The 72089-nt window shown below is 36.6% G+C and overlaps 3 protein-coding genes across 19 annotated transcripts; 1 reads left to right on the top strand and 2 right to left on the bottom strand.

Moving 5' to 3' along the window:
- Positions 1 to 8783: 8783 nt before the first annotated feature.
- Positions 8784 to 11474, bottom strand: LOC105060892 (alpha-amylase isozyme 3D). Of its 2 annotated transcripts, XM_010944750.4 has the most exons (4): positions 11149 to 11474; positions 10937 to 11069; positions 9551 to 10356; positions 8784 to 9260 (listed from the first exon to the last, which is right to left on the bottom strand). In XM_010944750.4, exons 1-4 carry the CDS (start codon positions 11236 to 11238, stop codon positions 9009 to 9011), a joined length of 1281 nt encoding a protein of 426 aa, XP_010943052.1. In that variant the 5' UTR covers positions 11239 to 11474; the 3' UTR covers positions 8784 to 9008. The 2 variants fall into 2 exon arrangements, with proteins under 2 accessions (XP_010943052.1, XP_019701461.1); XM_019845902.2 differs by lacking the exons at positions 10937 to 11069; positions 11149 to 11474 and adding an exon at positions 10492 to 10925.
- A 15979-nt stretch (positions 11475 to 27453) lies between these two features.
- LOC105060894 (sterol carrier protein 2) lies at positions 27454 to 28523 on the bottom strand. Its single transcript, XM_073247844.1, has 5 exons — positions 28344 to 28523; positions 28162 to 28298; positions 28019 to 28079; positions 27824 to 27923; positions 27454 to 27700 (listed from the first exon to the last, which is right to left on the bottom strand). Exons 2-5 carry the CDS (start codon positions 28291 to 28293, stop codon positions 27619 to 27621), a joined length of 375 nt encoding a protein of 124 aa, XP_073103945.1. The 5' UTR covers positions 28294 to 28298; positions 28344 to 28523; the 3' UTR covers positions 27454 to 27618.
- Positions 28524 to 29801: 1278 nt separating this feature from the next.
- LOC105060895 (thioredoxin-like 4, chloroplastic) lies at positions 29802 to 50985 on the top strand. Of its 16 annotated transcripts, XR_012136338.1 has the most exons (5): positions 29809 to 30754; positions 30855 to 30969; positions 32762 to 32815; positions 34680 to 34827; positions 37096 to 37688. XR_012136338.1 is itself a non-coding variant. In XM_010944757.4 (4 exons), the coding sequence occupies exons 1-3, from the start codon at positions 30269 to 30271 to the stop codon at positions 37204 to 37206; spliced, it is 651 nt and encodes a 216-aa protein (XP_010943059.1). In that variant the 5' UTR covers positions 29822 to 30268; the 3' UTR covers positions 37207 to 37237; positions 50670 to 50985. The 16 variants fall into 16 exon arrangements, 9 of the variants coding, with proteins under 9 accessions (XP_073103943.1, XP_073103942.1, XP_029116481.1 ...); XR_012136341.1 differs by lacking the exons at positions 34680 to 34827; positions 37096 to 37688 and adding an exon at positions 38798 to 40011; XR_012136340.1 differs by lacking the exons at positions 34680 to 34827; positions 37096 to 37688 and adding an exon at positions 38777 to 40011.
- Positions 50986 to 72089: the final 21104 nt, after the last annotated feature.

The following is a 72089-nucleotide window of genomic DNA, read 5'->3' as shown; positions in this document are numbered from 1 at the left end:
CGAATTTTGTTGGAGAAAAAGTCTCCTATTTCGCCCCTCTTTTCTTAGCTTTCTGACACCGGTGGTCACCGCTGACCATCGGTTTGGTCCCTCCGGACCACGGGATCGTCGTCTCCTTACCGTCGGCCACCATCGTGCTAGCTGTGGCCCCTGATCAACCGACCAAAGGGGAGACCACACGGTCCCTAGTTTTTGCCTAAGTGAGCCACGGGAAGAAGGAAGAAAAGAAAAAGAAAAAGCAAAAAAAAGAAAAAGAAAAAAGAAAAGAAAAAGAAAAAGAAGAAGAAGAGAGAGGATTTTTTTCTCTCCTCTCTCCCTCCTTCTTTTCCTCTCTCTCCTCTTCCTTCCTCTTTTTCTCTCTTCTCACTCCATTTTCTCTCTCTATTTTCTCTCTCTAAAATTTTTTTCTCTCCTCCTTTTTCTCTCTAAGAAGATCTATGGATCCAGGCCATCTTTTTTTCTTCTAGGGATCTATGACCTCGAATCAATTTAGTGTTTGGGAAGTTTATTTGATTGGTCATTCAGTCAATCACTTTCTATTATTATTCAATTTTTTTAAATATATAGAATAAAAATTGATCCTGATTTAATATTTTAAATAAGATTATCTAATTCATTTAAAGAAGATTAAAAATTTAGGATGACTGAGGTAAGTAGATCTTATGCTCCTTATTTATTTTTAAATGATCATATTTTTGTATAAAGAATTGTTATTGATGAAATCATATTTTTCATAAATTAAAGATTAGCATATGTGAAGTCAAAAATTATATTTTATTATGAGCATTGATTCCATGAATGTATTTTATAAAAATAGCATGATTATGAAGCATGAATTTCATTATTTTTTTCATCTATGTATATGTATATTTTAAGAAAAAAGATATAAAGATTTCAAAGGCGCTCAGATAGCTATAAATGAATCCCTACGGAAAGGTTGACATTTGAAGCTAGCATCCATATGAAACATGGCTCCGTCAACGGGTATAAAGTTGGCACACGAAATAAGAACTCTGTCGATTAAAAAATATGGCCCTGTCATGGGTATAATAGTGATTTTAGCACGAATATCTAGAAGCAATATTTTAAAACTTGACATGAATACATGACAAGAATGATTTATGATTCATGATTATGAAATATACATAATTTTATACATGCATGATTGGTTTATAATTTATTTTATTATATACTCTATGAAATATTTTATTTTATATTATCTGTTATTTTTTAGATATTACATTATAATGAAAAACTTATGCTTGATCCGATAAAGAAGCATAAGTTCTACTTACTGGGCTAGTGTAGCTCATATCTTTTTTATTTTTTTTTTTTTATACAGAGAAATAAGGCTAGGACCGGTGAAGAAAATTCAGACTTTGGAGATTTACGATGCAAACTTAAAAATTTTGTAGATGAAATTTAGTTATATGATGATCACGAACTTATAATGAATAATTATGAATTTTGAGATATAAATTTATATTTACTTTCAGATTTAGATACTCTAAACCATTATTAGTTTAATTATCTGATAAATAAAAAAATTGAATTTTTTTATTTGATAGATTTTAGATGATTATAATGGGTTGGCTTCGCGTTATCGTGAGCTCCATCCCTCGATAGCATGATTGTGTTATGTCCCAGATTTGGGGTATGACAAAACTAACTAATGATAAAACTAGATAAAATGTAGTCACATATTCTAAAATATCTTGGCCCATTCTATCCATCATTCTTGTAAATTTTTAATTTTAATATTTACTATTTTTTATAAGTTATTTATAATTTTTTTATGATAAAAATTTTTATTATTTTTTTTCAAATTACATCTAGCATTTTAAGTATGATTCTAATAATTTTCTTATATTACTACATATTCATCTTAATATTTTACATACTTTTATTTTGCACATATTATTTTTTAAAACTATCTTATATTTTTTTATAAATATAAAAAAATTTAATATAATATATATCCTTCAATAAAAAAGTTTTTTTTAATTTTTAAAATTTTTAAACCATTAATGATGAAATTTTTCATCGTTAAAAACTATTTTAATGAAGGAAAATTCTTTTACCATCGTTAATAGTTTAGTTTTTGAAATTTAATTTTTTTTTCAAATATTCATGATGAAAGATATACGTCATAAATAAGTAACGATTTTACGATGGTAATTCGATTTATCATCGTAAATAGTTGATTGTTTACGATGAATAAGTTTCATCATAAATTATTTTTTATTTTTAAATTTTTAAAATATATTTATTTATGATGAAATATATGTTTCCATCATAAATAAGCAATATTAGTGATAAAACATGTTTCATCATAAATATTCAGTAATTTTTAAATTTTTAAATTTTTTAATTATTTGTGATGGAATAATTTTATCATAAAAGATTGCTTATTAATGACAAAAATTTTTTCTAGGTCGCAAATATCTTACTTTTTAAGTTTTTAAATTTTTTTTCATTTCTCAGGCATTAACGATAAAAAATTTCATCATAAATGGTTGATAATTTATGATGAAATTTTTTTTTTCATCACAAATATTTTAATTATCTATGATGTTTATTTTTTTATCATAAATAATCTTTATGTTTTAAATTTTTAAATTATCTAACTTTATAAAGTATTAACGATGAAAATTTTTGTTGTTAATAATCGTTATTTGTGACACAAGATGTATTTTTATCATAAATAATTAAATTATTTGCCACTGAGATTTATGCCGTAAATAATCAAAAATATTTAATTTTTTATTTTTTTTCAAATATTAGTGACAAAAACTTTTAGTCGTAAATAAGAATGATTGACGACAGAATCAATTTTTTCATCATAAAAAATTTAACTATTACCGACGAAAGATTTATCATCTCTAATATTTGGATATTTATAATTTAAATTTTTTTTATTTACAATGAAAATATTCGTCAGAAATAAGCTCTTTATTACGATGAAACTTTTTTTTCGTTGCTAATATTTTTTATTTATGATAAAAATTTATAATCATCGTAAATATTTTTTTATTATCGATGAAATTTTTTTTGCGTCATTGATACGATTATTTGCGATGTTAATATTTTTCATCGTAAATAAATTCATCGCTAAAACTCTCTTTCCTTGTAGTGTCTTCCTCCGAAAAATAAGTATGGGGCCCATCAATTTTTTTACCATCTCTCTCTTTTACTTTTCATACAAAATATGATAATCTGATATGAAATTTATTTTTTCATACTAGATTATCTCCAATCAAACGGACCTTTAATATGTCTTACTTATAAACTTTTCTATTTGTATAAGTTTCTTAAATTTTTTTTAATCACATAACTCTTTAACAAAAGACTATTGGAGGGCGGTCAAGGGAATATTTAGGGATCTTAAAAGAGCAACTGATTATTTGCTATGTTATTAGGGTAAGGATTTGTGCCTAGTTGGTTATAGTGATGCTGATTGGAGGGGTCACCTAAATGGGCATAGATCAATATTAGGTCATGCATTCTTGCTCAATAATGGCACCAAATGGCACCACCATAAAAGCTATTGAGTTGAGAAAGTTCTTGTAGCATCTAGAATTTGTCATCTATGCATTAGATCTTGCAGTGATTTATGTGGCACTGGCTTCTTGCAAGAACCCAAAATATCATAGTAGAGCCAAATACACATTAAACAAAAGCGAGGTACCATTTCAATAGAGACTTTGTGGCATAGAAATAAATGGTCTTGAAGTACATTTCTATGAGTCAAATGGTTGCAGATCCGTACATCAGAGCCATTGTTAGGGACGTGTGAAACTAATAAATCCAAATCCAACCCAAAAAATGAAGCTAGTCCAATTTTAGAACTCAATCCAACCCTATAGATCCTTTTAAATAGGTTAGATTGGGTCTAAGTAGATTAGATTGGGTCAGATCATGAGTCAACCTAATCTATTTGCAGTCTTATATATTAACATCGAACTGATATGGTATGATAAGCACCATACCATCTAGTTTGGTATCGATATGGCAAACCTTGGTGATTACTACTTACTGTAGTTATCACAACTTGTACAAACTTTGCAAAACTTACACAGGGAGCCCAAAGCATATAATCCTAGATAAAAAAAAAGTCTTGTAGTATTTACCACTTGCTTCCTAAAGTTATCTTATATGCAGCATTGACCACTGGCTTCCCAAATGTATGTTATTGATATTCCTTCTGTTTGAAGGTCTAATTTTTTTCATAGAAAATCATAAAACAGATATTCTTCTATTTTAAAGAGAAAACCTAATCATAATTTCTTTTGCCATACTCCTATCTTAACTTCATCCTATCTTATATGAAGCATTGACCACAAGTATTGAAGGAGAGGTCAGATGTACTACAATAACCTAGTCTCTCTCTTCCTCTTCCTCTACCTCTACTTCTACCAACATCCCATCCAATTTCCTTTCCTCTTCTAACCAACATATTCATCTTGAAGGCCAAGTGTGATGCCCTGAATACATCACCTAGATCGACCACATGACATAACCACATACTCTTTAGGCAAGGCCCAAGAGAATTTGCAGGGCTTATAAATTCATCACAACCTTAATATTATTAAACAATATGAAGTTCATTTCATAATAAGATAAAATAATACCTAATTTATAAGTGATATGAATTGTTCAATTACAAATTTCAATTATTTAATTACTATCAATGATATTCTACCTATTCATTCTCTCACCAGATCTCAAACTATAGACAAGTACTAGGCATCTTGTATGTTGCATCAAGGCTTTGGAGAGAGCTAATGTGGTGGAGAAGGGGCGTCGGATGGATCACTATGACGTCACGAAGAACTTGTAAAAGAAATCCACTCACATCAGAGGGAGTGCTCCGGTGGTGAACCCTCTGATGTTTAAGTCAATCTGAGTTTTAAGCATAGTGACAGAGAGAGTACTAGCTTAGTATGGTGTTATGTCCGTTACCTTTTAGGGGTCCTTTGATTATCTTTATATAGAAGAGATGCAGGAGTTTGTTATACCTAAATCTGTAGATTGTCAGGATAGGTTGTCTGCCCACTAACTAGATTGTTAATCATGAGTGTTTTGATATGGCCATATTTTGAAAGTTTGTTTGAAGATTCTAACTAATTATCCACGTGACCCAACTAGTCGGTGCACTGAGGTCGGCCTATGGCCAAGGTGTCATTCCGATCAGATCTGCCTGGAGGTGGATCATGGGACCTTATCTTTTATGGTGATGAGACCCCGACCTGAAGATTGGCAAGAGTCCGAGTCAGTGTTGGTTGTAGGATTTTACTCTTGTCATCGATAAGATATCGATCCGAAGATCGGTAGTATCCTAAGCTATGGGTCAAACAAGAGCTTGTGAGAATGTTTTATCTCGACTCTCTAAGACAGATTTGATGGTACTCAGTGTCAAGATTCATACCAATGTCTCCATCAGTCTAGGATTTTCAAGAATGAGATCCACGGACATTAGTTGAGGTGGTATGACCTCGTAACATTGCATTTTGAAAGAAAAAGAGAAGAGGTTGTGTGAGCTTTATAGCTCAAAAAGAATCTTCACACATCCATACCAATATAATAAAATTAAATTAAAAATAATGAATAATGAATATTAAAATAAGTATAAATATTGTGAAATTGCATACCAACTAATCCAGCAGAACTCGAATAAACCGATATATATACATAAATATACAGCATCTATCATCAAAAATCCATTATATTCAAAAGAGATATATGACAAATATCACCATATAAAAACTTTTTATTCAATAGTATTTCTATGTCTTATCATCTATTTTTTATTATCATGGTTCCAAATTCGGCAATAAATAACTTTTTTAATTTTTTTTTGGACAAACCAAGATCATGCTCCATTCATGACTAGCAAGCCCATAGAGGCCATCCATATGATAAAGTTAGTCCAACCCATTGGATTAATCAATTTTATTCTTGCTAAATAATTTTTTTATTTTATATTCTTGCCAAATTTCATATTAATCAGTATCATATTTTATGTAACTAGAATAATCGATATCAAATACATATATATACACAATCAAACAAACATGATATGTATATAATACAATCAAAACATATATATTCACATCGACAATCATGCGATTAGTACCATACACCAAAGATTGAGAAGATTTTATAATGTCAATCTTAAATTATTTTGAATGAAATATTTGCACCAGTTGCTTCCAATGATACCATTAGGACTTCCGCTGCTCTAGCAGCCTAAAAAGTTAGATGTCGCACCAACTTGACGTCAAATCAATCTTCTTAAATGGAGTCTGTTGCGGCCAATCGCCTCGTCGCCTGATCGCCGGGGAACGAGCACCTGCAAAATAGAAAGTCCACACTGACCGGAGGCAGCTCCGGCGGGGACCCTCCGACGGTCAAGTCAGAGAGGTGACTGGGCAACAGTAAAATGAAGACAGAGAGCTCAATCGAGAGGGAGAGAGAGAGAGGAGCAAGCCTGTGGTTTCGAAGTCGAAAAGTGGAGGTCCCCTGCACTGTTGCCTTCCCTGATTTATATAGTGGAGCATGGTATGGCGCCGCCATTAATGGTGCGGACAATTGAAGAATTGTCAACTCACTATAGACTGTCAGAGTCGCCGTAAAAGTGTCATATCGCCGTGGGGCTGTCAAATCACTAGGGTTGACAATGCCCTAGGTGGGATAATGCCCCTAGGTGGCAGTGCCACATGTTGCTGTCAGGACTGACAAGCTCTGGCGGCTGTACGACGATCGGGGGAGCCGACCGACCCTAGGTCGGTGGTCAGCTGTGTGGCGTCGGGAGGAGATTCGGGCTCCTTTGTTGGTCAGCGAGTCTTACGTGAGTCGGCCATCAGACTCTCCGGTTCAGTCGGTCGGGCAAACAGGAAAAGTATGCCCGACCGACACATCTTCAGTCGGGTTATGGGCCGTTAATTGGCCGGTGATGGCGCCCATCGGTCGGTCGCTCCGGCTGTCGGTCGGTCGGTCGGTTTCTCCGGCCGTCGGTCGGTCGGTCGGTGGGTATTCCCCAACAGAGTCATTAAAGAGGAAATCTACGTTGAGAAAGCGTAAGGATTTGTATGGCCAAAAGCAAGAAGACTAGGTGTTCAAGTTTTTTCTTTTCTTTTAAATAGGTTTTAATGAATTGAAACAAGCACCCTAGGCTTTGGGATAGCCAAATTGATGCCTTCTTTATAGGGAAGGGATCTGAAAGAAGCCGAAGTAAACTTACTCGAGCTACATCATAAAGCAAGGTAACTCTTGTAATCTCATTGTTTCCTTTATTTTAATGATATGGTGTTTACTTGTTGTGATGAAAAATAATTCTTCATTCAAGAAAGATACGATGAAAAGACACAAGATGAAAAATTAGTTTTGCTTCATTATTTCTTGGAAAATAACGATGGAGCATCTGTTTGTCAAAAGAAGTATGCCAAGGGTATTCTCAAGAAGTTAAAATGATGGTCGCAAATCCATGCCAACACCCCTTCGTTGTGAATGAGAAATTTGTCTAAGAACATGTTAGTGGAGAAGCCAACGCATCGTTGTCTAAAAGCTCGGTTGGAAATTTGCCGTACCTCGCGTCTTTTACGCCGGATATCATGTACGCCACAAGTTTATTTTCAAGGTTCACCCACGAATGAAGCGGGATCCACTATGGGACAGCTAAGAGAGTCTTGACTTGGCTTTGGTGAAAGAAACAAGAAACGAATGCATTGCCGCATACGGCTTCCATGTTGGGTGACTGATACAAAATGCTGAAAGAAACAAAAGGAAGTCACAACAAATCAGCAATTTCTACAGTCAAGAATCCCATCTATTGTAGCTGAACAAAGAATATTGCCATCAAACATCATTTCACAAGGGAAAATGCTGAAGAAGAAATTCAGCTCAAGCATATGCGAACCTGGGAGCTATTGGTTGACATCTTCAACATGTAGCATTTTGCTTTTTATGTTGTTTCATTCATGGGTGATGTGCTCGGCCACTTGTAAGGCTGAGATGTTATGCTGGGATGTAGGTGAACTCTAAATGTAATGAAGGAAAACAGAGCAGCTGGTTATGAGTGCCCAAAATCCCATAATTATCTCATCCCCTTGTCCTCTGCCAGAAAACCTGGAACCATCTTTTTCCACTATTCTAGGCATAAATGAAGCCAACACAAGGTGACTCTAGGAGTAGTGACAACCTCACGAGAGAGAGGAAACATATGTTGCCACACTGAGGTGAAGAGAAAGCAGCCCAACTTGCGAAAGAGGGGGATGTTTTATGATTGACATTGGGCTAATCGTGGTGTTTATGATTGAATTCGAATTTATCTCAATTACTCTTAAATTGGTGAGGATACCAAAGCTCAAACGCAAGAAAGTATGTGAAAAATTATATGGGCATATATTTAGTTTTACATCGACTATGCATCAAGTAGATTTTGAATATTTATACAAAATTGAAAAATTCAAAGAACTTCTGACTTTTTTAGATGAGTTGCTGCTCGATTTTTATTTGCTAGAGCAGCCTCAACAGATCATTAGGCCAAACTTCATCTTGCTCTTAGACTGAGATCCTCACCTGCAAAAGCTATGTTCATCTTCTACTCTCTCTCTATCTCGCCCTCCCTCTGTGTGCGTGGCACATGCATGCAAGGGCGCACACCTTTGGGTGCGATGGGTGAGGCCTATGCTTCACTTTGTTTAGCTGGATTCATAAGTAGATCTGCTTAATGAGTTTCGCCAGTTCCCTGAAAAATTAACTAAAGGGTTTTGCGCATTGCATTTAACGTGAGATGTTCACTAAGAAATATAGATATTTGATACACAGCCCATCCTTCATTAAAGTGCAAAATCATGGTACTTAGGCATATGCAAAGGCTGAATAAGGTCAGCCAACCGAACCATATATTGTCCGATACTCTGGCTTCTTATTAGGGAACGTGCCTTTTCTAGCTCAATGGCAGTTCTTGACAATCATAATAGTGCACTCCTCGGAAACCACCGTAATCACCTCTTCTCCCATACACAGTAGTCATTACCAGAGGCAACAATCTGAAAGTTCGAAGGAACAACCTTCCCGACATCATATCTTGGTCCGATCTTTGCAATAATCTTCTCGTCAATTGCCGCTACATAGAGATCACTGTCGGAAACTATGATGCGCAATGAGCTACCTGGATGAATCCCATTCCTGGACCTGATTGTTGCCAACTCACTGATCTGCTCCTTGAAACCCCAATCAAACAAATGATCATAGAACTGCAGAACACGATAATACATAGTTTAGTTAAAGAGATGCACAGCTATTTTCTTTTATAAGAACTAGGAACATCAAGAATCAAGTTTGCTCAAATTTTTCTTTATTTGATAGACAAAAAAAAAAAAAAAAAAATGCTCAACGGTAGTATTTATTACTTCTTCAAGATTTGATGTTTTGTATAGAATTAGTACCAAGGAAAGAGGTAGATAGACTAGATCATTCATTAGATTGAAGTGATCAAACATGTGAGATAGCATGCACTGAAAGAAGTGGTTAAATTAGAACTTACAATGCTGGGGATCCCTGGGTGAGTGAGAATGTAAACATAGCCTTGCATGACCTTATCAGAAGGAAAAGGCCATAACCTCTGCGTCGAACCAGTATCATGGTTGTCGATGAATGTGACCGCCTTCTCTGGCCACCATCCAAGCATCCCAGATGCCTTTCCATTGGAATCACGCATCCTCCACAGCTCTCCTTGCACTGCTGCTTGTAGTATTCCCTTGGTGGTGAAATCAAAAGCTGTTGCTGGACCAGCAACTGTTTGAACCCAATTAACTAGCTCTTGGCGGTGAGCATTTTGGTCATAGGCTGGCTTGCCATCATTTCCATAAGCTAAAGAGCTCCAAATCTCTGCAACCACAAAACTTGGTGTGGTTTGATCTACATAAATCTTGGCAATGTCTGATGAGTATCCTTTAGCAAAATCAAGCCGCCATCCATCGAAACCAAGGTCGCTCTTGAGCCAATTCATCCAATCGGAGAGCTCATGTTGGACCCTTAGGTTGAGGTGGTCGATGTCAGGCGCCGCATCGAAACCAAGACCGGTGTCAGGGTGACCGGTGCCATCAGAGTATTTGGTATCATCACTGCAGATCATGGTCGGGCCCCAGTCGAGGCGGTCATCAGGTGTCCCACCTTCGAAGATACAATATATGCCTCTCCCATCCATTTTATCTGCACATCTGTGATTGATGACAATGTCGGCAACGCATTTGATTCCTTTGCCATGGAATGCACTGATCAGTGACTTCAGCTCGTCTTGGTTCCCATATTTCGATACATTCAGATCGTACAACCTTCCTGGCATATAACCTGAGTAGAAAAATTTTACAAATGCATTGTATTAGATGTATGATCTGACAAGTTACAACCTTAGCTTAGTAACGAACAAGATTCCCAAACCTACTCCCATATCTAGGCACAAGATCCAACCATTTCTTTTTTTACCTTTTACGGCCTACTTCAAGATATCACATTCCTTTTTAGGTAGACTGGAAACATTAGACCACACGACCCCATGACTATCTTCAAAGAGTGTATATCGTAAAACAGGATTTAGGTAGGATGTCTCCTTCCAACAAACAGCACCGATATGGCAAGCACAAGAACAAATCACTTAGAAAAATATCATAATTTAAAAAAGAAAAAGTACAATCGCGACAAAAATTTGCATACAATTTGTATTAAATCCTCTGTCACAAACAGAGAATATTTTTTAAGAGCACATGACTCTACTCCCCCAAATAAAGATTACTTACATGATAAACCAGTTTTGTAAACAAGATTCATCGATCTCCTTTATGCTGGTTATATCTTATTATTAATTTATCAATTGCTGCAATATGATAAGACAAGAGTAAGAAAGTAATCATGGACTTCAACCACAACAAACCTTGTTCTGACACCGAATGCGAGGGTGGAGGGAGCCACACATGCGTAACCCCAGCATTGGCAATATCAGATACTTGGCCCTTCAGAAAGTTATACCATCCCCCTTCTTTCTTCCATGACTCCCAATTAAAACCCTGCAAGCCTTCCTTTGTTAGTCGATGCACTACTTCGCACCATGATGAGATCAAATGATGCACAGGTTTGAATCTTCACCTGAAAAAGGATTTGAGCAACGGCCCCGTTGGGTGCAAGAGACAGCACCAGCACGAGTGCCAAGAACAATGGATCCAAAAGCTTTCCCATCTCTTCCCCTTATCTTCTTCTTCCACTAGATTAGAAAGGAGGAAACTCCTACATATAAAGAATCGTTAGGCGTCAAGGAGTTCTGACGCATGTGGCCCCCTGCAATGACTTCTGATGGATTACAGACGGGCGGCGAATCGCGTCTTCTGCTATGCTTGCTCTTCTTGTGTGTGTTCAATTTATGAAGCGTATCGGCCAAGGCGGGCTGAGTGTGAAACGGAGTTTGTTTGATTGGTTCTGGGGAGGATTTGCGTGCATCCAGAAGCGTTCTTGTCCGTTGGGCACGCGAGAAAGCGATGGCAGACTTATCCACGCTTGGCTTGGCTTGGCTTTGGCGTGACAAGTACTCCTCTACCAGAGGGGGCCTCAACAGTCATGTTTTGGATCGACGTGGCGGATAGGAGAAGGTTTTGGCAAGGGTATTGCCACGCCTCCGATTCAAAATTTGAATCAAGGATCATGACAATCACCACATATTTATAAAATATTTTTTTCATAAGCATGCAAGACATCTCATCGTGATATCTTCACAAATAGTTAAATAAATTTTTTAATATTTAATAATCAAACATTAGTTCAAATAACAAATCAAAACTCAGTGTTCAAAAGAAAGTAGCTGTCTGACAAAGTCAATATTAAAAATAAAACTAAAAGTCTTAAATAAATTCTAAGAAAAATTCTAAATCAATGAGCTAACTCCATCTCTAATCGCTCTCCCAATCGAAATCCCGCATCATGCTAATTTTTTGGATCTGTAAGAAAAACATAAAACTTATCATGAGCTAAATAGCCCAGTAAGCAGTGTATACCTTTAACTGAATAAATCAGGCAAATAATATTATGCATATCAATTTACTAATAACAAATCAATATGTAATTTCATGAAATCATATTCATACTGTCAATCATATATAAAAGTCAATTCATCATAATTTTCAATTATGCTTTTCATCTTAAATTCATCAATTTCTTAAGTTCTTCTTATCAACCATGACTATGACCACATTATCCCTGTGGCAGGGTCATAATACCGCGTATCTGCTTGTGGTGAGCTGCGAATCATCTAGCAGCCAAGTCCTTTGGAACCGCTGGTCTCGCTGGCGGTTTTGTCGCTGGTCTCTCTGGCGACATGTCGCTGATCTCGCTGGCGACATAAACCCTCAGGACAGTCAATTGCCAACGTATATGCCCCCATTGGCGGGATCCTCAACACAGTCAGGTTGTCAATTTCATATTGTCTTCCAATTTATATATTATTTTCAAAAATAATATAATTAAATGATATTTGAATCAAATTAATCGTATCATTCTTTATGATCATACATCATCATAATAGTTATTCAACAAATAACTTCAATCGTAAATAATTTTCTACAATTAATTTTAATCATAAATAATTTTAACAATTATTTTAATAAATAATTTCAATCACAAGCATGCATAAATTTATTTAATTCATAATTTTATCAGATAAATTCAGTAAAAGTAAATACTATTTACCTCAAAAGAAAATCCAAACTAGAAATTCTAAGAATCTCGAAAATCCTTCTCTGAACCTGATACGTCAAATATCATATTTTAAATCAAAATTTCATCGAATTAAAAATAACTAAATTGTTAAAATCTAAAGTCCCCACGAGGATTAATTTATCGACAGCATCCAGGGTTTTCGAACTAATCCATGGATACCCTAATTATATTTTTATTTTTATTGCTAATTTAATTTTTTTTAAATTAATTAATTCTATAAATCCTAAAATCTAAAAAGAGAGAGAAAGAGAGAGAGAGAGCAAAGAGAGTTTCTCTCTCCGCCCCCTTCTTTCTTTTCTTTTCTTTTTTTTTTCTTCTCTTTTTCTTCTTTTTCTTCTTTTTCTTCTTCTTCTTTTTCCTTTTCTTCTTTTTCTTCTTCTTCTTCTCGGCCCTTCCCGCACCGGAACAGAGGACCGGCATGGTCCTTCATTGGCCGGCCGTTCAGGCCGCGGCCGCTGCGGCGGAGACCGGCGGCAGAGGGAGACTGCTCCCCCGGTTACGGAGGAGCAGGGCCGACGGTCTATTTCGATTGCCGGCACCGAAAAATCCAAGGAAAAATGGCCCAAAACATGGATCTTTTCCCGACCAAAAATCGGCGACACTCGTCGCCGGCAGCCTCAAGCAAAAATACGGAAAGAAAGGGAAGGAAGAGAGGAAGGAGAGGAAGGCTCACCCTGGCCTCCGGTGACCTCACCGGTGAGAAATCACGGCGAGAAACCCAACAGTGTCTGTGGCTCCGATCGAGAAAAATAGGGAGAAAGAGAGAGGGAGGAGGCCAATGGTCGATTCTAAGGAGAGGGGAGACCTTCTTATAGAGGGTTCTAGGACTTCGAGAGATCCTAGGACTCCCAATATACTTGGGTCTCGCCGGAGAAGAAGACTCCTATCGGGAGTCTTCTTCCCGGTTTTTACTCTGTTTTTTTTTTTGTTGGGCTTGAATCTTGATGTCGTGGGCTTGGGCTTGGGCTATAACATTCTTCACCCCTAAAAAAAAATTTCGTCCTCGAAATTTTTCATACCTGTAGTCTCGAAGAGCTGGGGATATTTTGGCTTCATTTCTTCCTCTAGCTCCCAAGTAGCTTCTCTTTCTGAATGTCGACTCCACTGTACCTTGACATAAGGAATGTTGCGATGTCTCAGCACCTGTTCTTTACGGTCTACGATCCGTATCGGATATTCTTCATATGTTAGATCCTTCCTAGCTTGTACTGGTTCAAGTTCCACGATGTGACTTGAATCTGGTAAATATTTCTTTAACATAGAAACATGAAAAACATTATGTACTTCTACAAGTGAAGGGGGTAAGGCAAGTCGATAAGCCACCTCACCAATTCTTTCCAAAATCTCAAATGGACCCACATATCTGAGATTCAATTTGCCACGAATGCCAAATCTTGAGATTCCTTTTGAAGGAGATACTTTGAGAAACACATGGTCACCGACTTGAAATTCTAATTTTCGTCTCCTGTTGTCTGCATAGCTTTTCTGTCTGCTTTGTGCTGCCTGAAGTCGATCTTTAATTAATTGAATCTTCTCGACTGCTTGTTGAACAAGTTCGGGACCCAATATTCTTCGCTCACCAACATCATCCCAGTGAATCGGTGATCGACATCTTCTACCATATAAAGCTTCGTAAGGTGCCATTCCAATGCTAGCCTGATAACTGTTATTGTAAGCGAACTCAATCAAAGGTAGATGCTCATCCCATAAATTTTTTATATCCAAAATATAGGTTCTCAACATATCTTCTAAGATCTGAATAGTTCTCTCTGACTGACCATCAGTCTGTGGACGAAAAGCTGTACTGAAGTTCAATTTTGTTCCTAATGCCTTGTGTAAGCTCTTCCAAAACTGTGACACAAATCTGGTGTCTCGATCCGATACGATGGTCACTGAAATTCCATGTAGCCTTACAATTTCTTTCATATATAACTTTGCTAGTCTTTCCAAGGTAAATCCAACTCTAATTGGTAGAAAGTGTGCAGACTTTGTCAATCGGTCCACAATCACCCAGGCTGCATCATTTTTACTAGGAGTCTTCGGTAGTCCAGTTACAAAATCCATAGTGATATGTTCTCACTTCCATACTGGAATATCAAGAGGTTGAAGTAGTTCCGTCGGTCTCTGATGTTCAGCTTTAATTTGTTGACACACCAAACATTGAGCCACGAATTGAGTGATCTCTCTCTTCATATTATTCCACCAGTACATTTCTTTTAAGTCTCTATACATCTTAGTACCTCCCGGATGAACTGTATAACCGGTCTGATGTGCCTCCTGAAATATTTCATGCTTGAGTACTGAATCGTTGGGTATGCAAATCCTGTTTTCGAACCTTAACGAACCATCTTCATGTATCTTGAATTCAGATTGAACACCAGCTTCCACTGAATTTCTTATTTTTATTAGTTGTGGATCATCATTCTGGGCAACTGAAATTCTTTCAATGAGTGTTGGCTGAACCCTCATGTTGGCTAACCGTACTGTTGAGTCATATATTCGGATGTCTAATTTCAGTTTCCTTATATCCTCCAATAATTAACTTTGGTGTGTGATTAAAACTGCCATATTTTCCACAGATTTTCTACTAAGGGCATCAGCAACAACATTAGCTTTTCTCGGATGATAATGGATTGTTAAATCATAATCCTTTAATAGTTCTAACCACCTTCTCTATCTCATGTTTAATTCTTTCTATGTAAAAATGTACTTCAAACTCTTATGATCTGTAAATACTTCACACTGCGCACTGTATAAGTGATGTCTCCAAATTTTTAGGGCAAAAATCACTGCAGCTAATTCCAAATCATGTGTCGGATAATTTTGTTCATATGGTTTCAATTGTCTTGAGGCATAGGCTACTACCTTACCATATTGCATCAATACACAGTCGAGTTCCTTCTTAGATGCATCACTATATATTGTGAAACCTTCATCTTCTGTTGGTATAGTAAGGATAGGGGCCGAAACTAAACGTTATTTTAATTCTTGGAAACTCTGTTCACAATCTTCAGTCCATTCGAATTTAACCCCTTTTTGAGTAAGACGAGTCAAGGGTGCAGCTATGCGGGAGAATCCTTCTATAAATCGTCTGTAATATCCTGCCATTCCCAGAAAACTTTGAATCTCAGAAATATTTGCAGGTTTGTTCCACTGCATCACAGCTTCCACTTTTGCTGGATCCACAGAAATTCCATCTTTAGATACGATGTGTCCTAAAAAGGCTATTTTGTCCAACCAAAATTCACACTTCTTAAATTTGGCATAAAATTTTTCTTTCCTCAATATTTGTAGTACACACCGTAAATATTCTTCATGCTCCAATTTACTTCTTGAATATATCAAGATATCATCAATAAATACAACAACAAACTTATCAAGATAAGATCTGAATATTCTGTTCATTAAATCCATAAAGGCTGCTGGAGCATTGGTTAACCCAAAAGGCATCACTAAAAATTCATAATATCCATAACGAGTTCTAAATGCAGTCTTTGGTATGTCCTCTGTTTTAATTTTTAACTGATGATATCCTGACCGAAGATCAATTTTAGAAAAAACTTGTGCACCTTGCAACTGATCAAACAAATTATCGATTCGAGGTAGAGGATACTTATTTCTGATAGTATTTTTATTCAATTCTCTATAGTCGATACAAAGTCTCATACTACCATCTTTCTTCTTCACAAATAAGACTGGAGCTCCCCAAGGAGATACACTAGGCCTTATAAAACTTTTATCCAATAAATCCTGTAATTGATCTTTTAACTCCTTTAACTCTATAGGGGCCATTCTGTAAGGAGCTTTAGAAATCGGACTGGTATTGGGTGCCAACTCAATAGTAAATTCAATTTCTCTATCTGATGGTAGTCCGACTAAATCATCAATGAATACATCCGAAAATTCATTTACGATAGGAATATCCTGTAACTTCAATTTATCATGTTCTTTATTCTTTATTGATACTAGGTAACCTCTACATCCCTTTCTTATCATCTGTCTAGCTTGCACAAATGAAATAATACGTGGGGGGTGGTTCCTGTACTTTCCTCAAAACTAAAAGTTAATTCTTCCAGTATGTGAAAGTTCACTCTCTTTTCATGACAATCCACAGAGGCATGATAAGTAGCCAGCCAATCCATTTCTAGAATGACATCGAAATCATGCATATCCAGGACCACCAAATCTGTCGGTAATTCTCTTTCTCCTATCTTGATACTACAGGACTTGCACACACTTTCAGTACTCAAAATACCACCTACTGGTGTCTCAACATATAATTTGGTTTTCATGGGTTCACAACCTATATCATGTTGTCTAATAAAAGTAGTGGATATAAAGGAGTGTGTAGCATCAGAATCAAACAAAACTGAAGCATGAATACCAGATACAGGAATGGTACCTGTCACCACAGCATTGGAGGCCTGAGCATCCTGTTGTGTGAGTGCATAGATTCTTCCTTGAGTTTTCGGCCTTTGACTTTCGTCCTTTGCTTGTGTTGATCTATTTTCATACATCTGGGGGCAATCTGCAATCTTGTGTCCTTTCTGTCCACATCTAAAATACGAACCAGTATTTCATGGGCAATTAGAAGTCTCATGCTCTCTTCGGCCGCATCTCGAATATCTAGCTGCCTCATTCTCACGATTCTTATCAATTGCTGGCTTCTTTGCTGGAGCCTTATTGTTCTGATTTCATCCTTAAGTTCCACTAAACCTATTTCTCTTCGTCTGATTCCGTTCTCGCTCCGCATGAGCTTCATTAACTTCTCTCTCAATTATTAGAGCTTTGTTCACAACTGAGGCATAGGTAGTTAGCTCATAGGGTACAACCTGTTTTCTGATTTCTATCTTCAGTCCCATTTCAAATTTGTGTACTCTATCTTGCTCAATCTCAACTAATCTTGGAACAAACTTGGCTAATTCCATGAATTTAGCTTCATATTCTGCAACGGATCTGTTTCCCTGTCTCAGGTGAATGAACTAATGTTCTTTCTATATTCTGACACTTCGAAAAAAATACTTGTCAAAGAATTCATCTCGAAATCTCTCCCAAGTGAGTGGTATCCCATCGTGCTCATATTTTTGTTCCAGTATATGCCACCAGTTGTATGCCTCGCCTTATAACAGATATACTGTATATCAGATCTTCTCTTCATCGTGGCATTCTTGTACGGCGAAAGCCTTCTCCATTTTTATAATCCAGTTATCTGCTTCCAGTGGCTCGATGGTCCCTTTGAAGGCTGGAGGAGCTAGCTTCTTAAATTCGATGATATTGTTTCTCTGCATCGGATGTTCTCCATGTCCAAGTGTCGGTGGAAAATGCTGATGTGGCTGTGCATGTTGTTGTTGAAGTAACTGCTGTTGTGTTTGAACTACTCCGATCAGAGTTTACATTAGTTGAGTCATGTTCGGCTCCTCCTGTACTGTCGGAGTATTTTCGGTAGGATCATGGATTCTGTTAGGATTTGATGCCTCGAGATTCATCCCACATTGAGCCCACAGCGAGGTTCACGGCAAAAAATGGAGTCCAACGAGATCAAGATCACCCGAAACGGAGCTCGGATGAAGGAGATACGAGCTTTTGAAGTCAGTACGAGAATCGAGGCGGCGGAGGACCGCCGGCGGGCGGCAGAGGCGCGGCCGCAGGCGGCGGGGCGTGGGACGCACGACCCAGGCCCGCGCGGGACGCGCGGCCCAGGCGGGCGCGCGGCCCAGGCCGGGCGCACGGCCCAGGCGCGCGCAGGCCCGCGCGCAGGCACGGCCCAAGCCCGCGCGCACAGGCCCGCGCGTAGGCACGGCCCAGGCCCACGCGCGCGGGCCGGCCCAGGCAAGCGGCCTGCTGGCCCCCTTGCCTTGATCCACCGTGGACCGGATGGTCCACGGCGCGGCCTGTGGACCGCGTGGGCGTTTCCCACGCGTTTCTCACGGTCCACGGCACTATTCCATGGACTGGAGCGCGATCTAAGGGTCCAGAGGGCTCTCGGTCTTGATCCGACGGTCCAGGGGATTTTTTGGCTTTGTTTAGGTCTCCTAATCCCTCTCTAATTATGTTTTAAGCATCGTTTAACCCTTTAAAAGGGCCTGAGACGAACAGAGAAGAGCTGTGGTTGTTTTCTCGCCGCCGTACGAACCAGAGGAGAGAGAGAGGCATGAGGTTGCTGTGAGAGAAGGAGCAGGAGGTTCTTGGACAGCGGTCGCCAGGCTCTTCAGGGGTTCAGAGGGGTCTTCAAGAGAGAGAGAGCTTTTGTGAGGGAAACTTCAGGTGAGAGAGAATTGGGTGTACAAGGGTTGAGGGTGAGGTCTCCTCTTGTAAAATTTTTTTTTCATAGTGAAGTTTGCATGCCCCGTGGAGGCGAGCCCTTTTGTGGCTGATCCACGTATTCTGATTGTTTTTTCTTTTGTTTTGTTTCTTCTTTCTTCCTGTTGTATCGCGTGGTACTAAAAGGATCTTGGGAGGTGGTGTCCTGGTCAGACATCCACCCAACAGATTCCCTCCTGCTGAGTTGTGCCGCTGTTTAATTGGGGAGTATTATCGCCACGTGAATTTGATGTCCCTCCTACCGCTCCTTGAGTATTCCTCGCTCGTCGTGGAGGCATATTGACCTATATTAGATTTGAGATAATAACTTATCCTTAATAAGGTTATAACTTGTGACAAGTCAAATCATAATCATCATAGCTAACCTTTCAATTTCCTAATGTCTACCCATCACTCGCTCACTTTATTCTACATGTCTCTATCTATCTACTTATGCTCTGATACCATATTAATTGTCATACCCCCGACCCGAGATTTGAATCGAGGGTCATGGCAACCGCCGCATACTTATAGAATACTTTTCCCATAAGCATGCAAGGCATCTCATCATGATATCTTCACAAACAGTTAAATAAATTTTTTAATATTTAATAATCAAACCTTAGTTCAAATAACAAATCAAAACTCAGTGTTCAAAAGAAAGTAACTGTCTGACAAAGTCAATATTAAAAATAAAACTAAAAGTCTTAAATAAATTCTGAGAAAAATCCTAAATCAATGAGCTAACTCCATCTCTAATCGCTCTCCCAACCGAAATCCCGCATCATGCTAATTTTCTGGATCTGTAAGAAAAATATAAAACTTATCATGAGCTAAATAGCCCAGTAAGCAGTGTATACCTTTAACTGAATAAATCAGGCAAATAATATTATGCATATCAATTTACTAATAACAAATCAATATGTAATTTCATGAAATCATATTCATACTGTCAATCATATATAAAAATCAATTCATCATAATTTTCAATTATGCTTTTCATCTTAAATTCATCAATTTCTTAAGTTCTTCTTACCAACCATGACTATGACCACATTATCCCTGTGGCAGGGTCATAATACCGCGTATCTGCTTGCGGTGAGCTGCGAATCATCTGGCAGCCAAGTCCTTTGGAACCGCTGGTCTCGCTGGCGGTTTTGTCGCTGGTCTCTCTGACGACATGTCGCTGGTCTCGCTGGCGACATAAACCCTCAGGACAGTCAATTGCCAACGTATATGCTCCCATTGGCGGGGTTCTCAACACAGTCAGATTGTCAATTTCATATTGTCTTCCAATTCATATATTATTTTCAAAAATAATATAATTAAATGATATTTGAATCAAGTCAATCATATCATTCTTTATGATCATACATCATCATAATAGTTATTCAACAAATAACTTCAATCGTAAATAATTTTCTACAATTAACTTTAATCATAAATAATTTCAATAATTATTTCAATAAATAATTTCAATCACAAGCATGCATAAATTTATTTAATTCATAATTTTACCAGATAAATTCAGTAAAAGTAAACACTACTTACCTCAAAAAAAAATCCAAACTAGAAATTCTAGAAATCTCGAAAATCCTTCTCTGAACCTGATACGTCAAATATCATATTTTAAATCAAAATTTCATCGAATTAAAAATAACTAAATTGTTAAAATCTAAAGTCCCCACGAGGATCAATTTGTCGACAGCATCCAGGGTTTTCGAACTAATCCATGGATACCCTAATTATATTTTTATTTTTATTGCTAATTTATTTTTTTTTAAAATTAATTAATTTCGTAAATCCTAAAATCTAAAAAGAGAGAGAGAGAGAGAGCAAAGAGAGTTTCTCTCTCCGCCCCCTTTTTTTTTTCTTTTCTTTTTTTTTTTCTTCTCTTTTTCTTCTTTTTCTTATTTTTCTTCTTCTTCTTTTTCCTTTTCTTCTTTTTCTTCTTCTTCTTCTCGGCCCTTCCCGCACCGGAACAGAGGACCGGCGTGGTCCTTCATTGGCCGGCCGTTCAGGCCGCGGCCGCTGCGGCAGAGGGAGATTGCTCCCCCGGTTACGGAGGAGCAGGGCCGGCGGTCTATTTCGATCGCCGGCACCGGAAAATCCAAGAAAAAATGGCCCAAAACAGGGGTCTTTTTCCGACCAAAAATCGGCGACACTCGTCGCCGGTAGCCTCAAGCAAAAATACGGAAAGAAAGGAAAGGAAGAGAGGAAGGAGAGGAAGGCTCACCCCGGTCTCCGGTGACCTCACCGGCGAGAAACCCAACAATGTCCGCGGCTCCGATCGAGGAAAACGGGGAGAAAGAGAGAGGGAGGAGGCCGATGGTCGATTCTAAGGAGAGGGGAGACCTTCTTATAGAGGGTCCTAGGACTTCGAGAGGTCCTAGGACTCCCAATATGCTTGGGTCTCACCGGAGAAGAAGCCTCCTATCGGGAGTCTTCTTCCCGGTTTTTACTCTGTTTTTTTTTTTTGTTGGGCTTGGATCTTGATGTCGTGGGCTTGGACTTGGGCTATAATAGGTATAACAGGATCAGCAAACCAGCTGTTGTTACGAGATAGAAATAAAATTGGATATTTTGCAAGAATTGCCAATGTATTTTTCACCTCTTACGAGGTAGGTGTAGGTTTTTTCGTATTTGCGGTACTTGTAGCAGTGGTTGATTATTCTTTTTTCAAGGATCAAAATGTGCCTTGCCATATCATCCCACTTCACCTGGCATATAAAGAAAGAAAGGTAGGGGACCATGTTTGCAGCTACTATAGGAATTTAAAGCTCTTGCCCTCCCTCGAAGGAGAAAAATTTTGGCAGACACCGTTGTTTGCTCTTTTTTCTCTTTGATGTAGATGCTAGCACTCTTATGCACCTGCATGTTATTCCTGTCACCCTCTTAGCTTCTCTGTTTTCCCCTGCCCATTCATTTCATCTGCATGTTATTCCTTTCACCGTCTTATCACACTGGGCAAGCACCATTAGGTGGGGCCGTGATATGCGGGGCTTCAATCTTTCGGCTTTGACTCTTCTGCCATCTTTATCATTCTTACCTAGGCGCATCGGCCCCATTTCCAGCCCTATCTCCATGTTTGTCCCAGCAACACGAGTTAAGAAAGTAGGGATCTATGACAGATTCAAGGAAACTAGCTCATCTTACCAAGATCTGGAATTTTATATATTGTTTGTTTTATAGCTTCGTATTCAATAATCCAGTTTCTTCGATCACTCTATTAACGTAATGTACGTTAAGAAGCTGGTTTTCTTGTTGTTCTACTGGGATGAACAATTTGATATGAGGCAAATATCACAAGTTTATAATGGAGGGAGGAGCAGGTGAGTACTGCTTGACCGTGTTATCGAGTATGATGAACTGAGAAAGATATTTTATAATTTTATTAGAAAGGTCCCTTTCAATTGAACTTGTAGCTTACATACAACTTTCCATCATCCAAAATGGATACTTCCATACCATGCCCGAGAATATGCTCGTCCATTAAACTCTAGGTATCAGTGGACTGAGAACGTGCCGCTGCAACACCTCCCGGAGTCTAATGAGAGTAGGTTTCTAATTAATCAAGCAACATAATGAAGGCTTCTAAACCAACAAGATTCCATTGTATTTTGATGCAAATCCTGTGCTTATATGCAAAGCCAGATTCAGCTGCAATCCAAAACATGGGTCTTCATTTATTTTTGAGCAGAGGCAGAGCATGCGTTCTAGCCACCCTTTTGGTGATATCACACTCACGTATTGATCCTCTCTCAATTAGTCACATCATAATTCTTCTGCATAAGGCCTTTTTTTTTTTTCTAAATCAAACATCCTCCTTCTCCGTGAGAAGCATTATGATTCACCCAACAACTTTTCATTGATGAGATCACAACCTTCAGTTCAAACCTCCCGTTGGACCTAATCCTTTTTTGTCATTCGTTCCTACCATATCAATGAAAACCTTGGAGTTCAATCTCAGGACCTCCGACCACGTTCTTTCTCTAGCTTTCATGACATATTAAACACTATATCGTTCTTTCTATTTGCAAAAACCTTATCATATTCTTCTCACAATCTCCGTGTAGAATTTCTCCATGTTCATAAAACTTTAAAACTGAAACCTGTTGATGAAGTTCACTCCAGTTGTGTTATATTTTGAAGCATCGCAACCAGAGTCAGAGAAGGCTGACCAGCTGGACCTGAGAGCTAGCGAACAGACCCCTTGTCCAGTCCAAATTCATACTTTAACCAGGTAAGTACACGATTCACCAAATTTCAATCTGAATCAGCTGGATTTCTACCAAACCAGCAATTCTGGCAAATTTTTAAGGATGATCGGTTATCACACCAAGGCCTAAAGACAAGTTTGCTCGTAACCTATCATTGATCGTACTAACCAGACAGACATTAGAGCCATTTCATACACAAACAAATAATTCAAAATTATATTAAAAAAAAAAAAAGTATTAAACCCTACCCTTTCTTCGTAGTGCTTATACAAAGAGGAGAGGGATTAAGATGTGTTTCTAAGAGTTCTCTGCTGAATTTGTCGCTGGAGGGGATGCTTTGGTCAAAGACAATGTCCCTCCTCTCCAAGTTATGGTCATCAATCCTGTCACCTAGGACACCTATAAGGCCAACGATCTTTCCTCTCTTCATACGAGTGTTCGTCACTGGCACTAAAGCAAAGATGATGTCAATGTCAGGGACATCATCAATGCTGGCTATCTTCCCATATCCCCAACCTCCAATCTCCCCAACGCCCCAACTCTCTTTCTTTTCCTCTCTTCGTAGTTTATTTTTTTCTTTTTTTCTTGATTATGTGGTTTCTTTGGTGGATTTTTCTTTGATATTTGGAGCAATGTTTCAAAATCTGGAGCAAACCAATCAATTTAACCTCTTGAATTGCCAACAGGTCAGGTATGCAGTCTGAATAGACCCTTGAAATCATTTCTTTGAAAAATTGCTAATATTTTACCAGAAGAACTGCTAGTTGAACTGATGACTCATTTGAATCAGAATGGGTTCTTATGAACCGGCCAGTTTTCCAACACATTAAAGTTTAGCTCAAATCAGGGGATTGAGAAACGATATCATCCCAAATAGATAGACTAAATTCCTCTCTCTCCACTTCCTTCACAGCACCAGTGATTGTCGAGCAATGGATGACTGGCAGATGATGGATGCCTGATACTAGAAGCCAAATTGAGTCTCTCTCTCTCTCTCAAGTCTCAATCTCTAAGTCTTCCTCTGATTCATGCTATCAATGGACGCCAGAAGCTGCCAGCAGCTGAACGCCCCACAAGCATCAGCATGCCTATCTCTTTCACACACACACACGCACATCGTTAAAGTCCCCTCCAACCTCCTCCATTCTTTCGTCCCAACCTTACGCAGTCCACCCTGGTGTCCCTCTTGGCTGTCCCCTTTTTCCTCACCATTGCTACTACTAGAGAGCCCAATGATAGCAGCTGGATCTCAATGCCATCAGCAGGAAAAATCCCCTCCTCCTCGCTCGCCCCCCTCTCTCCATGACCCTTTTATCTATAACTTCTTAACTCTCTCCGTCCCCTAGTCCCTCCTGTCTCTCTCCACTCATCTACTCTCCCTAGAATCCCCTATCTCCCTCCCCTGTCCCCTCCCTCCCCTGTCCCCACCCATATCTAACCACATTCTTTCGTGGCTTATCACCAACTCCATGAACCAATCTATACCATCTTGTAGTTTCAGTTCTCTTTACACTTCTAGTGCATCTATAGAAATAATTAATTCATAATATGGTAATAGCTTTCATAGAAATATTGAGTTCTACTTATCTATAATTCTGTGTATAGATCAAATTTTATCTAGAATTTTATACAAATAATTAATATATTTGTTACATCATCATTATATCATGGATTGATTTAGGTTGACCCTCCCTCTTTATCAGTTCATCAAAATATTCTAAGTTTTAAACACGGCTTCGGAGTGCTATTTGAATTGTACAGATAGTTTTAGGTGTGTATTGTTTTTGGATAAGCAATAGACTTTCAAACTTTTGCTATTTAAAATTGAAAAAAGTAATTAGATTTTATATTTTCTTGATTATTACCTATCTTTCAATAATTTTTTTATTTATAATTTTTTCTAATAAACATCAATTCTACCAATTGAAATAGAGATTTAGTCATTGAACCAGCTCATTCACCACGCCTGGTCCAGGTATGACAACTATGCTTTCTAGTCATGCAAAGAAGCCATGACTCACTTGTTTATGCTTTGCTTCTTCCTTTTTTTTTTTTTTTTGGGAGACGGTCTGTCATCCAAATCTCTAGATCACAAATTATTTCTGGCCATGTAATTCTCACCTAATACTTTCCCTACAGGCTACAAAGCAAGCTTATGTGAAGTTCACACAAAACCCTAGAAGCATTTATCCACTCCATCCAACCACCTTACTTGCCTATATCAACTAACTCTACATTATTTTGCATACAAGCTCCAAAGTAGAGAAAATGAGTGCAAAAGGATATATAATGCTGAACAGTTTACATTCATAATTCTTTTGACTCAAACAGATATATACAATGTATATTTGCTTTTTTTTTTTTAAATGAGACCAATATCATCCGAAACATTTCACCATGATTCTTGAAAACTGAGTGAGAAATGTTGTGAACCTATATCTCATTAGAAAAATAATCCTGAGATATACAATAAAAAGGACTTAAAATATACTATGACACCTTTCAAAGGAGGTGCATACATCAAGTTCATGTACACTATGTAACATACAATCTATCCACAATATGAGTAAAAGCACAGATAATGTTGTGATCTAATGCACAGAATATAGGATATCACATCACTTCATGTGGTGGTGCAATATAAACATCAGGCACATCATGTGAAAATGTCAAGCATTATATTAGATGAAGGGAAGAAACCAGTTGCCAGTGCATACAAGCCCCGGTACTAGTTCAACAAACCTTGGTGTCAACCTCCAAAAAAAAATTCAATAATGAAAGTTATTAGCAAAACAAATCCTCTGAAAACTAGTAACTTATTAAATAACATAAACTGTCAAAAATTAATTCTTTTGTAGATCATCAATATTCTTGATGCAAACTTTGCACAATGTCAAGTTACTCCCTTTGTCTTAGTCAGTTTGGACTCAAACTCTTTGAAAGGTGGCATGTAAAGAAAGATCAACATGAATAAATGAATACTACTTCAGTGCTCCTTATCCCCTAGTTTGGAACATAATGAAACACAGGGAACAATAGCATTGGATTGTCTATTAGGAGACCAACAAGCACAACTGAATATTATTTCATATCCCCGTGTTTGGAGCATACTAACACAAAGGGCAAAAAGGGCATTGTGATATGAAAAAATTTCTAACAATAGACATATTAAAGAAGGAAAAAGGACATCTATCTTCAGTTGGCACTAGAAGATGTCCTTTGCACTTGCTTTTTTTTTTTTTTTTTTTCTTTTTTCTTCTTTTTTGAAGGAATGTCTTCTGCACTTCATAGTTATTAAACAGACCCTCAAAACAATATGTATGTATTAGAGAAAGAACCCTTTTCTTAATGCTCCCCTAGCTTCTATTGCTGCACCCTTAAGGATCTAAAAACCTTTGAGGCTGCAGAGGAAATGATGACCATTATAGCCAAAAGAACAGACAACTATCACAGTTATTATTTATGGGCTGACAGAATTGAAGTTAAGGTATAGATGGAACTCCAGAGGCTCTTCAGTCATATTATGGCTTGGTTTTGTACACTTCATCGTGTCTTTTGTCAGTGCATCTTTACCCTTTTCTTAGTCACTTCCATCTTTGACCTTTATATCCCTATAATTATAATTCAATTCCATTTTAATCAAATCTTTCTAACAGAAAAAAAGAAAAAAGCTTTGCAGGGGACAGAAGGTGAGAACAAAGTAAAGCAATGCAACCCATGTTATTACTAGCACACTAGAATAAATTTGCATCCTTCATTCAAATAAACATATTTTGTGACAAAAAAGATAAATCATAAATACTAAATGCTCTGAGTTGAAAGATTCAGTTACCAAATACCTTACAAGCTACAATAACTGATAACTATGAAACAAAGTTGTAAGGCAGAATTGCATCTGAGAAGTCTCATAATAGTAAAGAAAGTTCAAAGGACATGAACGAACAAAGTAAACACACTAAAGATTAGGAATTGTAGACTTGATTGATCGCATGTCTCCCAATTGATTAAAAGAATGACCAGGATAAATGTTTAAACTGCGTGTTAATGCTCAGCCACCAAAGAACTAAATCATCAAAGAAAATTTAACAGAACACCTCAGCTCAGACTAGTTATAATATGGGTGCATAAGAAAAGAATCAAAATATCACTAAACAGTCAATCGAAATTGTTAAACATTTATAACACTTATCCTTATTCATGAAAAGAAGAAACCTTCAATTGTGTTCAAGTAATACCAGGCAAGTCCTTTTTATCATAACATAACTACATATATGTAGAAAAAACATCGCTTTATCAGATAACAATCGGTGAAGGGCACATATGTTCCCATTTAAAGCTTTGAAGGCTTTGGGAAAATATCCGGGGTAAATTTCTGTGCGGCACTGATACTGCCCTTGATCTTCATTGCACCCCTGCAGCAAACAAATATCAAAATAAACGGATTAGTAGTTCAGTAACAGAACTTTCCTTCTAACCAAAAATAACACGCTCAGCAAACATGACCAAATCCCCAAAGAAACTCTAATTCCCATCACCTAATAAACGCAATCTGTGGGTTCATCTTCCCGGTTGCGATCGATAGGAAATCATTATCGGTGAACGAGAACGTCACGTCGGGCTTCCCCTTATACGGACCTAAAAGAATACAATTCCAGCATCAAAAAAAAAAAATCGGTGAGAGCAAGGGCGAATTGCTCTAAGATAGAACGGAAGAGGGATAAAGGCGAGACCTTTGGTGACTTTTCCTTCCTTGAGGTCGACGACATAGATCTCCTCGTCCGTCCCAATCTTCTGCGGAGCGAAGCGAGAAAGGAATTCAGAATTAGGGTTAGAGTTAGGGTTTGAAGGGAGGGAAAGGGAGGGAAGGGGAGACCTTGGGGGCGATGTTTAGCTGGTAGACGAGGCCGATCTTCTTGGTGAGATCCTTGCCGGCGTCGGAGGCGAGATGGAGCTTCATCTGCTCCAAGAGAGCCGCCGATTTCAAGGAGCTCGACGATCCGTCCATCTCTTCTCCCCTTTACTTGCTTCGTTCTTTCTTTCTGGACGGCGAGCGACGGTGACTGCAAGAGGTATGGGTCTAATGGGACGCTTCCTTCGCTGTGTGTTGGTAATTTAATGGGAGGGGTTGCGGGTAGTTGGGAGGAGGTGAGCGAGGGGAGATAGGCTTGGATGCATGATCCGTCCAGCAGCGAACATCCGGGGAAAGATTGAATTCACACAAATCGAGGTGGAGTGTTTCATGGATCGGATGGATGGCTCTTGCCACTTCTAGTTTGGCGCGTATTAACTTAAATGGTCAAAAATAATGACATTTATCCTATAGAATAGTATTATTTTAAAAATAAATATATAATATTTTATTTAAGAAACTACTCCATCCCAAATAAGATTCATTCATGCCGTATCATATATCTAATATATTCTGATATATATATATATATATATATATTGTAGTAATTATTATTATTTTGCAATCTAAAACATGTGTTTAAATAGCACAAATAATTGCAAAGATATTCTACTTTCACACTAAGTCATAATAAGGCAAAATAGAGTGGCCCCTCATTTATTAGCTGATGCCTAATATAGAATTTCATAAAAAGAAAAGTGACTCATTTTAAATACTATAAAATAATTTTAATTAATGCCATATTAAGTACTATTCTATTATTGTCAAAGCCATACATAGCACAAATATTTGGCATTATTCTATGGGGGAACATGGAACTTCTCAAGAACAACATAAATTCGTTAGAAATACTATGAAATAATTCTGAATGATGCTAATTTAAATATTATTCTATTAATGACAGATTTTTTCTTTTTGTGGGGGGGGGGGGGGGGGGAGGGGGGGGATAAAAGGATAGAAACTGGCATAGTTAGAATAAAGTAATACAAATTGTACCAATCACGAGAGTGGCCCAGCAGGCCTGCTAAATTGAATTAGAAGTACAAAAGAGAAAACGAATATAAATATGTGCCAACAAAACAGCCAACAAAGATAAACAAAAAGCCTCATGTGTATACAGCTGAGATGGAAAGAAGACCAATAGTCCAAGTGAAGACCAAAAGAGTATACGTATAACTATAAGGAGACAGATAAAGAGAAACATTTGTTGATAAAAAAGCCATGAGATGCTGCAAGAAAAAGTAGGGAACCGGTTGCCCATTGGGACCGTGACTGAGCAGCCGTAGAAGCTCATATACACGAGAAATTATTGCGTGCACCAGGTGCAAGTGATCCAGGGCAAATGCCGAAGCATATGCACGGTGGATAGGGGTAGCGTGGCGTGTTATCCACCGTGGGATTTGACGCGGTCCAATTGCATCTGGTGCATGCAATACGGAGGCCATATTATTGGAATTTCTCTTATGGGGGGAGAAAAAATCTTGGATCGGCCTTGGAGAGAAAGGACGGGGCTGCTGAGGTGTGGATCCATGGAAGAGAGAGGAGATGGGAAAAATTCCGGGGTTTTTCCTACCCCCCCCTCTCTCTCTCTCTCTGTGGTTTTTTTTATAAAAATCCTATATATTGTTTTCTCCTGCGACCAAGATGATCGAAATCCGGGATGAGAAGCAAATGTCTTTCCACGTTTGTAGCCTGGCTTGTTTCCCGTTTGCGGAAACGGCTGAGCCCCACCGCATCGCGCGTGACATTTATCACAGCCACAAAAGTTTCGCCTCTTGGTGCGCGACTTTTCCTCCCAAATGCGATATTTATCACAGCCACGGCCACAGCCACAAGGGTGTTCTTCTTGGAGCAAAACCATCACCCCAGTGTGGTATTCATCGACTTACTCTCCTCGTCTGTATGATCGACTGATGTCCTCCATCTCTACTCCTTTCACTCGTTTTTTCCTCACTCTCTGCATATGCTCATAGTTTGGAGTTAAAAGTGCGTATAAGATTTGAAGACCCCAAATAAATCCTCGTACAGATCCCAAACTCCTATGCTGCAGTAACTATATGCAACAACGGCCATGATTACATGTTGTTCCCTCCATCCGAACTCACCTCCCAGTGCTCTGCCACTTCCTTTTGGACCACAAAACTCTGGTTCTCCTCCTCCTCCTCCTCTGTTATCCGGCTTCTCGTATTCGGGATTCCAATCCCGTACCAAATTCTTTCCGATCCTGAAACATCTGAAACTGGCGGAGAGGGGAAACAAGACCAATTGCCACCTTAATGCCGTCCAAAACAGCCAAGAATTGAATGGAGCTCTAGGAGAAGCAGTTGATGATGACGAAGACGATGCCGAGCTCTGTCCGGTTGATTGTGTCAGAGAATTTAAGACGGAAGAAGAATTCCGGAGGATACTGGACAAGGCAAAAGAGACCGGTTCGCTCGTTGTGGTGGATTTCTATCGCACATCTTGTGGCAGCTGCAAGTACATAGAACAAGGCTTTGCAAAATTGTGCAAAGGCTCTGGTGATCGAGAAGCTGATGTGGTCTTCTTAAAGCATAATGTGAGTGCGGCTCCCTTTTCTTTATATATTGATTTTTTTTGTGATGTGATGTTGTATATATTTCTTTTATATAAAGTAGTTGACAATTGTAATTTTGCAGGTGTAGTTCTTCCTATACCTTCATATATGAAAAGGAATATTGTGCTTTTACCATTAGGTGAATAAAAATGCCTCAATTAGTTATGCTTAGACTCATGGAATTGTACGAGTGCCAGGTGCATTTCCTTCCTGTCTTGATTCTTTTCATTTAGATTTCAGTGAGCATAGTCTTATGGCGACTAATTTTGCACATGATGGCAAATCTTTATCTACGAAACTAAAGAACGAGCTAACCTAGAGGAAGTAGATGAGATGTTTGGAAAAAAGACAAAGAGAACTTGGTTGGGAGGGGCAACTTAGTGTGACTTGCAAAGTACTCCTGAAGAGGGCTTAAGAAAAGTACAAGTTGTTGGAGCTATATTCAGAATAATTTGGTGGATCATGTGGATTGTTGGATTTGAGGTTCATAGGCAGATGATTGCATGTGGTGGGATAAACTTACCAGAGAGTTGGTGATGTGAAGATGAGCTAACTGCAATGATAATGGGGGAAAGGGACAGTTTGAAGGAAGAAGGTAGAACTGGTAACTCGAAAAAGGGAGAAGAACCGGGAAACAAAGAAAGAAAGGGAGAAGAAAAAGAAAGAACGTAAGGAAGGAAATAAGGAATATGGGAAAGAAGAAGGAAAAAGGGTAAGGGGCTGGAATCACTCTGAATCGAGTGGGACAAGGTAGTTGTGCTTGTTTTGTTCCATTTTGGACCTCTTAATGAGCCAAACCACCAATTGTCCTCATAATCGACCAGTTTGGATCGGTATGCCCCTAATCAAGGCTTGCCATACCGGCCGGTACTAGTGCATACCAAACGTATTGGTTTTCCATATTTGGGGATGCTTAGAGACTTTGGCACCTGTGCTCAGTGTCTCGGTGACATTGAATATAGCTTATAATGTATATTTGTCCCTCAAAAATCACTATTTGCATAGGTACCCCTTATTCCACCATATTGAGTATATACTTTAGTGGGTTGACAGAATATCAATTTGCTATACAAATATGAGAACAATAATGTCATCTTGGCATGGTTTTGTGAAATTTATTGAGATTTTTTATGATAGTTTGGCGGTAGTTGGAATAAGGGCAAGGGAAGGGCAGAGAGGGCTTTCAAAGTGCTCTCCCCTTTGTGCATCAGAACAGAGGCTTCTGCCCCTTTATATATATATATTTTTTTAATTTTTTAAGTTAAGTTGGCAGTGATTGCCAACTTCATTTATTATTTTCTTTTTTTTTTTTTGAAAATTTTTAAATGAAATTGGCATCCATGTTGCACTCTCTTATTATTTTTTTTATCCGCCCCTCTTTGGATGCACGAAGGAGAGAGGGCTTTGGAAGCCCTCTCCCCCCTTTCTCACCCCTGTTTCGGCATCCACTAGCTACTCTCTCTCTCCTTCCCTTCCTCCCTCTCTCGTTTTTCCTCTCCCTTTCCACTGGTTTCTTGATCCAACAGCTGGAACCATCATGGTCCGGTATAGTTCAGTACCCTAAATCGGGTGGTTCAGGATGGTCCCACCAATGTTACCTCTAGATCAATGATCCAAAATTTGTAAGAGATATTGAACATGCATGCATAATAATAACCTGAACAGAAGATATTGCGAATGCAAATGCATTATCATTGAAAGAAAACCCAATAAATGCAAACATATGGTACTCACTGGACAATGAACTCTGTTTATACCGGGCTATATAATTGTTCCTATAACAGCATCCTTTTTTTGGTATTGTTGGATAAAAATGGGATGTACCAATTCTCTTGCGATAGGATTAGTAATCTATAGAGTTTTAAATTTGCTTCACATCCCATGATTGTTAAATATTAACTGGCTAAGATTCATGATATATCGAATAAATGATATGTATCATGTTATTCTTTATCTTACTAGATGTTATTCCTTTTCATGAAATCTTAGGTTATTGATGAATATGATGAGCAGTCTGAAGTTGCAGAACAGCTGCGCATTAAGGTGGTTCTCTTGATCCTTGTTATTCTTATTTATTTGACTGATAGACCAGTAAAAATCTGTACCTACAGTAACAATCATGAACCCCCTAACATGCCGTCTTTTACACTGACTATTGCTTTGAACCTTTCCAGAAACCTAGCAAGGAATATAATTTAAATTATTATTCCTGTGATTGCATCTTAAGTGTTCCTTTTGTGTTGCTGAAATATAAGACTTGGATATAGGACAGAGCTTTGTCATGGTCTTTGATTAGGATAACCTTTAGACTTGTGGGATCTTTATTATTAGTTTTCTTAAAAGTTTCTTCTATTGTGAATATGTACTCTTAGTGACAAAGGAATTGGATATATCACTGATATCATCCATGATCCTTTCCATGATCTGATAACCTTTATATCTGTTACGATGTATGTTACTAGGGTCTCAAGAGATATCCTCTATCATGAATGGGTAAACCTTGTCAAAGAGGAATTAGATAGATTAACTATACTTATATCCTTCATATGAATCAAATATTTAACTATAGTTATAGTATTTGGGAATCTAGATGATCCATGCCATCTGAAAGCCACAAGAGGGCCAGCCTTGGTCCTTGAGAAAGCTCTCCTTCCAAGGCCCTGGTCGGCAAAGCAGATATTTTGAAGATCTGGCAGGAAACTAAGTAGTCACTCCACTGCTTAATTAACACCTTGAGCCCGAGGGGCAGGTCTCCTTATCCAGTTATTGCATGTAAAGTATATTATGTTTTATTAATTTTACTAAATTATAGCTTAGTTATGACTTACATGTTCTGTCATGTTGTATTAAGCTAAGCTAACAGTCAGTTATCTTAAGCTGACCTCATATAACCCTATATAAGTTCTTAAATAATTAAGTTTTACTTTAAATTCTCTTACCCTTGCCTTATTCAAACACATGAATCCTATCTTAGGAGAAGGGTGAAAGAGGGTGCTTGCCATGTCAGTGAAAAGCGGAAGCAGCTGTACGCTGACAACCTGTGCAATCTCTCTCTCTCTCTATCTATCTATCTCTCCATTTCCTACGAATCTATAGCAGATCTAGAATTGTATTTCCTTTGTCTGGTTTCTCATGCTTATTTGTGACAATGACGCTGTTTTTTCTTAGAAAGTTTTCTTGTCTTTGGAAAGCCTAACTTCACTGCTATCATTCACTATTTTTCTGAATGCTTAAATTGTAACATTTAGAAGCTAATTTCTCCTATAGCAGTTTTTAACTTTGACAGAATTTGGTTGTTCTGTGCCATGCTAATGTAGTTATTCTACTGGCAAAGTCGATGCAGATTAGTTAATGAATCTAATGCTTCTGTATTAATGCTTGTAAATTGCAGTGAGTCTTAATTAGCTTCACCAAAAATATCCTTCACTATGATCATAGTTGCTGTTGGAGAAGTAACATATGAAATAGTTAAAATTTCTATTGTGAGTTGGTAATTTAGGAGTCCAAGCCTGGGATCTGTCCATTAAAATGGTCAAAGGATCTCAAGTTGGTGTTGTATTGGCCCCCTCTTGAAAAGAATTTTTATTTTTGGTAACTGTGGCTAGCAGTGTTGATGTTTAAGAATCTTAATGACTTTCAAAATAAAAGATAGTAGGAAGCAATTTCAATAGATGGGTGGAAGCAAGTCTGATAAGAGAAATTGTTTCATGGAGTAAAAAAATTATGTGTAACAAAAGGTCAAAAGGTCATGGGTCTCAGGATACTAAAAGAAAAATACTGCCCTTCCAAATAATTGATTGGGGCTTGTAAAAAATGAGGAAAACTAGCGACTAGTTGATTGCACATAATTGGATAGGATGGCAGCTTGGGGTTGGCACCACCTGTAACATTGGCTCCGATGGTGCAGTTGGGCAGCGCATAGGTGTCACCAACAAGTGGCTGCAGAGAGAAATGGGGAGAGGAGGATGTTGGAAGAAGGCAAGCAAGACATTTTCTAAAATTTTTATCCAGTTTGACATAGCTGATGTAGACCAGATTGTCATCCAAATCCATTGGTATCTTCATTCTCAACACCCCAATATATTAATACCCTTTTTTTTGTTCTGCATCTGCACATAGCTGCTTTTGTGGGGTCCACTTTCAAATTAATATTTATTTTTAGTAAATGACATGCAAATACTGGTGGCATATGGAGGAATAAAACTGCTGTCTGATGTTATGACGTGCGAAGATGAAAATTACACCACTGAGTTTACCATTTTTGTGATACTGGCATCTTTGAAGAATTTTTATGTAATTTACCCTTTGATTTTTATTGTATTTGTATTTTTTTATTTGTCTTGCTTTTTTGTGGTCTTGCATTATTTGTCCTCCATATATTGTGTTGAACAATGAAATATGTCATTTTGATGGAACTTAGGAGAAAGAGATTTCTTTCCTTTTTCTTTGAAATTTGCATTTGATGAGGACTCATTGTTTTCATTGCCGCATAGTGGAAGATGCCTGTTCAATGAAGTTTATCTATGAGAAAATATTTTTTCTCTTTTTTGTCTTTGTTCATGTCATTTGTTATTGTGTTGAATAGTGAAGGACCCCATTGTCCATATTGGCTTCTCAAAAATATCTTCATGTTGGTCCTAGGAAAGAGTAGATTTAGCCAATATGGAGGTGGCTAAAACCAATGCATTATTAGCATGGTGACTTGAACCCCTTGTTCTATAAATGACCTAAACGACAAATGGTTTTATTCTACATTTAGCAGTCACATGATGGATCATTTTGAATAGTTGAAAGAAAAGCATGTCAGATCCATAATACTTATTAAATGTGCATTGCATGTGCAGTTTGCTAGTTTAGATGGTTATGAAGACCTTACTAAAAGGGTGGCCTAGTGCACGAGGCTCTTGTCATTGTGGGGTTTGGGGAAGGTCAAATATATGCGGTACCCCTCCATGTGAAGAGGCATTTCTCCATGACCTCCCTGTCGCTATGGAATAACCTTACCAATGCATTTAGGATTGCTCCTTGTTCCAAAGACTACACAAACTTTCTTTATTACTTGATATCCTATTTTGCACCAAATGTTGTCTTTTGCTCACTCCTCTCTCTCTCTCTCTCTTTCTTGGATGTATTAATCATAATATCTTGAAAGAAACAAGGCACAAATCTCGCTTTTCCTCTCATACAAAGCTTGTTATGATTTCACTTGCTAAAATTACACTTTGCTATGATTAGGGTTATATATGAACCAAGCTCAAGCGAGCCAGTCTACCTGAAGCCTTTTCATTTTATAATTTAGGCAAGCTCAAGCCAGCTCACTTAAGTTCGAGCCAAAATCAAGCTACTCATGAGGCTCTTTTAAGAGATCTGGTATCTAGTGATAGCTCAAGGTCTTTCAAGACTTTCATTTGTCCACTTTGGGTTAATTATCCTGATTATATCTTAAAACTGATAGCTAAAATACATTTTGTTCTATATAAACTGTGTAAATTTAAAAGGTAATTATAAAAATATTTATATATAAAATAATAATGAAAATAATGTATTAGATATATAATTTTTTCACATATACTCATATTTTGAAATTAATTGAGTTGTGCTTGAGCAAATTAAGCCTAGCTCTAGCTCAGCACATTTGCTAAATAAGCAAACCGCACTCTAGCCAAATTTTGACTTGAAATCAAGCTGGCTCGTGGATAGCTGAGTATTTAATGCATGAGGATATTTGCTTTATATGACTATCAGGATGTCTATGTTTCTGTTTTCTTATGATATTGGACTAGTAAATGGAACATTGATAAGCAAACTCTCTAACCACCCTCCTGCCATCATTTTCTTTTTTGTTTCTTCCACTCTTCCTTCTTGACCTTATCCTCATCCCTTCATTGCCTTCCCTGCAATAACAATAAACATACTGGTTTATCTTTTTCATCTTTGTTCTTTTAAGTAATCCATTTAAATCACTTCTTCTTTTATAAAATCCTATTGGCATATGATTCAAAGCACTTGGAGGTGTCAAATATGATTCATGGAACCTAGCCCATGATTATTCACGTACCTTCTTTCCTTGTGAACTTATGCTCTAATGTTCACACCACCTTCTGTATTCATCATCCTATCCTCGTGTTATTTTTAGGTTAATAGATTCAGGTTTGGATATTACCAAAAAAAAAGATTCAGGTATGGAAATTGATGTACCATGCATCCATATTCTCCCTAATAATCATTTGACAGAAAATTATTGTGAAGCAACAGCTGAACCAGTTTCATATTTTGCTGAATTATTTCTTTAATTGGCCATACTGCTGAATACATCTATGCAGGCAGTACCACTATTTCACTTCTATAAAGATGGAGTCCTGTTAGAAGCATTTCCAACAAGAGATAAGGAGAGAATTGTGTCCACCATTCGTAAATATACATCTCCTCTCTAAGTCGTGAAGTTCCCTTTTCGATACTGTGCAGGTGAGCATTTGTTAATATGATTGAAGACCCATGAATGTTGAAACCAACTCTTATGTTTGACAAACATGGTATTTTCCACAGATCATCAAATCCTCTTGATGACATACCCTGAATGGACATTTGCTATTCAGCTTTAATGTCTTGCTATCCTGAAGCCTCTTTAGCCATACATGAGAGGTTCTTACCTCTTTGTTTGGAACTATGAAGTTTCCTCACTAGGCTAAAGATTCATATGTTTAGAGAGAATCTATCAGGATCCAATTATTTAACTGTAAGCAGATCCACTCTCTGTTTTTAATTACCATGTTCTTCTATGTTCTTGCAAAACTACCTCTCCTGGTAGTTATTCTTATACCTGTTTCTCTGATACACAAAAAATTATAAAGTCTATTCATATTGATAATAATACAAGAAAATATGTATGTGCAGTGAGAAAAACTGTGAAGTACAATGACTTGATTCTTAGCAATTTGATTATAGTGAAAATTTAAATGTGTTTGATGCAGCAGCTTGGGTGGCTTAGGAGTCTTGGCTTTATCTAGTCTCTAAGTTCAGATATGGTGTTTATATGCATGTGCGTGCCTTTATGTTTGTGTTTGTTTCACAACTGGAAAATTTCTGTAGGCTATAAGGTATGCTTTCTTTCCTGGCAAACAGGCTTCCAACTATGTGGTAGGGCCCTTTCTTGCCTTCAGTTGCTTATCAGGACCAATATCAGTTGATAGGGTCAGACTCAGAACTTTTTCCAGTAACCTCTCAAGGTTATCATATGAGAGTTTACAAAACAAATGATATAACATGTCCAAGTTAATTATTTGGTTCTAATAATACAAGAGCCAATGTCCAGCTTGCAACATTAGGCCAGATCTTATGCCATGTGCCCTGTTACTTGTCATAGCTTGGCCATCAAGCCTCTAACCAATTATTTGGGGTCAGCAAAAGCTTTTTATATTACAGTTTGTTTGTTATCTGTTTTGTGTGCACTCTCACACATTAGAGTTCACTTGCTTTTTTAATTAGACATTCAGATATCTTTCTTTGGGCTCTGATTTACACTAATCTTCACATTGGATAAATTTACATCTTTATCACTTTGGATTTTATGTTAAGCACATCCGCGAGTTTTCAATGGTTGTGGTTTGGTTTACCCATACTAACAAGGACATAAATAATGAATCCTATGAAAAGAGTTCTTATGACAGATTTACCAGTCTGTACAAGCTAAGTTAGTTCTGTTTTCACTACGTCTTTCCTCTATAAATTATGCTTAATTCTATCATGAAAATCTTGATTGGTACTGAAAAATTGGGTGTCAGTGTTAGAATGAATTCACTATCTCAGATCATGCAACCACTTTATATACAATGCTAGGACTTAGAACTGTGCAAGTTGCTATTGCATGGAAGCATCGCATGACTCATTAACTTCTATTAATGTATGGGCTTAAAGATAAAATGAGCTGATCACAAAACAGGGGTCTGCTTCTATTCAAGCTGTCTCTAATACTGCTCTCAATTTTCCTTTGGATTGTTTGCCAAGAATTTATCACCTTATTGACAGACGGGTGAGAAAAGGAAGTGCAATCTACTAAAAGAAGGGAAAATTCTCAGAAAGTAGCACCTCAACCAATGTATGGAAATACTTACCAGGTTCTAGGTCTTGGGACAAGCTTAATTGCTTGAGATGCAGACTGATTCAACAGTTCAGTTGCTGAATTTGGTAACAAAGTTGTGATGCTAGAGACATGATGGTACAATTGAACTTGGATGGCTGTGAAAGAAATAACATGAAATCACAAGCTATGGCACTGTTTGAAACATTCGCTAGATTGGTAACAGGCATTATATGTTGTAAAATGAAGAAGTTGACCTGTAGAGGCTAGTATGTAATGTTTTGAAAGGGAGCTAATGTGACATCATAGGTAGAAGAGAAGACAAAGTATGGATGTGGACACTTTTGAAGAGAAATGACCAATATATGGAAAAGAAAACTTAGTTTGAAGAAACATAATGCAAAAGAGAGATGAACCGCTCATTCTAGATACTTCACTGCAGTTATTTATCTTCTATCTTAAGATCATGATATTGGTTTTGTGGAGTCCTACGGCATTATGAGGTTCATTCAAACAGCAAAGTTGGTCTGCAATGGTATCCTCTGACAAGTCAGTGGAACTGAAAATTTTTGCTAGCAGTCTGATGGTTCAAGATCGAGGCTGAAATGAACTCCATGAAGTGAACACAGGTATGAGTCCCCATGAAAGCAAAAAGGGCCAAGCTAATGAGAAGTATGATTCTATATAAATTTGAAGGGAGAGACTCTCACAACACTTTGGTCAAACCATAGAAAAAATGAAGAAGATTTGTCCAAGGTAAAGATGCTAGAAATGTGGAAAGGCATGATGGATGGTGAAATTCTTTCAGGTGAAGATCAAGTTGGTGTGGACCAAAAGATGATGACAGGTTCAAGCTAGGGGCAAAGTTTCCTTAGAGTAATTGCAATCATTAATTTTGAAAAACCTTGGCCAATCAAAGGATTTGTTGCGTCTGACTGGGATTCGAGTAATGAATGATATGGAGTATAAAATGCAGATGTCTAAGCAAAAAGCATATAATGTAGGGTTCCGAGGTCAAAGTGGTTTGATGGTCCATTTTTTTCTCTTTTTTCAGAATAAAGGGGAGCATTATCACTAAGAATTGTTGCTTGCACTCTAATTTTGTCTTATGACAATTATGACTGAAATATTCTAATTAACCATTTGATCATTGATTATTCAATCACTTGTCTGAATGATCTATCCACAAGACTTGACATTCTTAAAGTCTGAAACAGGGGATACATTTAGCAAAGTACTGGAGAGGTATTTTCAGGAGAAAACAATCAATAAAATTTAAATACATAATACAACTACCAAAGAAATTCATATTGAGATTATTGTTAGAAAGGAGATATTGTTGAAAATAACTACCTTACTAGTTTCTGTTGGAAATACCCATCCGAAGGAAGTTGTCCATGGAAAAAACCACTATGGATGTAAATGCTAGAAGAGATTGTTGATGGCCTGATCATGGGCTGGACAGGTCGCGCTACTTGCTGGAGCTTGAAGACTTTTGGGCAGGTAAGGTTTTGGCCTGCTAGGGCAGGTTGGGCTCCGAAAATAGTGCTGTTTAATAAATGGGTCAAAAAATAGGGTTGAGCCCAACCTAGCCTGATTTTCTTTAGGATTTTTTGCGTGTACGCCATCTAAAACATTCAAATTTGCGTGAATATTCTTTCAAAGTTGATATTTATATGTATATCCTCATAAAATACTTGTTTTGCATGTATATCTTTTTTTTTTAATTTTTTTACATATATACCCATATCATTTAACATCGTTAAAAAATAAATGGTTTAAAATTTAAATGATTAAAATATCCTTATACATAGATGCGCAAAAAGAAAATTTATAAAGGTATATATATACAAATAGCAATTTCATGAGGATATTAATGTGAATTTAAATGTTTACAAGGACATACATGCAAAAAAATTTTATTTAATTTTTATCTATTTTATCTAGATAGATTCAGATCTTCTTACTCTACAATGTAGTAACATATTACATAATATAATAACTCAATGACGATATTATATAATATTTTATATATTAGAATACTATATCATGTTTTATTTTTATGCAAGATGGGATGATTATGTCCATCTTATAACAACATGATATATCTTATACACTTCATAAAGATATTTTTAATAAAAAATTTTAAAATAAAATATAATAAAATTATAAATTTTTATTATTATATAATGTCCAAATGTACAACTATGTCCATCTAGATACTTTTTTTAGAAGTATATTATTATATATTAGAAGAAATATGAATGATTACGATTTATCTATTTTTTAGATAAAATAATTTTAATCTTTCATTTGATAGAAAAATCATTTTATTTGTGTAAATTAATAAATTAAATAAATTTATTATTTTAGTTGTATATGTTAATTTTTTATCTATTAGAATGTATTTATATTATTGGATTTTTTGTGTGTATATCTTTTTAAATATTTAAATTTGTGAAATATCCTCATAAAATTGTCATTTGCATATATATCCTTATAATTTTTTTTTGCATATCTATTTATAAGGATATTTTAGTCATTTTAATTTTAAACCATTAATTTTTAACGGTGTTAGATGATATAGATATATATGTAAAAAAAGATATTTTATAAGGATATATATGTAAATATCAATTTTGAAAAGATATTTATATAAATTTAAATATTTGAGAGGGTATATATATAAAAAAATCTTTTTTTATATATATTTTTTGTATTATTTGTTTATATTTAATTTATTTATAGACTTAGTCGACAATTATTGTTGATATATGAACTTAATGTGATAATAAACACACTACATATTTTTAGCAATATTTAATTATTTATATTTAGTATTTTTAAAATATTTTAAAGATATTTTAGCATATTTTAATTTTTTTAAAAACATAAAAATGGTTTTAAAGCCCTAGGATTGGCTCGAAGCTTAAGGTAAGAGCTGGGCTTGAGCCTCAAAGATAGAGCAAAAAGTTGGCGTGGATGGCCACGGTACAGGAAAATGGTGTTGACTTTTGGGCAAAGCCCAGGTTGAGCCTGGCCTGACCCATGAACATACATAATTATTAATTGACAATAAGGCTGCAAATGGGTTAGATTGACCTATGACCCGACTCGGCCCGACCTACTTAGACTCAATCCAACCCATTTTAAAAGATCTATGGGGTCGGGTCGGGTTCTAAAAATAGCTCTGTTCAATTTTTCGGATCTAGTTTGGGTTTACTAAATTTGGACCCAGTTCGATATGATCCGATCCGAATTCAGTATTCGATCCAACATATAAACTATAGAGCAAATAGCGTGGGATTAGAATTTCAAATATTCTTATAGTATTATTATTTATTATACAGTTTTGCTCAATTTGATTGTGAGATCCTGAGAATTTGTATTTATGCTTAGATTGTTAGTCTTTGCCAATTTATAGTATATATGGTGTTTATCTTGTACATAGCTCGAATCAAATCCGAATTTTTTGGATTGGGACTGGAATATATATGGATCCAACCTGACCCAAATGATCTAATGGGGCAAAATTTTTTACCATAGATCTAAAGAAGATTTGACTCGATTTTTTTTCAGATTGGATCTGGATTTAACATTAGGATTCGATCAAAGAATCAGGTTGGATCAAGATCACTCATGATTTAATCCGATCCGATCCATTTGCACCTCTAATTGACAAGAATCTCTATAATGAGACCACCACAAGATATAGCTTATATTTGTGCATTGGATTGGGCTTCTAGGCCTCTTAATCGTGTACCTTTAATTTTTGCTAAGTCAGCTATAGGTTGTAATTTCATTTACATATTGTAATTTTCAAATATCAAAATCTTTATGGTTGTAATTTTTAACTTTTAAATGGATGAATCAGCCTTTAATGATTTTAAATCATATTTCGGTCATTTAGAACCATGCTTTGATCATATGGAAAAATATGTGAATGATGGCAAATTATGAATCGAACTGTGGAAGTTCTAAAGAATTGAATCAAAGTAATGATGGCCCTCGTTGATTACATGATGAATTTTGAGTCCTTATCAAATCATAGCAATTAATCGATCAACTTTTCAGTATTGATTGGTGAATCACCGATCGCAGATACCCGATTGTTGATAGGAAAGAAATTAAAAATTTAAAACAATTAACCGAGACACATACTAAGAAAGCAACACTGGATAAAGATTTGGACCAAAACCTCTTCCCACATGAGGTGCAACCTCTAGGCTTCACCGTACGCTAGATAAATGTCACGCACCATACACTTTTCTTTTGGGCAACCCTTATTCCTTCGGCCTTCTACACCAACAGCTTCACCTGTGGCAACCTGTATTGATGGCCCAAATCAGGGATTGCCAGTATGATCATCACCATCCTTTCAACCACGATCTTATCAGCCAATTCACATCACCTGTATGGCAACCTTTCCACCTTATTTCTCAACTTCGTCAAAGCCCTGATTCATTTGCACCTTGTTGCAACGAGCTAGCAGTTGCGAGCAATGATTCTGATAAGTGAAGGTACTTGGAAAAGCTCTAAAATGTGGTTAAACTTGGTCGAATGGTTGTTTGGGTTTTAGGCGTTGCAGCATACCAATGCCTGAGCAATCATAATAAGACGTATTATTTTAAGTAATGGCTCTTGTAGAATCCTCCTATAGCCTAAAAAGGAGATAAACCTCTGGTGATGATCTAAAAATGTTTAAAGACATTCAGACTTGCGCAAGAAAATGCTGAAAGCCTTTCCCCTTTTTTTAAAGATTGAACAGAGCAAGAGATTTTTCGTTTAGCTTCTATAGTTTACTTATTAACACAGTAGCTATATTTCTTATAGTTGCTTTATTTAGTTTAGATTCAGCAGTACTAGACTTAATGGAGGAAAAGGGGAAGAAGGTTAAAGGACCGGCATCCAGAAATGCAAATTAAACAAGCTGAGTTGAGCTGGTGGCCGTCCCAGGCTTAGCCTGCACCAGTCTCTAGAAGCATTAGCCCAAGCTCAGGCAGACTCAACCCAGCCCAATGTAGTCCAATCCAAGCTTTAATCTAAAGTGTTAATGATCTTTCCTTCATTAGGAGCCCCAAATACTGGCTGGCTTCTTGACGATCAACTTTGATGGTCGGGTGAGGGAGAATGGTTCAGTAAGCGGTGCTGAATTTCTGATCAGGAATTGTGCATTGGCTTTTGTAATTCCAGGTGGATGTCATCTATTTGACTGTGGGAGAGTTTAACTTTCTCAAACGGTATATGTTTGAGAGTATTTAATATTATCCCAGAAGGGGACTCCAAAATTATGATCTCAGGGATATTAGATTGGACATGCTAGTGGGACAATGCTCATCTTTTGCTATGAGATTTAGAGGATTATCTCACCCTTGGCTACTTTGAAAGCAAAGCATCTCTATAGAGAGGCTAATAGAGCTGTGGACTGAGTAGCTTCATAAATCACTAACTATTTGGGGGTAGTATGCTGGGAGTCTATTTTCTCTGTTCCTGGCTCGTTTCATTAGATGGGTGTATATACTTTAGACACGTTAATGGCAGCCTTCTCATCCAAAAAAAAAAACAAAAAAAGAAAAAATCTTTGGAGTTCTCTATAGTGAAACATGGCATGATTTCAGTCCAATGTAAGGTTTATAGCATTAAATGGTGGAGTATGGATGATTTTAATTGTATTTAGTGATACTTGTATGTTGACAATGGTCTATAGTTTCATCTTCTTTAAAAAAACAAAGAAGAAGAAAATTTCACTGTTATAACAACCAAACCTGTGTGCCTTTTCTTTTTTTAGTCAAAAATTATAGTAGTATATTTACAAGCAAGCCGACTCCCTCTGTGCGATACCTATCCTTTTTTTTCCTAAGATGGGTGTCCTGCTTGAAGCAAGACGAGTAGACATCTTATAAATGCTAGATAGCACAAATGTGATTCGAATGAAATTAATGAGATGGGAGAGTTTTACTCACTTGTGTAAACCTTGCTGTGGAAATTTCTGTAACTGGGTACCTTCTTTTTTCTTCCTTTTTTATTTTATAACGCATACGATCAACTAGCAGGTTGGATTTTGGGCTTTGACAACTAATGCAAGTTCAAGTTTGGGCTTTTACATTCATCAAATTTAAGCCCACGCTGGACCTGTTTATTAAACAACTCCAAGAAAAAAACATTAGGTTTCGTAGCCTATGGACTTCCCAACCCAATAGTGATCCAACTCCAATCATTGTGTCATATGATGTGATACCAATGGGTGTAGTCTGGCTCCTCTCGAGTTCGGTCTGGTTCCACCATTGCAGCCATCTGTATATCTATGATATATTGATGCTCATGCTGTATACAATGCGGTGCCTTTCAATTTCTAAAACTACACGTATCGTGGCCCATAGTGCACTATATAAATGGCTGTGTGTATAAAGTGGACCCTCAAATTCCACCCAACTTGAGAGGAATCTAACTCGGTGGTAAAGCTGATGATTGCCAATCATAAAACTTTTACAGCTATACCGTTGCAGTTCTTTGTTTTAATGATCAAATGTTTTTGGAGACGGACAAACAATGCAATAGCTATCACCATTCTTGTTTTATATCTCCATACAGATGTTCCTTGAAAAGGACAGAAAAGAATAAAGCAAGTGTGTTCATCAAAATATTTAGAACCCAAAAATAGTCACACCTGAAAAGCTTGAGCTAAAATATTAAGTAATTCAAAGAAGACAGTTATTTATCAAATATATATTCCCTCTATTGAATTGTTATCGACATTACATAAAACCAATACCAGTCTTTTAATTCCTGTATCCAAAAAAAAAATTCTCTATATATTCAATCTTTTATTGTTTATTATTTTGATGGCTAGCATGGAGTCTACTGCAACGAAGGGACGCTCGAAACATTTAAACCTTAAAAGGCTAGTAGATAAGGATGGAAGTGGACCAGATGATATCTGTTCAGATTCATTTCATATTTGAATCTATTCGAATATAGATAAAAATTTGAGCATCCGACTATTTTCTATATTTGTATCTATATTCGTCAAAAAAAAAATGAATATGAATGTATGATCCGAATATCTATTTTTTTGTGATCTTATTTAGTTTTATATAATAGTCATTAAACTTTAAGGAGAATATACAACGATACCGATATGCTATTAATTTGATTCATTATTCACTTAGTAATATCTTTGATTTTATGGTCATAAAATTTAATTATTCGATTTATATTCATCTTTGCATTTATACTTTCAATATTCGATTCATATTCATATTCATTTATAATAAATATGAATATAAATTTTTATATTTAATTAATATTTATATTTGTTAGATAAAATAAATATAGATGTATATTTATTGGTTTCGATCCGGTTTCTAACCCACTAGTGGAGGGCCCTGGCCCCTGGGCCGAATAGACACCACCTCCTCAAACGGCCTAGATATGGCCCAAACAAAAGACGACACCGAAGGGAACAAAACGGCCACGTATCCACATATTATATGAGGGAATCCCGAGTCTTTGCCTTGCCCCTTCAATCTCCGGGGCCCCATGCATGAACCTGAAAAATAAATAAATAAATAAATAAAAGTTCTACCTGGCCCCAGCTCCCCCAACTTGGGATCCCCCATCCAAATAATTCAAGCACGCACTTGGGAAGGTGTGCTATCCAATTGAATTGCCTCTCTCATGAGAATAGTCCTTGTGAGGCCGGGTTCCTCCCTGTATGACTGCCCTTCCGAAGGCCCAACTCTCCTGTGTGATGGCGACCGGACGTCAAAATCCAAGGACTAGTCCTTGTCCAGAGATATCCAATCTATGCAATTGAGTGGTGCAAAGAAATATGGAACGAGGTCGGCCGGATGAGGGAATTTTGCTTTAAGGTTTCTACGGCTCGGTGCGGTGAGAATCCGCCGAATAGGCCAAAAGGGACGGGGAATGGTAAATCCTGCCCATCTAAAGGGTCGAACCCCGTGTTGTTGGATTTCTTCAGCAAGTTAGATTGTGGGGTGGGTGCAAGTTATTGGATGCTGGATTCCGCGTATCGTCTTTCGACACGGTGTCCCGATCGAAACAGCTGCTTTTCTGGCTCACCCTCTGCAGCATTCTGAATTCGATGATTGGATTTGGTGCCCACACACATGTGAGTCCACAGTCTCGTCTTCTGTTGTTTGTTTGAAAGATTACGGCATTGGAGCGATTTGTTTCTGCAAGTCCGGGGAGATCGGGACTACCTCCATGGCTGGCCCAGGCCGAGACAAAAAATGAACTCGATTTGTCTCCATGGGCATACAAGGTGGAAAGACTATGATAGAACGAAGAATTATCCAGACTTTGGCCGATATCAACATGATAAATCTCGAGTTAATTAGTAACCATATTTAGATATGCATTTAAACACTGTTAATTATAAATTCAGTTAGAGAAAATGAAAAAGGTGATCAAATATATTGACCTAACTGTCTATATTGCATTTGCTTGATATACGTACATATTTATATATATATATTTATTTATTTATTTATGTGTGTGTTGATATTGGAGTAGTCTTTGTAACAATGCACATTTGTACTGTGTGTCATATGCAGCTGGTGTCCTGCTTCCTTGAACAATCTTTAGTGTGATGATTAGTGTAGGAGGCTGATAGCTTTAAATAAGCAAGTGTTCTTTAATTTGTCTTGTTTAGATGGTGTTTTTGCATGAAATGATTGGAGAGGAGTGTTTTATTTTATTTTTTATTTTTTGGGGAAGCGACAATATCTATAAACCATGCAGATTTCATGATATGCGTGCCTCCCTCAAACTAAAAAGGAGCATGATCGAACTTAAAAGGATAGATTGTCATTTCTATGAAGAAGCATGATATGGGAAGAATGATTTTGTTTAAACAGCCATGCCGTGTTAGAAAATGTTGAACGTATGCACTTGATTGCTGTCACTATCTAGGTAGCTTCTCCTAGTTTATTTAGTAATTTTTGTCTGATAATGTAAAGGAGCACTTTTGCTTTTATGTTTTGATAGTAAGCGAGGGAGTATAGCTTTCAAGCAGCAAGTGAAAAATCCAACTTCCGGTCATGTAGGATCCAAAAAATTAAAGGGCTTGATTTGTTACGTTGCTTGATACTTCATCATAATCCACATGCATCAGTACATAAGAAATTGTGTTCACACAGTCTTGCAACAGTTAAACACCAAAGTCCCTTTAAAGACTAAACAATTAGATTCCCTGCTTTCAGAACTTGTCTAGTTTAGGTACTATATTGACACTTAAATAGACTCCTAACTTAAATTGAGAATCGAGGAACCAAAGCAAATCAATTAGAAGTAACTTCGCACCATGTTGGTTTCTTTTCACTTCATGGATAACATTATAGAGTTGCATTGATTTGCTGAACATGCTGCTTGTGAAAGGTACATTGTAAGCTTTCAAGCAACAAGTGAAAATCCAACTTCTGGTTATGTAGGATGCAACAAAATTAGGTGGCCCAAACTGGCTTGCTGGTTGTGAAAGGTACATTGTAAGCTTTCAAGCAACAAGTGAAATATTCCAACTTCTGGTCATGTAGGATGCAAGAAAAGTTGGTTTGTAGATTCTAGAAACCATTGCTTCGAAACTGCATTCTAAATTGCTAATTAATAATAAGCTTTGAGGCAATTTGGTGTAGCAATACTTTGTACAAATGATTGTTATAATGATCAATGCTTATCCTAGAGTTTGAACTATCATTGCTGTATAACATAAAAATTTATGGTGATTTCCAAAATGTGATGGACATTCATTGTGGGCGATATATATTGGCCCAATTTGAGTTAATGTTTTGGAATAGTTTCAACCAATGTTTGAAATTAAGCTGGGTTGACCAATGTTTGAAATTAAGCTGGGCCAACCTACTTAACCCGGCACCAACCATGCATCACATGGGAGGTCATCCATGGATCCAGATTTGCATAAACTCCACCTTAAATATTCACATTTCTCTAGGGAGATATGGTGAGCATTTTGCTACATAAATTGATCAGTATTTTTCATTGAACAATTTTTGTATGTTTTTTTAATGTTTTAAATTTTATCAGCCATGCTGTCAGGCTTGTGCATGCCGAGACCTCTAACCAAGGGAAAATCTCCATAGACTTCCCCATATCTAGTATATTTTAGTAACTCCAGTAGCAGAAAAGCTTTCATGCATGCTAATTAGAGTGTGAGAATGTATCCGGCCGGGAACCTTCGGAATGAGAAAAGGCAGCTCTTTGATCATCATGCTTATTCTGATATGCTTTAAACAATGTCTAGTGAGAATATTATCACCTTGTCGTGGAACAAATTTAAACCAAACAAAAATTAGAAACCTGCCATGCTGAAAATGATGGATTTGCTTGTCATATACATTTAAAGAGCCTAGTTGTATCAGTAGTATTCTTGAATTCTATGTGATATCATCTTCTGAAGATGAGGTGACCTAATCCATTTCCAACATTAACAAAGACAACCATAAAGAAACATAGAATGGATTGATTCGGAGACGTAGCTAACGTATAGGTTCAGAAATCCCTATAACCTAGTGGAATTATTGCTTCAGATGTTCTGCATTAAGCACCACAAGATTCATGCATGTTCAACGTTTCGTGGCCTAGTGGTATTCAAGCACATGTAATGGAGTGTGGAAACCACTATCACAGATTCATAAGTGCAGGGCCCCTTGGCAGATATCTGTGCACACCAGGCGATATCGTATCAATTCAACTGACCAATCAATGAGACTTGAGACTTGGACTTCACTGAGGATATGAATTCAGAACTCTCTGAAGTACTTTTATGACTAGGAGTTAGCCAACCATGCTGAAATAAGGATCAGACATTTTGAGATGACTCCACCTGCTTAAGATGGTTAGTTGCCTTCTGTGGAGACATGGTCCCCTAGCACCATAAGTTCTTCGGTTTAATCTCCCTCCACTAGCAGCCAACAGGTCTACAGTCTTTGATTGTGATCCGCACTCACTTCCACTAGGGACCTATCTGAATTCAGGTATAGAAGTCATGAGTCTGTTCTGATTTCAATTCTTCAGTCCAAATCGACCACTTGGAAACCAATGGGAGAGATCGGTCCCTGTTACAAGTTCCTGATCCATTTCCCTTCAACGGAAGGTAAAAGTGGGGATCCAGACTGCTGGATCTTTGAAACAAGATGCACTACTCTAGCAATCAAAATATCATCTGATGAATGGATAAATGGATGAGCTCACATTGTCTGCACCACAACACGTTTAATAGTTGCGTACAAATTAGAGCCATCCAAGTCCCTGTCATGCTGTCCCCAAAGAGCCTTCACCATGGGCTTAATATATATTCTACAAAAGGTAGCGTCGGCCACTTGGTTAGATATTCTGATTCTGAGTGTTATATTTGATCAGAAGAAAAAAAAGCTCTGGTGTGCTTGAAAATTTGTTTCTTGCTGAGTGCCAATGAAGAACATGGGATAAGAAAGAATGAACTGATAGCGGCGGCTCATCAAACGACTAGGGAGGATAACGTTGAAGGGAATGTACCTCTGTGGTTCCTTGATTGACTAAACTTGCTCTTCAGAGGGGAGTGAAGTTGGTGACGTGCATGGTGCAGTCCCTGTCAGTTCCTACCGAACTTCTATTCAATTGGTTGAATGAGTCAAAAATGATCGACGTAAAAGGGAGGCACATTATCTTCGCCGCAATGGAAATAGACTCTACTTTTGGGCGAGATATGCCAGTGTTGTCAGTGAACCAGTTCATATTTCCACTGAAATTTTGATCATGTTTCTAGCTGCAAGAATCTTGACATCCTCTCCATCGTCCTTGCAGAAAATGTAGAGAGAGAAAGAAGCGAGACAGTACCTCACAAGCATGCGCAACCTCAGAAGCTGGATCATACAAGGGAGATGTACTGGTGACTGATGTTTGTTGGGCAAGTTGGAAAGAAAGGAACCAGAGAATCTTCCTCAACAAGCACATGTTTTCTTCAAAGATTGATCAACTGGCCTGGAGTCTCTTTCAATATTAGACTTAGCACGTCCAAGCTCAGAGAAGCCAGAAGCTTCTTGTAATCTATTTATTTTTCGCGTACCAGAGTTGTTTAAATGCAGACAAGTAAATCGCATTTGAGTTACTTCTAGCAAAATTGAACTTCCAAATGCTAGAAACTAGTGTAGCTTCCATGACTTTGACTTTCAAAACAAAGAGTTACAAGATGTCCTTCAGGCAATGAGCTTCCCTTTAGGAAAGGCATGGCTTTCCAATGATTGGGCTTGGACAGGTTAATTGGGCCTAGTTTGGCTGGACTGGGATTGCTTCTATAGTATGCTTCCTTGTGCTTCATCCATGGATACCTCTGGTGTGATAGTGCTTTAAAAAAAAAAATGCATGAATTAGAGCTATCTCACTAGCCATGTTCATCTCCTTTGATTTCATAGCAGGTTGGCCTTGACCCTCCTCTGCTTTTGAGAAAAGAAAACCTAGCCATGCTCATCCTTGCTCCACACTGGATAGAAACCTTAAAACACTTCGTCTAAATGTTTAAAATGTTCGTTATCCTTGGTTTTTGTGTTTAGGCTTATGGAGGCTCGTTGGCTGAAGTTTCTGTAGCACTCTCTTAAGGGGCTATTTGGAGTCCCAAAGGGGAGATGCACGCAGACCAAGTTGCAGGTGCAGACCACCATGTTTATTTGGGTGCCTGAACTCAAACTACAAAGTTAAGTTTCTCATTAGGCTACAATTCAAAGCTATCTTGCTAGGACGCCTCATTGTTCAAATGACCGTGGAATGAGTTGCATTCACTCGGGTGGGTATCTTAAATAAAAATAATAATTTTCTCTTTATTCCATCTTGATCAAAATCTGAACACCCCATTCTAGAGGTGAAAGAGGTATATATATTATACATCCGGATCTATTTTTATATCCGAATCAATCCGAATATTGATAAAAATTTAAAGATCCGACTAATATTTGTATCCATATCCATATCCGTCAAGAAAAAATGAATATGGATATGGATAGATAATTATCCAATTCATAGCCGAATATTCGAATCTACATATAGTCCTATATAATTTTATATAGCACTTGTTGGTACGAAGATTCGCTCGATGTTGGTACGCTGAAGTCGACGGTGAAATGGACCTCTTGGGGGTGTGATCTGTAAAAAGTTCTGACCGAAAGTTGCTTCGGCGAAGATCCTTCGACGCTCAAATCAAAATTTTCGTTCAACATAAGAAGGAGCATGAGAGGCAGAGTAATGATATATCTTTTTTAGAATTCTTTTTGAGTCTCTTTTATAGACGGAGAGCTCGAGCTTTAGTTGGCAAGTTGGTTGTCACGATCCCACGATTCGTGGGGTGCGAGACTATCGCTCGAAATTTTGGGATATGGTGGCTGCGGCTGCCTTATCAGTCCAGCGATAGTTGTTGTCTGGCTAGCGCCATATTTTGAATCGACTGGCCAACTGAATGTTGTGGGGATGAGGATTAGTCACTGACAACCAGGAGTCGGTCGCTTTGTGTTACTGCCAAATCTGCTTAGCGGCGCATAGGTGGTCAGTCAGGAATGGCCAGTCGATGAAGAGACATCAGTGGTGATGAACAAGGGTTGTTGAGCGACGGTCAACGGGCTTTCATTTGCTCAAGAGGTAAAACGCCGATCAGATAATCGCAGAGGACTAATTTGGCAAAAATTGTAGTCAACCTCGAGTCGGTGAAGGCTTCAATTGATGGGCCCGCTATGCACGAACGTCTTGCGCCCTGAGCCTTTTCATATAATCGGCCCATACAGAATTTCTCCCAACACATGCCCCCTACTTTCGAGTCTGACTTTAGTCGGACGCAGGGAATTCACTTGTCTTCCTTAAAGCGAGGAAGTGAAAAGGCCCTTTAACTGATGGGACATGTACGACTTCTGGGATAGAAATGAGGCGGCACGACTTGAGTCATCATGGCGGAATTAAATGGGCATTGTTTCAAAATCTCCTTTTTGAATCGTGGTGCTGATTTGTGCAACTAGCAGCAGTCGACCAAATAGAGAGATACTACTTGTGCCACGTACTGCGAGTTGTTGGAAAAAAAATGATTCGACATCTGGACATTATCTTCTCTTACCTATAAATGGGGGAGGTGCTTGTCCCTGGCTTTTTCGACTGCTGCCAGATTTTTCTATTCCTCTTTTCACTTTTCTATTACTATAGCTTCTCGGAGCAAGGAGCTCCCTCTTTTTTCTCGGTAGTGCGACTTCTTCAGAGGGGTTTTTGAAGGTTCCGATGACTACTTCATTCCATCTGCCTCTTTTTTCATGCTCAGGTGGATTTTCTTTTTCACCTATCTATCTTCCTGTTCCTCCTTTTCTTTCTTTAGTTAGCTTTCTAGTCCTTTGGTTTGAGAATGGCTGGGCAGAGCGAGCTTGGTCCCAGTGGCTATAGCTCTATACTAAATTTGGATGACTTGAGCTAGATACGAGTTTGGTACGAGATCCTCCTAGACTTTGATCTTGAGCTTTTTAGGGCAAACGAACATGTAGACAACTCGCCCCCTGATCAACTTGTCGTATACGAGAAAGCACTTTAGACGAGCTTAAGATTTTCTATTCATCCTTTCATCCTTGATGTTTTTAATTTTTATGATTTATCTCTCTACGCCATCGTTTCGAATTTTTTTAGGTTTGTAGTAGGTTTTTTAGTTGTATGTGTCATGGCTGGCGTTCAGCCATCCGTTGATCTTTTTCATTCTTTCTTCACCATCAGGAGGTATCCATATGCCAAGGACTGATGGTATTTCTCTTCTTAGAGGAGGATTTCTCCTCTGATCAAGGGTGCTCCTTCCTCTATCTACGAGTGGAAGGGGCAGTTCTGTTGGGATTTCATGGTTTCATATATGTAAAAATTTTGAAACAAGTACGCAGCAAAAATTTAAAAATTTAGATTAAATCTAATTTAATCTAAGCATGCATAAAATCAAATCTTAAAATCATAAACAAAATCTACATATATAAGATAGGATTTAAATACAGAAATCAAATAGAAAAAAATAAATAGAGAAGATCTAATCTTCATACTTGGCTCGAGTCGATCTACATCTTAAACTGATGATCATGGATATCTTCTGAAGATCTCTTGAAGCCACACAAGTGTCCGACTTCTACGGATATCCATATGAGATCTCGATCTAATCAAAAAAAATTTTATCTCATCAGGATGCTAGCTTCCTTGCAGCGATCGCATCTTGATGGTTGAAATTTTTTTTTTCTCTCAAGATAATCTTAGAAAAGAAGAAGAAAATAAAAGGATGATGATCTTTATGCTAGAAATCATGAGAAGAATACTTTTTTCTCTTTTCTTTCTAAAACTCATGCACCAAATCTCTACGATAGAGATATAAGAATTTTTGTCCAACTCTTGGACAAAGAGAAAAGAAAAACTCATGTCCAAACTAAGACAAAAGTGAGAGAAGAGGCCTCCAACAACCAACATTTGGTTGTTGGTAAGAAAGAAAGGATAGGAGCACACATACCTCATGCCTCTTGGACCTTCACGCCGTACCTCTCTCCTTTAGATTTTCACACACGCCTCCCCTTAATTTTGGCATCAAAATCTGATCTCATCTAGTTGGTTAACGTCCACATATGGTGCCATGTTTAAATAGGAGAAGAGATAGTGTTTTGGTAGGAGATAAGAGTCCAAACTCTCTTGGACTCTAAATTTTATGCCACCCAACACCTTCTTATTTTGCACCCCATATCACACGAAAAAATCAGATGGTGTGAACTCCTTTCACGCTAAAAAACTCACGTAAAAAGGGAGAAATATTAGGTGCTAAAATAAAGTGGGCGTGGGCTGGTTTATGGCACATGGAAGGGGTGAAGTCCAATCCACATGGGACTCCTCTTTAGGTAGCTGATTTAAATCAAATAAAATTTTAACCAATTTTAATCATATTAGAAATTGATTAGACCCAAATAGATTAAAATCTAAATCTGATTAGGTATCCAAACTATTTAGATTAGACATTATCTAATTAGAAGAAAAGTTCTAGTCCTTTTGGACTCTCTCTTGATGCTTGAGTAAAACTTAATTTAATCCTAATCTGATTAGGATTTAGTGCACCCATGAAGAAGAGAATTTTTAGTCTAAATAGAAACTCAAACACTCTTAGTTAGATCTTAGTCTAATTAAGAATTAAGTCAAACCCAAATCCTAATCAAACAAGAAATTATTCTACCATACAATTTGGTTTGATCAAATCAAATCCATATCAAGTCAAATTAAATCTAATTTAATTAGACTTGATGCAAGCCCCATTGCTCAATCATATTGAGCTAATTAGCAATCCAATTGCTAATTAATCCTCCTATAACTCACTAACTCTTTAGCGAGTTAATTATAACTTTTGCATTGGATTAATCATCAATCAAATTGATAATTAAATCCTATCACGATTTACAATCATAATTCAACCATCTGATCAGTCAAAAATCTCTTTATATGTGATCCTATAGATTTTATTCTGTCTGATAGTGAGATATAATATGATTCCTATCACAATATCATCAAAACTCATTTTAATGGGTTGAAACCATTCTAACTCTGTCCATCAAGGATCATCGATCATCGAGATGATGCTCGTGGGTCTTACAATCCACCAGTGATACCTAGCAGTATGTAGTGGCAATCCAGCAGAATAAAAGGTGATGAATCTCTAGATACAGTTAACGTATGATATAGTCTCTCTATCATGAGTTCCGACCAGATGACAGATCATGGATGAATCGTCAAACCTCATCATCAGTCATATGATAGATTCAATTAGTTCGAGTCTATGTATGATTCTCATAAAAACTCTTTTCCATCAATCACACTATTATGGTCACAGACTTAAAGACTCAGCTTCTTAAATTCCATCGGACTACTTCTTTCTGCTAGGATCGATAGATTCCATCTAAGTTGACATCCTACTCTTATAGTGGAGCAATTATCGTCAACATCTACTACAAAGACTCATTGAGTTAATATTTATATGTAGTCAAACTCCAGCAGCCTCACTGCGAGCAGCTGTAGCATACAGATTAAAAAATCAGTCACACTACTGTAGCATCGAGAAAGTCACTAACGAATGAGTAGACATTCATGTGACTTCTCGTATTGGTCATGCTCAGTGCTAGTTATTCTCTAACAACCACCTGCACTCTCGCTCCAGTGTCACTATACCGCAGACTTGAGACTCATCTGTCCGAAAGAAGTGATCCGTGCACTGATTTATCTGGATCAATCACTATCCCATGATGATTCTATGATCAGGAATAATTTAAGAATTAACCATCAATTATACATGTCTCAAATTCTTAACTCTTTGAGAATATATGTCATCATCTTGTTAATCTTTTAGATGATTTATGGACACATAAAATATGAATGATAATATAAGTATCCTTTAAGTACAAAATTATATTCTAGTAATATGATATGCGTCAGCCAAGATTGACTTCTAAGGCATACATCCAACAATCTCCCACTTGCACTAAAGTCAATCTATCATATACCAAGCCCCATCTTCTTAAGACAGACTTTAGTCTTCGACTAGCTAAGTGACTTACCAGTGGGTTACCCACATCTCTTGTAGAGTTTGCTCTCTGCATCTCAATGTATTTCTACTTAAGGTAGTCACATGTTCTATTGGTCTATGTATTTGGATATCTGGTGAGATCTAGACTCCATTATCTTTGCAGTATAGTGTCATGGCATCTGATGGTATGACATCCAGTTCTGCAACTAACATTAGAACCAGAATGCATCCTACACATTTACAGTATACTCAGCTTCTATTGATCGATTGCTTGAAATTTTTTCAAGATATCGAATCGTGATTACATAGGAACACATCCATACAGTAGACATTCTACTATTTAACATCAGATATTAATCTAAATTGGTGTATCCTCCCACTCCTAGCTTTAACCCTTCTCCAGAATTAAGAACAAATTCTTAGTTCTTCTCAAGAACTTAAGGATGTTTTCACAGCAATCCAGTGCTCTTAACCTGGATTCAACTGATATCTACTCGTGACATTCACAGTATTAACTATATCAGTTCAAGTACATTACATGGCATACATTTATGTCCAAATAGGTAGCAGACCCCTCTCCGAGATTTCTATGCTGAACCCTTTCAGCATCTACTCTTTGTACTTTATCTGTGAAAACACAAACATCTAATTGCATCTATCTCTATAGATCTTTATATTCTCAAAATATAAGATACTTGCTTTAGATCTTTTATGGAGAATTCTAAATATAATTATATTTTAACCGATGTCAGTATTGGATATTCCTACTGATCTTTTTGAAAAATCATAATTCCTCATTACTGATCAAACAATTTGATCATATCATCAAAATGAATATTCCAACTCTAAAATTATTTAGACTTTGTGATCTCCTATCACAAGAAGTGAAATCCATAAGCTATTCCATATAGAAATCTTCAAAAGATATCTAAAATCTTCAAAAGATATCCAGTCAGAAAAGCTATTTCACATCCCTTTCTTAGAGTCGATGTCCAACATCACCTCATTGTAGATTTTGGGATCATCTCTATGTTCTTTATCTCCCATGAGAAATAATTTTTCTCTTCATCCTCTATTAAGTATACCCAAGTACCTTTCGAGAGGATGGAAGATCATACTATATGTATGAGGTGGAGGAGGAATATACGTATACTGGCTCATCATAAATAGATTCTTTAGGTCATACAGCTTGCTGTTCTTCAGAGACACTCTCTTCGAGCTTAACTTTTCTCCCACTGCTTTATCTTGGTTAAATAATTATTCAAAAAGATAGCATAATGGGTCACAATCACATTGTGATCCTTTCAGAAGAAAAGTAATATCTCAAATTTTTTTAGGATGAGCTTTATAGACCTATCCTCTAATATATCCGCCTGCTATCCTTGACATAGGTTGGACATCCTTGAATCTTGAAATAATCAAGATTCAGTTCTCACTATGTTGTATCTCATACGGTGTGGTAGGAACAAATTTAGAGAGAACTTAATTTTATAAAAATAAAGCATATCCCTAAAGAAATAAAATAAATCAGTGAAGTCCATCATGGATCGAACCATATCTCATATAGTCCCATGACTCTTCTTAATTATCTTGTTGAGTTGAGATGTACTAAGAGGGATCTAATATGAAACTATGCTATTTTATGAGATAATCAAAAAAAAATTTTTTGGTATTGCATCTTCGATATGATCGAAGTACCTTTAAGAATTTTTTGATTTATTTCTCTACTTTACATCTGAATTCTTTAAATCTTTCAAAAATTTTAGATTAGTATCTCATATACATACCCATACCATGACTGATCATCGGTAAAGATAACGAAGTAGAGATAACTCCCTTTATTAGTACATCAAATGGGCTGCACACATCAAATGTGTACTAGGATAAGTATCTCAGTGATCTTTTTTTTCATCCCACAAGAGTAGTTTGATCATTTTTTCTCAAAGAGATGATGCACAAACTAGATATCACTCAACAATCAATGAGCCTAAAAGCCCATATTTCTTCAATCAGTTAATCATTTCTTCTCCTATATGATTTAGCCTAAGATTCCACATATACTTAAGAATTATCTCAACTCTGGATCTTTCAGATCTAATAGTATTTACTACTTGATCAATTAAGTTTATAGATGCATCACCATGTAAATAATAAAGACTGTCTCTAAGAACTAAATTCAAATGATAATCACAAAGGATAGATACCCATGACCGCAGTAGCAACCCTTGGCTTATTATCAATTTTAAGGATTACTTCCTCAGCCCTCTGCCTTCCCATAGACTCTATACTAAAGTGTATAAAAGCACTAGAGTCTAAAACTCAACTGGAAGAAGAAAAAATCGTAAGGATAATATTGAGTAATTTTGATATGCCTACTCAAAGCATATCCTTGTTTCTTAAGGCTCTCCAAATATATACCTCTGAACTTTTTAAGATTCCTGTGTTAACAATATTTTGATCAATTTAGATAAGATGTCAAAAAGATCATTCATATGGTAGTTTACCATAAACTATCCATATAAACAAAAAGAGATCGTAGGATCAAATCCACAAGCAATTGCTTGTGCATGGTCACGTCGAGCTTTTTAAACTCCTTAATATCTTTGATCATTATCAAATAGTGATCATAGACAGATTGTCCATCATGCATCTTATACGCTGTGCGACTCTAACCACCTCACAACACTTGTAGATGAATCAATATATCGTTGGCAGTGTATATGTGGTCATGCATACATTGGAGTTCATCTAACATGGACTTCAATATATAGCACCTATCTTTATTGTCATTGTCCATCCACTCATCAAGTATAGCTCGTTGACTTTGGATTGGACTGACTGTTAACATTAGAATAACTAGATAAAAAAATATTATTTAATTTTTTAAAATTAAAAATAATTCTTAGGTTTGTGAGTCAGCCTATGTAATTAATTTTTGTTAAATGATTGGTATCTAGGATTTGAGCTAGAGGATTGAAAGCTGACACAATAAACAATAGAGAGCAAAGATTCTAGTTAGATATTTGTATTCATTTTATAATTTACTCTAAAGACTTTTAGATGCAAAAAGACTCTCACTATTTTATCAGATCTTCTACACTCTTCGAGCAGAGAAACAAAAATTCTAACATGACCATTGGATTTCTAGTACGTACTGCGATCCCACTGATGTCATGTACCTCATCTAACAGTTATTGATAACACGCACATCGATACATGGATAACTCTTTGTCCAGATACTTCTCTAAGCATGTTGCAGCTACTTGGTCTCTAAGTCATGTGGGCTCACCTAATAGTTATTGCCTACACATCTTAGTTAAGTCAGACCCACCGTTCACAAATGGGTATAAAGCCGTCATTGAGTCTCTCACCTAACAGTTGTTGGGCCCAACCCCATTTTTATCCTAGAGTAACTCTTTGCTAATAAAGTGGTTGCGTGTTTCCGATGTAATTGAACCACTATGATCAGTCGAGAACAATCAATATCAGTAGCACACCCGCACATCTACAACAATGGAAGATCATTGAACTTAATATTTATGGAGAGATTTTGGATTTAGATCTCATCTAATCAGTCATCACATGACTAATCTAATTGACATGGGCTAAACCAAATCGCCAAGCAATCATATTTGAGACTCAATCTTTTAAATTGGCCAGATAAGTGGAGATTGGTGGGGGTCTCTCTGTTGCTTTCCTTAGACATCAATAAATTGATCAGATTAACAAATAAAATCAATTAAATAACCATCTTTCAATTACTTATCTTAGACACAAATTGGTTAATTGGTCCGAATATGTTAGCTTAGGTGAATCAGATTTGAGCCATAAAACCGAATTAGATCATTAGGTTAATCGATTCTACATATGGATGTCAATTGATTTGATCAACAATAATTGTATGATCTTAAGCTCTATTGACCTAACTCTAATCAACACTTAATTCGGTTTGATCAACTGCTAAATTAATTTTTATCCATTATGTTCAAAGCAGAAATACTAGATGTAATCAAATTACATGACCTAATTTGATCTACCCATGACCAATCCTTCATGCACAAACACTAATTTCATATCTTAAATCTAAATTTTTAGATCTAAATTTTTTGCATGAAAAATATATTTTGATCTCGAAATAATTTTTAGATCATACATGTAATAATCCAACCTTTTGGGCCCTTAGACCAGGCCCAAACTTTAGAAGCCCAAAATCCCTAAAAAAATTTTGTATAGAGCATGACAGAGAGGAGAAAAAAGACTCCTAATCGAAGTCTTCTTTACGTCCGATTTTATTGAGATCGAGCGGAGAGGAGTCTGGTTAGGTCTAGAAAATCCCTCTATAAGAACCCTTTCTCCTATTTTAGATCATCACCTCAAATCACTTGAGAGATCATCGAGAATCAATCGGGATTTCTTGTGTTCTTCCACGGATTGTCATTGGGAAGAAGGTCGTTAGAAACCCTTCTTTGGCTGTTGAAGCCAAGTAAGGTCCCTTTCCCTTCTCTCTTTTCCTTTTTGTCATTGTTTTTTGATTGCCGACGTCCGATTGGAGCCGGCGATCGTCGGATTTGCATTTAAACAAAACAGCCCCTATTTTCTTTATTTTGAATGAGCCTCTTTTTTCAATTTTTTTGGCCACCAGTGCCACCATCCATAGTGCCGCACCTATGGATCTTGAACCCTGACCTCCCTGCCATCCTTCCTTATGGCTCTTGGCCATCGGTGATTGACCAATGATCAAAAAAAATATGAAAAGGGACGGATTCTCTGTTTTTCTAAAATTCTTCACTTGATTTTCTTACCGTCTAGGTCGGGCCACCGGCCGTCCCTTGTTCCGCCATCGTCGGCCATCTGTTACCACCACCTACTGTCGGTCTTCTGGCCACTAGCCACCAAGAATCACTGCCCCTTCCTCCTCTGTTCGGCCAGAAAAAGAAAGAAGAAAAGAAAAGAAAAGAAGAATAAAAGAAGAAAAGAAAAGGAAAAAAAAAGGAAAGAAAAAGAGAGAAAAAAAATTCTCTCTCTATTTTCTCTCTCTCCTCTCTCTCTTTCTCTCTCTAGGATCTTTCTACTCTCTCTCTTTCTCTCTCTAATTATATCACGGATCTTAAAATAAATTTGAAATAAAAATAAGATGACCTGAAATTACTTCAAAATTTATGTAGTAGGTTAGATCCCAGCCCGATCCTCATTCAAAATTTATAGCATCTGATCATAGTTAATTCATATTGAGTCACCAAGACATGATCCCTAATGATCTTAATCATAATTTTTTTTTTGAGAAAGGCTAAAAGTTTCTCTCTCTATTTTCTCTCTCTAACTTTTTTTCTTCATAATTTTCTCTCTAAAAATCTTATGGATCATGGAGGGTCTAGATACCTACGTAATCCAGATTGATTGGTTGATCCTAGGAGATGTCCTAAACTTGTGACTTTAAGATATTTTTATAATTTTTTTGTCCTTAATTATATATTATTTTTATGTTTAATCCTGATCATGTAGAGATGTAATTATTGTACAAGAAGATATCGAGCAAAATATCTTGATTTTAGATTCATAGATTGAGAAACTCATCAATTTCTGTATTTAGATCAGCCACTGGTAGAGGTAATAACTCTTGTATATGATCATCATTATATATGCTATTTTATCGTTGGTCTTGTATCATTGATTTTATATTATTGAATTTGTGATCGATGAGTTTGCTATGTTTGAGGCACTGTTATTTGCTTATATGATTTTTAAGCATGAGTATGTTATGTCAATATATATGTATCAATGATTGATGGCATAATTATATAGGTATGATATATTTATCTTGATCACACTACAAATTGAAATTAATTAATGAAGTCAACATATTATAATTTCATGAAAAAAAGATATGATTTGGACTAGCCTCGTCATGTGGAATAGTCCGTCAAGAGCTTATACCTGGAACAGCCTGTCAGGAGCTTATGTCCGGGACAGCCTCCATGGGTTTATACGTAGATTAACCGGTCAGAAGCTTATATCTGGGACAGTCCGTCAGGAGCTTATGCCTGGGATAGCCCTCATGGGCTTTCATATGTGGGACAGTCAGTCAGGAGCTCATGCTTGGGACAGTCTTGATGGGTTTATGAGTAAAAATTTGATCGGATGAAGATTGACGCATAGGCTTGGTTAGTCCAGAGCCAGAAAGAAAAAAGTTAAAGATCATGTGATTATGAAAAAAGAAATAGAAGACAAGATATAAAACTAATGCTGAATAAAAGTATTTCACCCATTAACATATGATGATGCATCTCTTTTGATAAGACAGATAATTTATGGATATTTATAGTAATCTGAATATTGAACATGAGATTTTATATTTTATTATTTATCTTTATTTTTTAATTATATTATTATATTGGTGTGATATACGAAATTCTTACTCGATTGTAAAGCTTACCCCTTTCATTTTTTTTTCATAAATGCAGGATACTCATGATTGACTATGGTATGAATTTGCAAGTGAGTAGATGCATAGATAGAGTGTTATTGATACCTGATCAGAGGATTGAAAAAATTTTATTTGTAATTATGCAAGTTTCACTAATTATTATTAAAATTAGATATTATGGATATTAAAATATTATAATAAATTATTTTTGATCTTGCATATTCTTTAGGATTTATCCTAAGTACTGTGCGGCCATCACGTATCTGACTCGAGTGTTGGGTTCAGAGCGTGATAAGTAGTATCAGAGCTTAGGTTTAAAATTACTGAAGACTGTGACATAAGCGATATCAAACTTTGGGATCATGATCAATAGAGTATGATAGATAATATCAGAGTTTAAAGTTATGATCACTAAGGATGTGATAGAATGATATTAGTGTTTAGGATATGATCACTAGAAAATATGACTTAAGTAGTATTTAAGCTTATGATTTTAATTATTCGAGATTGTGACTTTAATAATATTTGAACTTAGGTTATGATCTTGAGAAATACGATAGACATAAAAGAAAAGATTCAATATTTGAATTTTGAATCAATAGATACTATGATAAAATTTATGCATAAGTGGCATATGATGTCTATAATAGAATTGAAGAGTTATATCTTAGATTCTAATTAGTAGGGTTGATCTGAATATGAAAAGTGCTGACCCTGGAATGAAGTGAGAGGTATTGATATGTTATATTGAATATACTCAATGATTTTGGAATGTTAAACTTATATAGTTGAAGATCATGATAATTTTTTTGATTTCGATAATAATTGTTCGAGCATTATAAATTTTGGACTTATCAAAAGAAAGTTAATTAAGGTATGGTCTAAGAAGGAATTGTATCATATGAGAGAAAAAATTTTTTGAGTATTGAACTTATAAGAGGATCATATATGAAACTCGAATTTAGATGAAAAATATATTTGAATTTTATTATGAGAATATGAGATACACATCTTGATAAAATCTTTGGTTATTCAAAATATCATATTTGGATATAATTTTTTGATTTTTCAAGTTGCATTGAATTTCAGTCAAAAATTTATTTTTCTAAGTGGATCTATGTTATTTTGATATTATTATTAAATTAAAAAAAAAAATTAGTTTTGTTAGAGTATGATATACATATTATAATGAAATCTTTAATAATTCATATTACCATCTTTATATACGATTCCTTAATTTTTTTTATGATTGTTAAAGATAGTGAAGTGTATTAATTATTCAAGTCAAAGTTTAAATTTCTAAGCTGATCTAAGATATTTTGTTATTGTTAAATTTTGAATGACTTATATAAGTCTTAACATATAAGGGATAAGATTTTCTCTGAATTTATCGATTGATGTTAAGGGTTGTGATGAAGGGAGCTCTACAAAAAAAAATCAAGTTGATTCTACTTACAAAGATGTTGACTTGAGTTCTTCTAGTTTGTTCGACTTGGAGTTAATTTTTTAAAAAAAAATTGATTTAAAATTTATCTAAATGATTGTAAGATAAATCTAAGGTTAACTTCAATTAATTCTAGATATATTGAATTCTTGAGGAGTGATGAAGCTTATGCATTGAATTCAAACATAAAAAGTAGATCAATATTTAATTTTGATGTGCTATACCCAAGAGATAGTAAAAATAAAGAAATTTAAAATTTTACTCTAAGTTTTATATGAAATTTGAAGGTTGGATCTATTTTTGATTGATCTAACATACAAGGATATCTTATCTTTTGATAAATCTATATAATTTAGTAAATTAAAATTAGAGTGCACAGCAAAAGCATGGTGGATTAAATTGATTAGAAATATTAATTTTTTAATTCAAAAGATATTATGATGGAATACATTAGTTGCAAATAAGAAAAAAATTTATTAATAATGAAAAGATGCTATAGATTTTGACCTAATCTGATCATAGTCGAACAATTCTTGTCAGTGGATTGCTTTATTGCAGATAATGTCAAAAAATCTTAGATATCTCAAGTTTATTATTAATAGCTTGATAGTTCTTTTGTTAGTTCAAACCTAGAATGTCTTGACACAGATATCATTTTTTTGAGATTTAATGTTGTTGATCGAACTAACATAGAAAGTTGAGATTTTCCTAAGATGGAAGTCCAGTTGTTGAAGTTATTGGAAGGTCAAAAGAAAAAGAAGCCTGTAATTATGAGTAGTATTCGATGTTGAGGCTATCTTTAGTTTCTATTAAAGATAATGAGTTAATCAATCAATATAATGGATAAAGAATTTTGATATTTAAATACTAGGTCAAGATGTTATTATATGTTTTTTTTTTTTAAATGAGAAACCAGCATAAAGGGAATAAGTTTAAGATCTCACATAATTTTATTATATCAAAATCTTATGAAACAAGTACTATGTAAGACAGACTATTAAAAGCTCGAAAATGACATAATCGATGATTTTTTAAAGTTATTGATCAAGCAAAGTTAATTTTGAGGATAAAATTATTTTAAAGGGGTGAGAATGTAATAACCCAGCCTTTTGAGCCCTTGGACCAGGCCCAAACTTTAGAAGCCCAAAATCCCTAAAAAAATTCTGTGTAGAGCATGGCAGAGAGGAGGAAGAAGACTCCTAACTGGAGTCTTCTTCGCGTCTGATTTCGTTAAGATCGAGCAGAGTGGAGTCTGGTTAGGTCCAAAAAATCCCTCTATAAGAACCCTTTCTTCTTTCTTAGATTATCACCTCAAATCGCTTGACAGATCGTCGAGAATCAATCGGGATTTCTCCTGTCCTTTAACAGATTGCCATTGGGAAGAAGGTCATCGAAAACCCTTCTCTAGCCGTCGAAGCCAGGTAAGCTCCCTTTCCCTACTTTCTTTTCCTTCTTGTCATTGTTTTCTGATCGCTGATGCTTGATTGGAGCCGGCGGTCGTCGGATTTGCATTTAAACAAAACAGCCCATGTTTTCACTGTTATGAACAAGCCTCTCTCCTTCATTTTTTCGGCCACCAGCATCGCTGTCCACAGTGCCGCACCTATGGATCTTGAACTCTGACCTCCCTGCCATCCTTCCTATAGGTTTTGACCATCGGTGATTGGTCAATGATCGAAAAAAATATGAAAAGAGATGGATTTTCTATTTTTCTAAAATTCTTCATTTGATTTTTTTGCCCTCTAAGTCGGACCGTCAGCTGTCCTTTATTCCACCATCATCGGCCATCTATTACCACCACCTACTGTCAGTCTTCCGACCACCAGCCACCAAGAATCACTGCCCCTTCCTCCTCTGTTCGGCTAGGAAAAGAAAGAAAAAAGAAAGAAGAAGAAGAAGAAGAGAAGAAAAGAAAAGGAAAGAAAAAGAAAAAAAATGAAAAGAAAAAGAGAGAAAAAAGATTTTCTCTCTCTCCTCTCTCTATCCTTCTTTCTCTAGGGTCTTTCTACTCTCTCTCTCTCTAATTGCATTATGGACCTTAAGACAAACTTGAGATGAAAATAAGACGACCTGAAATTGCTTCAAAATTCATGCAGTAGGTTGGATCTCAGCTTGATCCTTATTTGAAATTTATAGCATCTGATCACAGTTAATCCATATTGAGTCACCAAGATATGACTCCTAATGATCTTGATCATAATTTTCTCTTTTGAGGAAGGCTAAGAGTTTTTCTATCTATTTTCTCTCTCTAAAATTTTCTCTCTAAAAATCTTATGGATCAGTGGAGGATCTAGATATCTATGTAATCCAGATTGATTGATCTTAGGAGAAATTATTGTACAAGAAGATATTGAGCAAAATATCTTGATTTCGGATTCGTAGATTAAGGACCTCATTAATTTTTGTATTTAGATCAGTCACCGATAGAGGTAAGAACTCCAGTATATGATCACCATTATATATGCTATCTTACATCTCTAAAAATCTCTACTTAGTCCTGAACTAGATAGCATAGATCTGACTCTCTCCAGTAGTGTCCGGTTCATGCGTTCTGCCACACCATTCTGTTGAGGTGTACCTACTGTTGTTCTATGTCTAATAATGCCTTCTGACTTGCAAAAGTCATCAAATTCTGTAGAACAAAATTCTAAACCATTATCAGTCCGAAAAGTTTTCACCTTTCTTTCAGTTTGCCTCTCGACCATAGATTTCCACCATTTGAATGTTTCAAATACATCACTCTTATTTTTAATGGTGTATATCCAGATTTTTTGGGAGTAATCATCAATAAAAGTGAGTATATATCTTGATCCATCCTTGGATATAATTGGGACAGGTCCCCATAGGTCAGAATGAATATAGTCTAATATACCAGTTGTCCTATGCACGCCTGTAGTGAAGCTGACTCTGTGTTGTTTTCCAAATATGCAGTGTTCACAGAATCCAAGTACACCAATCTTCTGACCTTTCAGCAGACCACGTCTGCTCAGCTCCTGTAGACCTCTGTCTGAAATGTGTCATAGTCTCTGGTGCCATAAATGTGTCAACTGCTCAAAAGAAGATTGTACTGCTGATGCCTGACCAACAACTGTACTGCCATCCAGGTAGTAAAGGGTTCCACTTAATTTACCTTTCAATAAAGTTAATACCCCTTTATTGATAGTTATAGATCCTCTACCCCATCTGCCCTCATATCCTGCTCTGTCAAAGGCATGTATTGAGAGAAGGTTCTTTTTTAATTTAGGAACATATCTGACATCATCCAATATCACCATGGTATTTGAATTTGATTTAATTTGAATTATTCCAATACCTTCTATATTACAGATGCCATCATCTCCAAGAAGAACAGTACCACCTTCACAAGATCTAAAGGAAGAGAACCATTCCTTGTGAGGTGTCATGTGGAAAGATGCTCCAGAGTCCACTATCCAAGTGTCAGCATGACTAACACTGCAGGCAGCTGTGAATACTGCATCATCTGATATACTGCTATGACTTCCTGAAGAAACTGCAATTGATGCTGTATCAGAGATTGTTCCTTTATCCTTTTGTTCTTTTTTCCTTTTAGATTGTAGAAGTCTACACTCAGATTTTCAGTGACCTGGCTTTTTGCAATAGTGACAAATACCTGGTCTTTTGGGCCTAGACTTTGATCTATTTTTGGACTTACTCCTACCTTGTCCACCCTTTTTCTGTTTATCTCTACCTCTAACAGTAAGACCTTGAGCTGGAGTCTGAGCCTGATGCTGAAGCTGTACTTTTAATCTAAGTTCATTGGATAACAAAGTAGCTTCTACTTCTTCAAGACTTATTGTTTCTCTTTCATAAAGCATGGTAGTGGTAATATGCTCAAAGGACTTGGGCAAAGAGTAAATTAGAATCAAAGCCTTATCTTCTTCATCTACATCGACACCAACATTTACTAGATCAAGCAGGAGCTTATTATACTCATCCAAGTGATCTTTAAGTGAAGTTTCTTCTGTCATACGAAATGTGTATAATTTTTTTCTCAAATATAATCTATTAGTCAGGAATTTTGTCATGTATAAACTGTCTAGTTTTTCCCATACACTTTTGGTTGTATCTAGTTCGATAACATTACGAAGGACTTTATCACTTAAATCTGAAAACAAGATTCCTAGGGCTCTCTCATTAATCTCTTCTTTAACAGCTTCATTATCTCCCAGAATTGAATCCATATCCTTAAGGGCTTTTGCAACACCTTCTTCAACTAACAGATATTTCATCCTTAACTTCCATAGAGAAAAATCTCCCATGCCATCAAAGACGGCCACTTCATGCCTGATGGTGGTGGAGTGAGAGACAGACACCGGATCATTAGAGAAACTTGATTTCTTGTCACCAGCCATCCAAGTGCTCTGATACCAATTATTGAAGCAATGCGCATCGGATTGGATCGATCTGGGCTTGTGATCTAATATCTACTTTCTTTGAGACAATTCACCAAACACATTGCAGGCATAAATAAACAAAAACAAAGAACCAAGATTTACGTGGTTCGGCACAAAAGGCCTACATCCACGGGGAGGAGGAGCAATCCACTATAAATCCATCTCGAAAAATAGGTACAATATGAGGTATAAAATACCTTTATCCGAAACTAACAAGAAGGCAACAAAATATCGAATAGAAGGCAACCAAGATCCAATCGGATCAACCAATCTCAGCCTCGGCAATAGATCAAGATAAAACAATACCTGAGATGAAGATACCTTCCTCAACCCTCGGCAAAAAATCAAGATGATACCTCCTTACCAACCATAGCAGCACAAGGCATCTGTGAAACCGAGAAGGAAGAAGGCAGGTAGACCACCAACCGAAGACCAACAGAGAAAAACCAGCAACCAGCACAAGAGGCACAGGCGAGAGATCGGCCAGAGAGCAAACCTGTACGGGAGAATAAGCAAGAAACAGGCCCACACAAGAAGCACAGGCAAGAGAGAACCAGAGAACAGGCCTGCACCGAAGCACAGGCGAGAGAGATCGACCAGAGAATAGGTCCGCATGGGAACCCTAGCAAGAGAAAGCCAAATCGCACAAGAACCCTGGAACCTCTCCTTCACAATCGAACCCTGTCTCAAAAGAAAGATGCCCACGGCCTCCTTTTAAAGAAAGAATACCCTCTCAAAATAGAGATTCAGCCGATGTAGAATTCCTAATTGTCACGGGAGACAAATAAAGAAGTATAATTTGGAGCCAAATATAACACTAATTACAGAGGCCAAACTAGATACTATACTACGTAGGTTAGAGGCCTTAGAACTCAAGGGACACATCCAAGTGAACCAAGTTTCAACATCTACGTGTAATGGATGTAATGTCACAGACCACATCATGGAAGAATGTCCCTTTTTGATGAACCCAACTGGGAATGAAGTAGCATAGGTTAATACTGCCTACTACAAACCTATAAATGACCCTTATGCACCAACGTATAACCTAGGACGGAGGAATCACCCTAACTTTTCTTGGTCACAAAGGTCAAATCCTAGTAGACCTGTCCTTAATCAATCCAATCAAAGGCCCACTCAACCATCAAATTAGTCACAAGGCTTCAACAATGATCAAAGGCTTAATATACTAGAAAAAGGGTTAGAGATTTTAATAAAAATCACTTCTGATAGTATACAATTTAATGACCAAAAGCATAATTCACTAGAGAAAAGCCTTGAAGCCTTGACAAAAAACACAAACAATTTCATGCAAACCACGGGCCAACTTATAAATTCAAACAGCCAAGCCATTGCCCGTCTAGAAATGCAATTAAGTCAGTTGGCTACCACCATCAGTGAAAGAGAAAAAGAAAAATGGCCAAGCCAACCTAAACCTAACCCAAGAGCCCAAATTGATCAACAATCTCAACCTGAAGGTCGATTCAACCATGTAAATGCAATTCATACCTAAGGTCTGGAAGATAAGTAGATAATTAGGTAGGTATAACTGAGAACCAAGAAGACCAACCGACTGAACCACAGACTGATCAGACCAAGTCTAACGAGCCTGAATCAACAGAGGTTAGTGAGCCATCCAAGCCAATTGTAGAACCCATCACTAGGTTCAAGCAAGTTGAGACATCAACCACCAATCCTATAGCTCCTTTTTCAAATAGACTTGGGTCCAACAAACACTCAGCCCACATGAATCAAATCTTAGAGATATTCAAATAAGTGAAAGTAAATATTTCTCTGCTAGATATGATCCAACAAGTTTTCACTTATGCTAAGTTTCTCAAAGACCTATGCACAAAGAAAAAGACCACTAATATTTTCAAGAAAGCCTTCTTGGCAGCTAGTATGAGCTCATATCTTTCAAGCCACATGCCAGTCAAGTACAAAGATCCAGGATCTCCTACAATCTCATGTGTCATTGAAAAAACCATCATTGATAGGGCCTTGTTAGACCTAGGAGCTAGTGTGAATATCTTACCTTATTCGGTCTATGAAAAATTAAGGATAGGAGAATTAAAATCTATAAAAATTATATTATAATTGGCAGACCGATCAGTACGAATTTCCAAGGGAATTATGGAGGATGTGCTAATCAAGGTCAGTGATTTCATTTATCCTGTGGATTTTGTGATCCTAAAAACTGAACCAGTGTCAAATCCAAAAGATTATATCCCAGTCATCTTAGATAGACCATTTTTAGCAACCTCCAATGTCCTGATCAACTGCCGTGATGGACTCATGAAGCTCTTATTTGAAAACATGTCCATTGATCTTAATATTTTTAATATTGAAAACAAAAAAGATCAATTAGTTGATGTAAACTTGATCCAGGATGAGATCTATGAGACCATTGACCTAGGGAAAAAAGATTTTAACTGTAATCTCTGATCAGATCAAAAATTTGAAATAGTTTATGAAATTATTTCATCTAGTGATCAGAGAGTTCATCCACAATGGTAACCACCTGTCGAATCACTTGTAAAGATGAATTTTGTGAATAAACCAATTGAAGAAATTCAAGTCCAAGAGGTTAATGTCCTACTTGATTCACCTCACCTACCTTACCCACTTGAATTTGTCAATCCAATATTTGATACGGGATAAGTGAGGTAGAATTAGTATGGTTTGACTGAAGATGATAAACTTAACGCTCTTTGAGAGGCAATCCAAAATTTTTTTTTAAATTTTAACTAATCTTTCTTTTTTAGAAATAAAAGACTACTCTATGTGGAAGCATCGGTCAATAATTTGATCTGGCTGAAGACAATAAACTTAGTACTTTTTGGGAGGTAATCTAATTTTAGCTTTTACTTTTATTTTCTTTTACATTTTGTTTAGGTTAATCAATTCTTTCTTTATGGAGATTTAAAGATAATATTGGCTAAGTTGGGAGGAGAATTAATTTTGAAAAGACTTCTGAATTAGGAGATATCTCTTCTTCTTTTTTTTATGCACCCTTTATTTTTTTTACTCCATTGAGGACAATATCGATTAAGTTAGAGAAAAGAATAATAAAAAAATTTTTAAAATTTTAAATTTCTAAAGTCCTCAAGTAAGTTAGTATTTAGCATTTAAGTACCTGATTACACTTAAGAATTGAGTTAAACCAAGTATTTTTTAAAAAAAATTGATGTATAAATTAGAGAGTTTGTGAGATATCGAGAGATCAAGTATTAAAAAAACTCAATAAGGAGTTAAGTTTAGAATTTAAATAGTTTTCTTTGAGTATTTCTCAATTTTTCTACCGACATCAAAGAAGAATTTACTTCTTATGGACTTATGTAGGGTAGCTATACATTTTTTCATATATTTAATATTAAAAAAAATTTAAATACTTCAT

Source organism: Elaeis guineensis, chromosome 13 (assembly GCF_000442705.2).
Source record: "Elaeis guineensis isolate ETL-2024a chromosome 13, EG11, whole genome shotgun sequence".
NCBI lineage: Eukaryota > Viridiplantae > Streptophyta > Magnoliopsida > Arecales > Arecaceae > Elaeis > Elaeis guineensis.
The sequence above is the reverse complement of the archived record's forward strand: the minus strand, read 5'-3'. Positions and strand labels throughout refer to the sequence as shown.

What these genes read in the sequence shown, in the direction of transcription:
- LOC105060895 (XM_010944757.4), top strand. Translation starts at nt 30,269, where the DNA reads ATGATTACATGTTGTTCCCTCCATCCGAACTCACCTCCCAGTGCTCTG. An exon ending in TGGTCTTCTTAAAGCATAAT is followed by an intron (nt 30,755 to 32,761) that starts GTGAGTGCGGCT and finishes ATGAAATCTTAG; the next exon opens with GTTATTGATGAATATGATGA. An exon ending in CAGAACAGCTGCGCATTAAG is followed by an intron (nt 32,816 to 37,095) that starts GTGGTTCTCTTG and finishes ACATCTATGCAG; the next exon opens with GCAGTACCACTATTTCACTT.
- LOC105060894 (XM_073247844.1), bottom strand. Translation starts at nt 28,293, where the DNA reads ATGGACGGATCGTCGAGCTCCTTGAAATCGGCGGCTCTCTTGGAGCAG. An exon ending in GGAAGGAAAAGTCACCAAAG is followed by an intron (nt 27,924 to 28,018) that starts GTCTCGCCTTTA and finishes GTATTCTTTTAG; the next exon opens with GTCCGTATAAGGGGAAGCCC. An exon ending in CCACAGATTGCGTTTATTAG is followed by an intron (nt 27,701 to 27,823) that starts GTGATGGGAATT and finishes TGTTTGCTGCAG; the next exon opens with GGGTGCAATGAAGATCAAGG.
- LOC105060892 (XM_010944750.4), bottom strand. Translation starts at nt 11,238, where the DNA reads ATGGGAAAGCTTTTGGATCCATTGTTCTTGGCACTCGTGCTGGTGCTG. An exon ending in GCATTCGGTGTCAGAACAAG is followed by an intron (nt 10,357 to 10,936) that starts GTTTGTTGTGGT and finishes TTTTCTACTCAG; the next exon opens with GTTATATGCCAGGAAGGTTG. An exon ending in ACCCAGGGATCCCCAGCATT is followed by an intron (nt 9,261 to 9,550) that starts GTAAGTTCTAAT and finishes CGTGTTCTGCAG; the next exon opens with TTCTATGATCATTTGTTTGA.